This window comes from Ovis aries, chromosome 3 (assembly GCF_016772045.2).
Source record: "Ovis aries strain OAR_USU_Benz2616 breed Rambouillet chromosome 3, ARS-UI_Ramb_v3.0, whole genome shotgun sequence".
NCBI lineage: Eukaryota > Metazoa > Chordata > Mammalia > Artiodactyla > Bovidae > Ovis > Ovis aries.
This window is the reverse complement of record NC_056056.1, coordinates 28,302,691-28,374,484: the sequence shown is the minus strand read 5'-3', so window position 1 is coordinate 28,374,484 and position 71,794 is coordinate 28,302,691. Positions and strand designations below refer to the sequence as shown.

The 71,794-nt window shown below is 47.4% G+C and overlaps 1 protein-coding gene and 1 long non-coding RNA gene across 2 annotated transcripts; one reads left to right on the top strand and one right to left on the bottom strand.

The window, feature by feature from the left end:
- Positions 1-45,136: 45,136 nt before the first annotated feature.
- Positions 45,137-47,265, bottom strand: RHOB (ras homolog family member B). The gene is given in 1 exon segment (NM_001127673.3): positions 45,137-47,265. A coding segment is annotated over 1 exon segment (591 nt). The 5' UTR covers positions 47,223-47,265; the 3' UTR covers positions 45,137-46,631.
- Positions 47,266-47,793: 528 nt separating this feature from the next.
- Positions 47,794-69,232, top strand: LOC114114138 (uncharacterized). Its single transcript, XR_003588978.3, has 3 exons — positions 47,794-47,849; positions 49,658-49,720; positions 66,656-69,232. It is a non-coding gene; the product is annotated as an uncharacterized LOC114114138 (long non-coding RNA).
- Positions 69,233-71,794: the final 2,562 nt, after the last annotated feature.

The following is a 71,794-nucleotide window of genomic DNA, read 5'->3' as shown; positions in this document are numbered from 1 at the left end:
AACAGAAAGTGAAAGTGAAAGAAAGTAAAGTTCCTCAGTCGTGTCCAACTCTTTGTGACCCCATGGACTGAAGCCTACCAGGCTCCTCCATCCACGGAATTTTCCAGGCAAGAGTACTGGAGTAGGTTGCCATTTCCTTCTCCAGGCGATCTTCCCAACCCAGGGATCGAACCCATGTCTCCCACATTGTAGGTAGACGCTTTACTGTCTGAGCCATCAGGGAAGTCAACTAACAAAATAACAACAACAAAAAACTACCTCATAAGCCACTGCCAACACTGTCTGCTAATCCATCAGCATTTGGACCCACCCCCATTTCATCTTTTCAGGGTGCAGGAGTCCATTCTGGAATCCACTGGTCCTGGGTGCTCCAGGAAGGTGGGTGACCTCCAGAGTCTCTGTTTGATGTTTGGCCTTATTGGGTGGGGTAAGGGCCTAGAAACTGGAGGGACAGGCATGACTGATGACAGAGGGGCCTCCTAAGGAAAGCAGAAGGACCCTCCTCTTCATTTCCTTTAAAGAGCCCCCGCCTGCTCTGCCCTGTGTCCTCACCAGGGCCACGAGGGGAGTTGCTGGTTAGTTTCCTTCTCTGGTTCTGCCCGAGCTGAGAAGAATGGATTGGGGCTGCAGCAAAAGGGGAGAGAAAGACTGTTTTCATGAAAGATGGCATTGATTCTGTTTTTGAAAAGGACTAAACCCCACTTCTGAAATGAGTCACTGTGGGAATGATTTGAAATGTGACATTTGTCTTTTCATCTCGTCTTTGCCTCCTGAAATTTCAAAGTTGAGTCTGGCAAGGGAAGTGGGGAAAGATTTAACAAAGTAAGTTTGCATAATGTTTCTTCTTACTTTTCCCTCTCATTCATTTACTCATTCCCAAGAATCATGTATGGACATAACAGACGCAGAAGATATTAAGAAGAGATGGCAAAAACACACAGAAGAACTACACAAAAAAGATCTTCATGACCCAGATAACCATGATGGTGTGATCACTCACCTAGAACCAGACATCCTAGAGTGCGAAGTCAAGTGGGCCTTAGGAAGCATCACTATGAACAAAACTGGTGGAGGTGATGGAATTCCAGCTGAGCTACTTCAAATCCTAAAAGATGATGCTGTGAAAGTGCTCCACACAATATGCCAGCAAATTTGGAAAACTCAGCAGTGGCCACAGGACTGGAAAAGGTCAGTTTTCTTTCCAGTCCCAAAGAAAGGCAATGCCAAAGAAAGTTCAAACTAACGCACAATTGCTTTCATCTCACATGCTAGCAAAGTAATGCTCAAAATTCTCCAAGCCAGGCTTCAATAGGACAAGAGCCATGAAATTCCAGATGTTCGAGTTAGATTTAGAAAACGCAGAGGAACCAGAGATCAACATCCACTGGATCACTGAAAAAGCAAGAGAGTTCCAGAAAAAATATACTTCTCCTTTATTGACTACACCAAAGCCTTTGACTGGGTGGATCATAATAAACTGTGGAGAATTCTTAAAGAGATGGGAAAACCAGACCACCTTACCTGCCTCCAGAGAAATCTGTATGCAGTTCAAGAAGCAACACTTAGAAACGGACATGGAAAAACGGACTGGTTCCAAGTCAGAAAAAAAGCACGTCAGGGCTGTATATTGTCACCCTGTTTATTTAACTTATATGAGTGGCCGCAGGACTGGAAAAGGTCAGTTTTCATTCCAATCCCAAAGAAAGGCAATGCCAAAGAATGTTCAAACTACCGCACAATTGCACTCATCTCACATGCTAGTAAAGTAATGCTCAAAATTCTCCAAGCCAGACTTCAGCAATATGTGAACCGTGAACTCCCTGACGTTCAAGCTGGTTTTAGAAAAGGCAGAGGAACCAGAGATCGAATTGCCAACATCCGCTGGATCATGGAAAAAGCAAGAGAGTTCCAGAAAAACATCTATTTCTGCTTTATTGACTATGCCAAAGCCTTTGACTGTGTGGATCACAATAAACTGTGGACAATTCTGAAAGAGATGGGAATACAGACCACCTGACCTGCCTCTTGAGAAATCTGTATGCAGGTCAGGAAGCGACAGTTAGAACTGGACATGGAACAACAGAATGGTTCCAAATAGGAAAAGGAGTACGTCAAGGCTGTATATTGTCACCCTGCTTATTTAACTTATATGCAGAGTACATCACGAGAAATGCTGGACTGGAAGAAACACAAGCTGGAATCAAGATTGCAGGGAGAAATATCAATCACCTCAGATATGCAGATGACACCACCCTTATGGCAGAAAGTGAAGAGGAGCTAAAAGCCTCTTGATGAAAGTGAAAGAGGAGAGCAAAAATGTTGGCCTAAAGCTCAACATTCAGAAAACAAAGATCATGGCATCTGGTCCCATCACTTCATGGGAAATAGATGGGGAAACAGTGGAAACAGTGTCAGACTTTATTTTTGGGGGCTCCAGAATCACTGCAGATGGTGACTGCAGCCATGCAATTAAAAGACACTTACTCCTTGGAAGAAAAGTTATGACCAACCTAGATAGCATATTCAAAAGCAGAAACATTACTTTGCTGACTAAGGTCCGTCTAGTCAAGGCTATGGTTTTTCCTGTGGTCGTGTATGGATGTGAGAGTTGGACTGTGAAGAAGGCTGAGTGCTAAAGAATTGATGCTTTTGAACTGCGGTGTTGGAAAAGACTCTTGAGAGTCCCTTGGACTGCAAGGAGATCCAACCAGTCCATTCTAAAGGAGATCAGCCCTGGGATTTCTTTGGAAGGAATGATGCTAAAGCTGAAACTCCAGTACTTTGGCCATCTCATGCGAAGAGTTGACTCATTGGAAAAAACTCTGATGCTGGGAGGGATTGGGGGCAGGAGTAGAAGAGGACGACCCAGGATGAGATGGCTGGATGGCATCACGGACTCGATGGACGTGAGTCTGAGTGAACTCCGGGAGATGGTGATGAACAGGGAGGCCTGGCGTGCTGCGATTTATGGAGTTGCAAAGAGTCAGACACGACTGAACGACTGAACTGAACTGAGTACATCATGCGAAATGCTGGGCTGAATGAAGCACAAGCTGGAATCAAGATTGCTGGGAGAAATATCAATAACCTCAGATATGCAGATGACAGCACCCTTATGGAAGAAAGCGAAGAGGAACTAAAGAGCTTCTTGATGAAAGTGAAAGAGGAGAGTGGGAAAGTGGCTTAAAACTCAAATTCAAAAAATGAAGATCATGGCATCTGGTTCCATCACTTCATGGCAAACAGATGTGGAAAACAATGAAAACAGTGACAAACTTTATTTTCCTGGGCTCCAAAATCACTGCAGATGGTGACTGCAACCATGAAATTAAAAGACTCTTGCTCTTTGGAAGAGAAGCTATGACCAACCTAGACGGCATATTAGAAAGCAGAGACATTACTTTGCAGACAAAGGTCTGTCTAGTCAAGGCTATGGTTTTTCCAGTAGTCATGTATGGATGTGAGAGTTGGACCATAAAGAAATATGAGCACTGAAGAATTGATGCTTTTGAACTATGGTGTTGGAAAAGACCCTTGAGAGTCCCTTGGACTGCAAGGAGATCCAACCAGTCCATTCTACAGGAAATCAGTCCTGAATATTCATTGGAAGGACTGATGCTGAAGCTGAAGCTCCAATACTTTGGCCATCTGATGCAAAGAACTGACTCATTGAGAAAGACCCTGATGCTGGGAAAGATTGAAGGCAGGAGGAGACGGGGATGACAGAGGTTTTGATGATATCACCAACTCGATGGACATGAATCTGAGCAAGCTCCAGGAGTTGGTGATGGACAGGAAGTCTGGTGTGCTGCAGTCTGTGGGGTTGCAAAGAGTAGGACATGACTTAGTGACTGAACTAAAGAAGAATGTGGTACAAAAACAGGTTAGTGGGATATGAAGCCAGAAGACCTGGATCAGGGTTCCAGGTCAACACAGCCCAGAGGCTGTCATCCTCCTGCCAACCCCTGCAGATGTGCCCAATCCTTCCTGCTGCTTCTGACCCAGACTGAGCACAGGCTGTGAACAGCAGGGTAGGATGGCACGGTGAGGATGTCAGCCTGGGCATTAGATCCCACCAGAATGTTCCTCTGAGAAGCCGGTACAGCTGCACAGAACATTCCAACCAGCTGGGGTGGGGGTGGAGGGGGTGGAGAGTGGCCTCTGGCTCCAAGCTGTGTTTGTGGGGGCTGTTTGATCCTTAAATAGGCATCAAATTGAACTTTTTGAAAGATCCCTTATGAAAGTGTTTCCATCTAAAATAGAAACTGCTTGATATTATTTTCAGCTTTCTAAGAATGAGCCCCAGATCCTTGTATGAGCCCCTTAGTTGAGGAAGATAGGGGGAGGTTTGAGAAAGTAGAGACCCAGAAAGCTTGAGGTTATTTGTCTCCTCTTAGAATCACAAACTCCCAGGTTAGAAGGACCCCCAGAGTCATTTCTGACAGTCTTCTGCCTCCAGGCAAGATCATCCTTAGCAATGGAGCAGCAGGGCCCATTCCGTATCCAGTATGTCTGTTTCCAGTACGTCAGTTAGGTGCCCATGATCTGGGGGCTGCAGCGGCAGGTTATGGATTGAGAACGGATGTACTCGTGCTGTCTGAGACCATGCCTCAGGTTTGGGTCCTCCCACTTCACCATCCACGCCTCCTCATTCCTCTGCAGGGACACACTGCCTCTTCTCTGTCCCGCCCTCACCAACCTGCAAACCCACAGTGCCAGGCAGACAGCAGGCACTTGATCACCATGTGCTGACCTCAGTCACCCTTTGCACTGACCAGCCTGCAGGGTTGCAAAGAAGGGGTCCTCCACCTGGGGACCTGGCTGGAGGGCATGTTTTCAGCTCCCTTGTCAGATCTTCAGGCAGAGGAAACCTGCGTATACCTTCCTACACTACCTCTCCCACCCAACCCAGATCCCAGTCCATTCTTGCATATCTAGAACACCTGCCCAGCCTTTGCCTTTCTTTCAGACAGAGCTGTGCAGGGGAGTCCAGCCCAGTGAGATTCCAGCTCCCACACTCCCAGTGCTAGGACCATGGGAGTCACATGTCCTGGAGGTGGATGGGAGGCAGAGAGTATTACAGCCTCTAGAACCATCAGCAGTGAAGAAGAGTCAGGGCTGAGGTCTCCCAGCTACCTTCCCAGCCTAACAGTGTCACTGTGGGCAGCAGTCCCAAGGAGCAACCTGGTCCCCAGGCAAGTGAAGAATGAAGGGACTTGGGAGTAGGGTGATTGAGTCACTCTAGTGAGAAGTGGCCAGGTCCAGAACACATTTAGGAGCTAAGGTGAAGAGAACTTGCTGATGGATTCGATTTGGGAAATGAGGGATTGTAGTGGGTTAAATAGCATCCTCCCAAAACTCATGTCTACTAGGAACCTCAGAATGGGACCTTGTTTAGAACAGCATCTTTGCAGGTGTAATTAAAGTGGGGTTATACTTAGTTAGGATAGGCTCTAAGCCCCTTCATGGGCTCCTGGCACCTCTTCATGGTCTCCTGGCATCTCAAGGCAGAAAGAAGTAGGAAGGAAGGAGAGTTAGGTTAGCCCCATCTGTTGGATGTTTGTTTGTTTGTTTGTGTTTAACCAGGAGAGCTGAAATCATCCCAGGAGGCTCTAACACACTCCCCTTATGTTCACTGGCCAGAACCGCCCGACGTGGCACTCTTAGGTGCTCCAACCAGAGGCTAAGAAAATAAGGAGCTCCCTTGTTAGCTGTGACAGCTGAATACGGCAAAGGAACAAGGATGAGGACAGTTGGGTCATCCACTCAACAGTCTGCCACGAGGACAATCACGACCTCAAGCCTTCTATCTGTCTACGCTGGGCTGCCTTTTAGAATCACCCTCCCACCACCATCCCGTCCCCTCCCCGCCACAGACCCCACCTTGCAAGGTAAGAAGACCAGATATTACTTATTCCTGCTTTACAGGTGAGGAAACAGGCCCAGCACTCACAAGGGATTTGTCCAGAGTCACGAAAAAATCCATGACCGGAGACAGCCCTCAAGCTCGGTTTCCTGGCTTCCAGCTCAGCCCATAGCACACCCAATACAATATATGAACCAGATGGTCTTCAGACAGGTCATTGTTTCTGGTGTGCAACCTTGCAGAGAGACTGGCATGACTGCGAGTGAGCTCCTAACTGCGTTTTAGCAGACACTCTGCCACAATCCTCCTTTCAACAGAGGGTATATAGTCAAGGCATCTCCTTTCGCTTGATGGGCTAATTGCTCAATTGAATTAGTGCAAATTCCTGCTGTCTCTGAGAGTTGAGTTGTCTATAAAATAGGCTCTCTTGGCAGGTCCAAAAGGCCAAGACAGGAGAGGCAGAAGCAAAGAACACGTGTACCCTCTGCCTTGGCTGCTGAAGTCTGGTGCTCAGGTCACGTCAACACTTGTATGTGTTCCTGGATGGCAGGATGGGCCCAAAGTGCGGTTGGTGCCAATACCCAACTGGTCCAAGCTACCCACACATGTTGCTGGGCCAAGACGAGCAAGGAGTTCAGAGGCAGATAGGGTGGGGAGAAGGGTGAAGCTTCTGTTCAGCCTGCCAGAACACAGATGGCATCTGGGCCTCATTCTCCCCATCCAGCCCTCCATCCCAGCCTGACCAGCAAAGCTTCTCTGCCTTAGGTCAAGAAAGGATGCAAGACAAAGAGGACTAGAAATATATTCTCTAAATGTCTGCAGGGAACATGGTGCCTCATGCTGGCTCTAGCAGGAACAAGAAGTGGCTTATTTGTTTGTGGCATTGTGCAAAGACTGGCTGATTTGCGCCCTAAAAGACCATCCTGAAACTGACTGGGCTTGAGTTCAAGTGAAAAGAAAAATATCCCAGGGGGTGAATTGGACTGCACTGTTAAGTGTTAAGCAGTTCCTATGTCCTGGGCACACAGTAGGACTATATTATCTACCCTCCTTTGCAGTTAGGTGCAGTCCATGTAACTAAGTTCTGATCAATGGAATAGCGTGTTTACCACTGATGTGCGGGGTTGCTTGTTCCAGCAATAAGCTAACAGCTGTGACCCTGGCATTTACCCTGCTCTGTGGGAGGCAGCATGTAGTGGAGGCTTTGGAATGAGGTATAGCTGGATTCATTCCTTGATTCTGCCGCTTACTAGCTGCTATTCTGCTGCTTGCTTACCTCAGGCAAGTTACTTAACCTCTCTGAACCTGTTTTGTTGTGGTTTACTCATTCAGTCGTGTCTGACTCTTGTGATCCCATGGACTGTAGTCCGCCAGGCTCCTCTGTCCGTGGGATTTTCCAGGCAAGAATACTGGGGTGGGTTGCTATTTCCTTCTTCACTGAACCTGTCCACCCATTTGAAAAGAGAAAATAATCCACCTACTTCCAAAGTGGTTGAAAGAACTTAGGTAATAAATATAAAGTTTTTAGCATAGGACCTGGCCCACAAACAAGCATATGAATGGTAACTGCTATCATTTTATTGAATTGAAAGCAGTTTAAAAGATTATTTTAAAACTTCTGACAGTTTAAAATTATATGATTTCTTTCATAAATACAATAGCTCCTGTCCCCCTTATTCACAGTTTCACTTTCCACAATCTCAGTTACCTGCAGTCAACCATGGTCCACAAATATTAAATGGAAAATTCCAAAAATAAACAATTCATAAGTTGTAAATTGTGCGCCATTCTGAGTAAAGAATCTGCCTGCAATGCAGAAGATGCCCAAGAGAAGCAGGTTCGATCCCTGGTTTGGAAAGATCCCCTGGAGAAGGAAATGGCAACCCACTCCAGTATTCTTGCCTGGAGAATCCCATGGACAGAGAAGCCTGGTGACCTACAGTCCATGGGGTTGCAACTGAGCACACACAAATCCAGTCGAGTGATGAAATCTCTTCAGTCCCAAGGCTGTCTGGCCCAGGAGGTGAATCATCCCTTTGTCTAGCTTATCCTGCCTCTTAATCACTAGCGGCACTGTGGGGTTATCAGATCAGCTGTCAGGGTATCTCAGTGCTGCTGTTTTGGTAACTCTTACTTTACTTAACAACGGCCCCAAAGCACGAGAGTAGTGATGCTGGCAATTCAGATATGCCAAATGGAAGTCATAAGTACTTCCTTTAAGAGAAAAGGGGACGTTCTCAACAAAAAAAGAAAACCATCGTATGCTGAGGTTGCTAAGATCTATGGGAAGAACGAATCTTCTGTTTGTGAAATTGTGAAGGAAGAAAGAGAAATTCGTGCCAGTTTTGCTGTCACACCTCAAACTGCAAAAGTTACAGCCACAGTGTGTGATAAGTGCTTAGTAAGGATGGAAAAGGCATTAAATTTGTACAATAAGACATTTTGAGAGAGAGACCACATTCACGTCACTCTTACTATTATTGTTGTAAGTATTCTATTTCATTGCTATTGCTGTTAACCTCTTACTGTGTATAATTTATAAATTAAACTTTATTATCAGTATGAGTGTATAGGAAATATGCAGGTGTGGGTGCTCACTGTCGTATCCAACTGTGTGATCCCATGGTCTATAGCCCATCAGGCTCCCCCGTCCATGGGATTCTCCAGGCAAGAATCCTGGAGTGGGTTGCCATTGCCTTCTCCAGGGTATCTTTCCAAACCAGGGATTGAACCCACATCTCTTGTGCATCTCCTGCATTGCAGGCAGCTTATTCACTCAGAATGGCACACAATTTACAACTTATGAATTGTTTATTTTTGGAATTTTTCTCCTCCAGGGGATCTTCCAACCCAGGGATTGAACCTGTGGCTCCTGCATTGACAGGAGGGTTCTTTACCACTGAGCCACCTGGGTAGGAAATATACCCTATAGTACACATAGGGTATACATATAGTATATATAGAGTTTGAGAAAAGCAGAGACTACTGTAGCATGAAAGGAAATTGGGAAACTGAGAGGGAAAAAAGAAAATGGTCACTCCCTTGAAATCCTGGACTAAGTGACCAGTCTGAGAATTAAAAAATAAATTGATTTTAGAAACAGCTTGTCCTGAGCTGTCCAGAGAAGCAGAGCAGGGAGCCTGGGTTCTAGCTGGACTGAGAGCAGCCTGACCCCAGCCAGCCCCATGTTGTGGGTGGTGGGGCTGCCAGACACTGCAGTGAGCAGCCAAGGCTGCAGGGACTGGCTCTTCCGGACAGGGGGACGTCAACTCTCTGGACCGAATCCTCCCAATCTTGACTTCAGAACAGCTCTGGTTGGACACCAGGAGATGCCTGGCCACTTGGAGAAATGGCTGACTCCAGGTCCAAGGAGAAAAATGTATGAAAGCCTAAAGCTTCTTGCCATACCAAAACCCAAAACTCCTGAGATCATGTCAGAAGGATCTTGAATCAGCTCCCACCAGGTAAGAAGGGGACAATTTGAACATAGTTGGGAAAATAACCACAGCAGATCAAAGTGCACCCGACAGGCTTAACTCCCCGAGCTGCCATGGCTGGTGGCCTGATCAAGGACTGCTGTGGGTCTTGAGACACCAGGAGCCATGGTTGAGTGCAGGGACCTTCATCATGACTCAGGAATAGAGTCACTCAGATAGCTGCTCCATGATGTCTAATCTTCATGATACCAGCAGGAAGATTCCTCACTGTTCCCGGAAGACGTTTCCACTAGACTTGTCAGATAACCCTTGTCAGGTTCTTCAGGACTTTGGGGAGTCCAGTGAGCTCCTAGAAGGGGAAGGGGTAGTCTTAAACAAATTGTGGGTCCAGGACAGAGGACAGAGGAGAACAGCACCATCCTCCCCCTCAAATCCTACATCCTCTGCCCAAGCCCTGAGTCTTCCATCTTCCAGTGCTCCCCTCTCTCCACAGTCACCACCCACTCCTTTGTCCAGTCCCTGATGGCCGCCACCTGGACCATTGGACAGCCTCCAGTGTGTGCATTCCATCCCCCATCCCTCCATCCGGAGGCAGACATGCTTCCCGATCTTGTTCTTACCCTGCTCAAAACCTTGCAGCGTTTGCTCAGCGCTCACCCTATTACAGCAGCACCTTCTTGAAGAAAGATTTATGCTTTAAATGACAAATCCATCCAAACAAGGAACGTGTCCTCCTTTCAGTCCCGTGAACACCAGCCACAATGCCACCTCTGCCCTTCTGCTCCTATTGTCCTTCACCTCCTGAGACACCCTCCCCCACTGCACCTGCTCACACCTCGGGCAGGGGGAAGGCTGAGTACCCTGTGTCTCCAGCCAGAGACAGCAGACTGGCCAGGGAGCAGGAGTAGGAGGTGGTCTGCCAGGCTGAAGGAGGGAGAGGCCACAATCAGACCCATTCTGGGCTCTGCAGCTGCTGTCATCCGCAACTGCGCTGGTTGTCTGGCCAAGGAATGTCCCCAGAAGCCTCCTTCCTCCTGCCACCCAGCAAATGGCACACAGAGAGGCAGCGGCTCCTTTGAGCTCTCAGCCACCTCTCCCCACCACCTCGAGCTGCCCTCCTGAACCATCTCTACCACCCAAAACCTGCTCCAGCAAGTGGGGGATCTAGAAGCCCATACAGTTCCAGAAGGCCAAGACAAATAGTCCTGCTGTAGAAAACAGCATTCCGAGTGCAGAAATTGACAGACGCCGTGATCACATTTCAGAGCAGTTCAATACTTCCTGAAGCATAAGCTCCTGTCACCAGAGAAGGGAAGTGTCTGTGCCAGGCATTTGACGAGTTCCCAAGGAAGCCATCAAGGGCACAAAGCTGCCTGGCAGCAACCTGTTTCTGAGCCAGGCACCGCCTGAGACATCCTTGAGCTTCCAGGTGACCCCAGAGCAGTGCTCGAGGCCCTGGCCCGCCCTGTCTCCCAGGGGGAGCACAGAAAGGCAGCAGGCTTGGTCTGCTCTTTTGGTTACAACCTGAGTGCAGCTAGGCAGCCACTTCATCCTCAAGAAGCTGAACGAGGCTAGGAAGTGAGGGAGAGAGAAGGCTCAGTACAATCTGTCTCCCTGAACACCCCCCTCCCCCAACCCCGCTCCATTCTAGAAGGGACTCACTCACCCCGGAGCCTCGCCTCGCACTGTGCCTGCAGCGCGGGTCACCAGGAGTTATCAGCCGGACAGTAAAGGGATTAGCGTGTCCATCCCAGGGCAGTGAGTTACCAGGCAACAAACAACTAGCTCCTCAACCACAGAACACTAGAGATCAGGAATTACCAGTTGTTGCTCCAGTGAATACCAAAATGCCCCTAGGGGGCTCTCAGAGCGCCTCTCTAGAAATAGAAAGTGTATACTGAGGGCATTCAAGTCTCAGGGCCTGTCTCTTAATACAGTACAAAGTTAAAGAGCACAAACTCTGGAGTCAGAAGGTGTGGGCTCAGATTCCACTTTTTACATGCTGTGTGACATTGGATGAGTCACTTGACTTCTCTGTGCTTAGTTTTCCTCATCTGTAAAATGAAGCTATTAATAGTATCTACCTCTTACAACTGCTTCAGAACAATTCACATGGTAATATACTTCAAGTACCTACAACAATACTCAGCACACTGTAAGGACTGCACATGTTGACTAGCTTTGAGGAAGTCAGCATAACAAAAGTCAAGAGTGGGGGTTCTGAAGATTATGGGAATTTGGACCCTGGTTGTCTGTCCTTTTCTAGCTGTGTGGCTTTGGGCCAGTTATTAAATGCTTTGCACTTCAGGTTTCTCATCTGTTAAAGGGGGGTGATACTAGATAAAAGATTACTAGTAAAAGATACTAGTAAAAGATTAGATGAATCAATGTCTGCAAAATGCTTAGAACAATGCCTGCCCAGCACTGTCGTCACTACTATTATTGTTCTATGTTGACTATTATGATCACTATCATTATCATTTCTCTACTCGGGTTATGGTCATTGTTGCAGATTGAAGGACAGATTTCCCAGGACTTTAGGGCCCAGAAGGTGGTGTCTCCTCTGGTCCTGGGCTTAGGGACGGGCCAACACCCAGCTTGGCGGAAGGGTCCTCATTTGCCTTCGGAGCAGAAGAGGGGCCTGCCCACTGCCAGGACCTCCCCTCTCCTCCCTCCCCCTGCCTCTGGCCAGATTCAAACAGTATAATAGTATTTTGAGTAAAAAGTGAAAGTTTTGTTTTACAATGACTCCCTCCCCCTTCCTTATACCAGAAACTACTGTTAATTATTCCTGGTCCCTTTTCTCTGCATTTGCAGATGTATCTAAGTATCATTTTACTAATGTAGGTCCTACTATACATATTATTATAAGACATTCAACTTTTGCTTAATAATATGTCCTCATCCATGAGGCTGCAGATTATCTATTTGTGTGGATGGACAATTCATCCACCATCCCCTCTGTTTTTAAGCATCTACGTTTTTTGCTCTTATGAACATTTGTGTGTGTCTTCGTGCACATGTAAGTATTTCTGAGCATGCCATAGAAGAGGAATTCCTATGCCAAAGTGTTGAAAGAGCCACAACTTACCCTCTACCGATCTCTTTGCTGCTAAGTCACTTCAGTAGTGTCTGACTCTGTGCAACCCCATAGACGGCAGCCCACCAGGCTCCCCCGTCCCTGGGATTCTCCAGGCAAGAACACTGGAGTGGGTTGCCATTTCCTTCTCCAATGCATGAAAGTGAAAAGTGAAAGGGAAGTCTCTCAGTCGTGTCCGACCCTTAGCATGGACTGCAGCCTACCAGGCTCCTCCATCCATGGGATTTTCCAGGCAAGAGTACTGGAGTGGGGTGCCACTGCCTTCTCCGACCGATCTCTTTACCTGACTCTATTTGTACTGATAAAATTTACCATAAATTACAATGTAGACTTGTTTATTGTCTGTTTTCCCATTAAAACATAAGCTTCATGGAAACGGGTTTCTGAGCTGTCTGATTCACTGCTGTGCCCCCAACTCTCAACTACATTAGTATCTGGCACACTGTGGGACTCAGCAAATATTGTTGAATGAAAGAATGGCTCAAAAGACTTTTACGTTTTCAATGTTGATTGTTGTTGTTTTCATTGCTAAGTAGTGTCTGACTCTTTGTGCCCCTATGGACTGTCACAAAGCAGCCTCCAGGCTCCTCTGTCCATTGGATTTCCCAGGCAAGAATACTGGAGTGGGCTGCAATTTCCTCTTCCAAGGGGATCTCCCCAATCCAGGGATTGAACCCGGGTCTCTTGAGTCTCTTGCATTGGCAGGCGGATTCTTTACTACTGAGCCACCTGGGAAGCCCATTTAATGTTGATAAGTATTGCCAATTTATTTTCCAAAGGCTGGCCAGTTTACACTCCACCAAGCGATAGGGAGACTGCTTCCCCATCCCTCGACAACACTGGAGATGATCAACCTTTAAACTGATTTTTCTCATCGAGCAGGGGAAAAGCGTTGCCTCCCCCTTTATATTGTTGCTATACAAGTTCTTCCCGGGCCCTGCCCAGCCTCTCACCACTAGAAGGTGGCAGCTGCTAGACTGCTTTGAGTTCTGTTTGTTGGCAGTGAGCATGCGCAGAGCTACAGGCCTGGCAGCCGCCAGGGAGAGCCGGGTGGAGGCGGGCCTGTGGCCCAAAGCGCCGGCAGGAAGGGGTCTGGACACTGTCACAGCTGCTACAGGGGCAGCTGTGGGTGGATAGCGACAGCTGCTATACAACTGGAGGCAGAAGAGAAGCTGTCTGAGGGGGAGGCCTTTGGGAGCCAAAAGGCGGGGCCGAGCATCCATCAAAGGGGACTGTGTGTGCTCTGGAGGGGAGGCTACCAGGCCTCGGGGATGGGAGGTCCCCGAGTGGCCGGTCCTGCCAAACTCTGAGTCATTGACCTTCATCTTCAAAGGTCTTTCCCAGAGACTCAAAGTGATTCTTCCCTCCCAGAGGGATCTGGTGTGACCACGAGTGTCTAAAAGCTTCATTATTGGTCTGGACCATCTTCTCTGGTCCCTTCGGCAGGTCACAGTGGTTACCCAGCTTCTCTGGAGTTCTGTACCTCCGAGCAGAAACAGCTCAGGGACCACAAGGGACCCTGCGCCTCTTCAGTGTGCTGCCCTCAGGGGACTCCCCAGGCCCAGGAAGGAAGGAGCAGTGCCTCCACCTCGGAACCCACAGGCCAGGAGGCTGAGTGTCACCTGCACAACTGACCTGGTTTCTTCAACCTGCCTATGCCCTGGGAAGGGTGGTATAGACTTAGGTTGAAAGAGACTTAAGAGATTTAATGACCTAATGCAAGGCATGGATCTGGCCTGAATTCTGATTTGAGTAAACAACTCACAAAAGATAGTTCTATGACCAATGCAGAAATTTTGAATAGGACAGGGTGTTAGACAGTAGCAAGGAATTATTGTTAATTTTGATGGATGTGACAAGGATATTATTAAGTAATAATTCTCATTTTTTCTGGAGATGCAGACTAAAATATTTAGGGGTAAAATGTATGTCAGTAGTTTGCTTTAAAATACTTAAGCAAAAGTGTATGTAAAGCAACTACAGCAAAATGTTAATTATTATTATAGGTAGGTGATGGGTATAACCCATCCTCTCGATTTTTCTGTGTGGTTAACCATTTTCATAATAAAACTTTTAAATAGAAAAAGAAGGGGGAAACGAGGAGGACGGGTAGGGGAAGGCAAAGGGGGAAAGTGTGTGGAGCTTAGCACATAGAGCCTGGGTCAACACTGGTCACTGACCACACAGAAGACCCAGCCAGAGAGCCTTAGACAGTGGTTCTGACACAAGAAAAGCCTTGGGATGAGCCTGCCTGTTTCTCTATGTGTCATGAGTAAGCACTTGAAATTTTTTTAATATAATTTTATTTTTTAAATAATTTTATTTATTTATGTATTCACTTTTGGCTGTGCTGGGTCTTCACTGTTGTTTGGGCCTTTCTCTAGTTGCGCAAGTGGGGCCTACTCTGTAGCTGAGGTGCTCGGTCTTCTCTTTGCAGTGGCATCTCTCGTGGCAGAGCACAAGCTCTAGGGCACATGGGCTTCAGAAGCTGAAGTTCCCAGTCTCTAAAGCACACGCTTAATTGTGGCGCATGGGCTTAGTTGCTCCAAGTCACGTGAGATCTTCTCAGATCAAGGATGGAACCCGAATCTCCTGCTTTGGCAAGAGGATTGTTTACTGCTGAGCCACCAGGGAAGCCCCAGCACTTTGAATTTGGAAGAGGGTGGGGGGGCGCCCTCCACAAGAGGCCTGGTTTCCAGAGCTACAGAGCTGGGTTAAGGCCTCATGTATTTCCAGTAGGGTTAGCCTTCTGGGAACAGGGAGGGACTCCCCAAAGTTTCAAAGCCTTGAGGCTTCCCACCCTAAGGATCAGAGGTCCTCATGTTGACAGGCTGTTCCCCGTGCAGCCCTGCCTGGTGATGGCCCGCCTGGGCTCTCAGAGCTGGTGCCCAGCGGGAATGGAATCAGTCTGTGCCTTTGTGGGCTTCATTTTCCAGGAGCCCCAGCCAGGCACCTGATCTGAGACTGTGCTTTAAGAAGTAAGTGCCTTGATTCTGGGCAGAAAAGCTGGAGGCCTGGCTCAGCAGGCCCCACAGGAAGCTGGAGCCCACACAGCAGTGCAGCCAAGCAGGAGCTAGCCCGTCTGTGTTTGCAAATATCAAGACAACATGGTCCTTCCCAGAAGTCAGAACTGACCCGTATGAGTGCAGGGAAGTCATCTGCAGATCCGACAGCAGGTGTGGGCTTACCAAGCTGGGTCTTCACAGGAATAGGGCATCCTTTATCAGGCCACCAGCTTCCAGCCCTCTTGGAGGCAGGATGAGGCGCAGTTATGTTTGGGGGGCCTTGGCAGGGGATTTCTGATAGACTTTTTTAGAGAAGCTTTAGATTCACAGGAAAATTGAGAGGAAGGTACAGAGTTCTCCTGTACTCTTGCTTCATACAGGCTTAGCCTCCCTGACCATCACCATCCCCCACTGGAGGGGAACGTTTCTTACAGTCGCTGATGCGTCATTAGAGCCCATGGTCCACAGTTGACATCAGAGTTCACTCTTATATATTCTTCAGGTTTTGACAGATGTAAAATGACATCCACCTTATAGTATCAAACACAGAACTTCACAGCCCTGAACATCCTCTGTGCTCCACTTTTTATCACCCCCCAAATCCTAAGATCCTTTTGCTATCTCTACAGCTTTGCCTTTTCCAAAATGTCATAGAATTGGAGTCATACAGTATGTCGCCTTTTCAGGTTGTCTTCTTTCGCTTGGTAATATGCTTTAATTTTTCTCCAGGTCCGTTCATGGTTTGATAGTTTACTTCTTTCTAAGCGTTGAATAACAGTCCTTTGTCTGGATGTATCCATTCACCTTGATTAAATCATTGGCCAGATGGATTATTGAACTCAATCTCAAGCCTCTTACCCTTCCTCCAAGGTTGGGGGATGGGACAGAAAGTTCCAAACTTCTAATCACCTGATTGGTACTCCAGGCAACCAGCCCCCATCCTTAGATGGAGATCCAAAACGTGCCTCATTAACATAACAAAAGATACCTTTTTCAGCTTTCTGCACTGCTGAAATTCCAAGGGACTTAGGTGCCAGGCATGGTGAGGAAAACTAAATTCGTATCTATTTCTTATTATATTAATAAATCACAGTATCACAGTCAAGACAGGCTACCAATGGCTCCTAAGTCTCAACAAGTGTATCTCTCCCTCACACAAAAAGCTGTTGGAGCTCTGGCCTATTCCCCTCCATGCAGTGTCTTGCTGACTCAGGTAAACTTTGGCCCTGCCATATCAACACACACTTGGCTGCACCAATGCTTGAGAGGGCAGAGGAGCTCGAGAGAAGATGACTTTTCGGGGCCTCAGAAGTGGGACACACGTTCCTTGTGCTCGTAGTAATATTTCACAGGCAGAAATGCCACTTGGCCCTTCCTAACTGCGAGGGTGATGCAGAGTGATCCCAGAGGAAAGAAGAAGCTCTGGAATGTGTACATTGAGGAGAAGTGTCCTTCCAGGGAGACAGTAGATGTGGAAGAAAGGAAGAAGGCAGAGGAGGCTGCTGTGCTGGAAGAAGATAGATCACTTGAAAAATCTTTTCCAAATGTGAAGTTCTATTTTTCTATGATGCTTTCAGTGTTCTGAGAATGCTTTCAATGGCTAAGTGCTTCTGTTTCCATGAGGTTCCATAGCTCCTGGCAGGTATACTCATAATTAAGGCTATAAGGCCACCATGGCAGCCCCCCAGAGGTCTCTGGATGCTGGACTTCCAGATAAAGCAGGGTGCCTTGGGTGATGCTGGCAGGAAGAGCCTGAGCTCAAACCAGGGGAGGGACTGGGGCTGCAAGCATTTAGATGAGTCCAGGGCAAGAAACAGCCTTCTTCTTAGGTCAGAGTGAGGCAGAGCAAGGACAGTTACTGCCTCCAGACAGAAAAAGAAGAACGGATTCAATTCCATATCCTGGACCCGTAACAGCCCATGATTCAGTGATTGTAGAGCAGGGTAGCAGCTGCTACGGCACCAAGTGTCTAGATGCCAATCTGATGCTAATCAAGGCATATTCCCCCCCAACCCCCACCGGGTCTCCCTACTCCTTCAGGGCACCCTCATAACTGCAACGAGGGTTCAGGACACCAGAGGAGTGAACGCCCCATGCCAGGGGGCACCCTCCTCCTTGCAGCAGCAACGTAGAAGGAGACTCCAGGGAGCAAGAAAGATAGAGGTTGAGCCAATCAGCACAGGCTCCTGAGGTGGGCAGCCCCCGCCGCCCTCTCCTTGTGAAAAGGAGGGTCACCCTCTGCCCAGCTCTCAACCCTGGAGGCTCCCAGGTGTGCCTCCTTCCCTGGCCTGCAGCTCTCTGCTCTCCGAGCCCATTTTAGCTGAGATATCACCATTAGGGGAGCACCCCGGAGAAGTCCCTAATGGGGTCAGAGTGCTGGCATGGAATGCTGCTTCTTTCTTGTGGGGACAGATGGGATTGATGGCCATTGTTCTGAGGTTAAGTCATTGGGCACTTTGCTGAAAGATAAATTGCATATCTGCCCCGAGGGAGAGTGAATCACGTCAATAATTCCCTTGCTTAAAGCTCATTGATTTAGGATCTTCCTCGAGGTTGTTTTTTAATAGATAGATTAAAGAATAATTTTTTTAAAAAAGACAAAAGGACATAGATATTGAGTTTCCCATTGAATGGCAACCCACTCTAGTATTCTTGCCTGAAGAATTCCATGGACAGAGGAGCCTGGTGGGCTGTAGTCTGTGGGGTAGCAAAGAGTCAGACATGACTGAGCAGCTTTCACTTGGCTTAGAAGTTTCATCCTCAATTGAACTTAGTCATGTTCAACTCTTTGTGACCCCATGGACAGCAGTACACCAGGCTTCCCTGTCCTTCACTGTCTCCTGGAGTTTGCTCAAATTCTTGTCCATTGAGTTGGTGGTGCCATCCAACCATCTCATTCTCTGTCACCACCTTCTCCTCCTGCCCTCAGTTTTCCCCAACATCAGGGGCTAGGGCCCTCCTTGGTTTGTTCAGGCTGCGGCTTAGGGGCATCCCTAGGGAGCAGGGTGGAGAGAGAAGATAGAAGGGGTGGGGGAGAGAGAGGGAAAGAGAAGGAGAGAAAGTGATATAGTGAGCCGTAGCCTGCAGCCCTGCACCAGGTCTTCAGGCATCCACTCAAGCCCTTCACCCAGCAAATGGGTACAGTGGCGGGGAAGATGCCCCTTCGAGTGCAAGACGGTTGTCTGTGACAGAGCAGGGGATGAGCCCATTTTCTAACGTTGCCCAGGGCTCCATCCCCCAATCCTGCTGCCCCTTTCACGTTTCAGTGTTTTGCAGGCTGCCTGAGCCTCCACATTATAGGAGAGCCACAACCCACACTCGAGAGGAGGGACATGGGGACCAGCATCTGCATCCTTGGACCCAGGCATCAGGCTGAGGCCCTGAGAGGCTGCTGTGAATGCTGAGCCAGCAGTCCCCAGGTCCCCATCCTGCAGTTCTGGAGCCGGGACCAGGCAGACACTCAGGAGGCCCCATGGGTGTGGAGGAGGGCCCATCAGGGCACAACAACCTGGCCTCAGCAACAACAAGCCCTGCCTCCCACACAGGAAGTTCAGGACCCAGGCAGAAGCCCTGGCCTCCCCTGGCCTCAGTCCCGCTAAGCTGCACAAAAGACAGGGTGATGGTTAGTGGCTAGACCTACTGGGACTCCTCATCTGGCTGGTAAAAAGCTGCATCAAGCATTTTACAACGCAGCCAAATCTGTCATCGCTTCCTGGGCATCTCAGAGGAACAGGCCCTCAGATCTGATTAAGCTCATCCTCCCTTACCAGAGGTGGACACCTCCCTCTGGCTATGCTCCGGCAGGAGCCAAGCAGAGGAAAGGAAGTGTGTGTTTGTAGGGAAGGCTGGCCAGCTGCAGGGTGGAGCAGAGGGACAGAGCGAGACTGCCTTCTGTGGCTGCAGCCCCAGGCCCTATGCCTAAATTCTTAAGTGTCTTTCATTTCCCAAAATGTCCAAGGAAATGGGCCATCCAAACCACCACCTCCAAAGCACAGAACTGAGGGTTCCCAGGTGTCCTCAGCTCCAGGCTTGGGCAGCGCCTTCTCAAATGTCTCAAATAGTCTCCCCTTTACTCACCTCCTCTCCTCCCTCCCTGTCCTTCTCAACCCCCACCCCCAGCTGCTCTCCCACACCTGGTCAGCTGTCCAAGGCAGCTTTTAAGAGACTGCTCAGATCTCTAGGGCCCCAGGAACTGCCTTCAGTGTGCAGATATAAGAGGAGTTGGAAATCAGTTTTACTGAGTTCTATTTAAAAGTGGACGCTTACAGGACACAGAGTTTTCCAGCTGGAAGAAATCTGCTTGCTGACTTAGGTCAGACATATGGTGGGGTGGTCTCCTGACCACTGCGAGACACCCCCAGGCCCACCACCCACCAGGCTCCTTACGGATGGCCCTGTCCGGAAGAGCTTCCTTCCATGACCCCACACTGGGCACCAAGTCAGTACTCTGTCCAATATTGTATGAAGCCAAAATCCACAGGAGGCCCTGGCCCCAGGACCTTCACTTAGAAGGTCTCATCAGCCAGAAATTCAGCTGTGTAAGAAATGCAGGCTGGGCTGATCAGGAGACTGTCAGAGGAAGGCCCTGCGGGCAGGTCTGAAGGCTCTATCCACCCAGGAGACTCCATTATTCCTCCCCAACAACTCAGCCCTCCTAAGGAGTAAAGCTCTGAGAGGGAGAATTCCCTCAGGAGGGGAGGGGAGGAACCCGAGGTCAGCTGAGACGCTACGTGGCCCAGCGTGGCCAGGCCTTTCCACAGACAGCTGCGTGCCAGGGCGAGCGGCCCATTGCCGTTCCTCCTCTAATTATACAGTGAGAGCTAAAGTGCACGTCTGGCCCAGGAATCACAGCTTCATCCAAAGCAGGTTGTCTGAGGAAGTTACCTGTCTCAGGCAGCCCGGGGCAGAATGAGGGCGGCAAGCTGACACGGCCAGACAAGAGTCTGGGTGCGTTCCCAGTCCCACCACCAGTCCATCTGCTCACAGCACCCCTCACCCACATGCCCCAGTCTCCCCACTGCAGGGAGCTCATGCCCACAGCAGTCTCAGTTTCCCCCCAAACTCAGATTGTAAGTCCAGGCCTTCACTCTGCCAGAACAAAATAACCATAGACTGGATGGCTAAGACAACAGACATTTTATTCCTCCCAGTTTCAGAGGCTGGGTGTCAGCACGGTCAGATTCTGGTAAGAAGCGTCTTCCTCGATGGCAGATGACCTTCTCACTGTGTCCTCACACGGTAGAGAGAGAGGCAGCTCCAGTCTCTACCTTGCCTTGTTGTTGTTTTTCAGTATCTCAGTCATATCCAACTCTTTGCGACCCCACGGACTGCAGCACCCCAGGCTTCCCTGTCCTTCACTGTCTCCTGGAGTTTGCTCAAACTCATGTCCGTTGAGTCGGTGATGCCATCCAACCATCTCATTCTTTGCCACTACCTTCTCTTCCTGCCCTCAATCTTTCCCAACATCAGGGACTTTTCTGGTGAGTCAGCTCTTCGCATCAGGTAGCCAAACTATTGGAGCTTTAGCTACAGCATCATTTCTTCCAATATTCAGGGTTGATTTCCTTTCCGATTGACTGGTTTGATCTCCTTGCTGTCCAAGGGACTCTCAAGAGTCTTCTCTAGCACCACAATTCAAAAGTATCAATCCTTCGGCACTCAGCTGTGGAATTGTTGGACCCCGTGGTCCAACTCTCACATCCATACATGACTACTGGAAAACCATAGCTTTGACTATACGGATGTTTGTCAGCAAAGTGATGTCTCTGCTTTTTAATACACTGTCTAGGTTTGTCATAGCTTTACTTCCAAGCAGCAAGCATCTTTTAATTTTGTGGATGCAGTCATGGTCTGCAGTGATTTTGGAGCTCAAGAAAATAAAATCTGCCAACACTGATCCTATCATGGGGGTTCTGACTTCATGACCTTCTCAAAACCTAATGATCTCCCAAAGGCCCCACTTCCAAATACCATCACCCCAGGGGGGTAGAGCTTCAGCATATAACTTTGGGGGACACCTGCGGTCAGTCTACATCAGCCTGTGGCTCTTTCTTCCCAAACATACATCTTTCTTCTGGACCTTTCTTCTAAGTGCCAGGCCCTCTGCTTGTTCTGCCTGATGGAAGCAGGGAATCCAAAGTAACACCAGGGGTGCAGAGAAGGGCAGGGACAAAGCAAGCCCAGACACAGGGCCTGCCTCAGAGCGACACCTCTCCTAGCACTGGCCAAGTTGATGATCCCCCGCTGTACTTCCTGCCAGTCCCACCCTCTAACCATGTCTGGACAGCCTGTCCTTGTATGTTGCACGTATAGCTTCATTTTTTGCTCTCATGGTGGGTAGCATGGTCCTCATAGATGGCACTCGGACCTGGTCACGAGGGAGGAGGCGCATCCCTGGCCTCCCTCGGGAATAGATCTCACAGAGTTTGACTCCTTCTGCTTCTTGCTTGGCTATCAAAGCGATTGGCCAAGATCGTGTGTGTGTGTGTGTGTGTGTGTGTGTGTGTGTGTACCACACACTGGGCTTGGCCCCTGGAGGGTTTCTCAGAATGACCGTTCATGTCCTCTCTGACTGCTGCTGCCACATGCCCATCTTCCCGGTTCCTGGGAGAGGCAGGGACAGAAGCAGAACTAGTGGGTTCCTCGGCCTGATCCCTTGGGAACCCCATCTAGTTTCTCTTCTGCATGAAGGCCAAGTTTCCACGGTCGGCTGGGGCTGGGGTGCTTGGAGCCTCTGACCCCTCATGAGTGAAATATTCTTCCCACCCCTGGGCTTGGGATTCTCAAGACAAAGTCCCAACAGACATGCCTCAAACTGATGCGCACTTTGGTTTCTCCCTGGCTGTCTTGGGAAGGTGAGGGACCTAACAGAGAGGCCACAACAGCCCCAGAGAAGAATGAATGAGGTTGGGGTCTGGGCTTGGTACCCAGGAAGGCAGGAGGTCTTTCAGGAGGGTCAGGAGTCCAGTCCCTGGGCCCTGCTGGGAGTTGGGGGGAGGGATGGTGGGGAGGGTTGTGGTTTCTGCTTTTGCCGAGGCAGCAAGGGCCAAGAAGAAGTTTAGTTCAGGGCCCTTCCCGTGGTGAGCCTGGCAGAGTGTCAGGGCCTCCTGTTTACCAGGACACACCCATGACCTTGGGAGCCAGAAAGAGCAGGGTGTAGTCCTGTGGGCTTCTGTGTCTGCCTTTTAAAAATAACAACTGTGGCCGCTTCTGACCCGTGTCCCTTAGAAGTCCCGCCCTGTCCCGTGAAGGGCAGGCCTCATATCCCTCGGGGTTGTAGGGGCACCATTCCAGATCTGTTCTCAACTGAAGAAAAGCTCAAGGGCAGTGTGACAAGACAGCTGGACATACACCAGGACACAAATCACACAGAGGCAGGCACCCTTTACACACACACACACGGGTCACAATTCATTTTTCTTAAAAAAGAACTGAACTAAACAGTTCTCAAATGCGAACAGCCACTAGCAATTTGAAAAACATTTTCTTTCACCTTTTTGGGATCGAGGCCAGGTTACGCCATTCCTGAAGAACCAAGTTAGGGTCACATAAGGCTCTTTCTTCCCTTTTGATGTATTACTTTCCTTAAAAATAAAGGAAATTAGATTCATATACTCTCAACAGTGAAGAATGCTCTCTCTTTCCTCCAAAGTGGCTGGCTCCATTCTATTTAATATTTGGGGAAGCCAAATGGGCCAAATCTTCATGAAGACAGGAAAGGAGACACTTCTCATTTCTAGCCTGGCCCAATAAATTACAGTGTGGAAGATAAGCAGTGCTGCTGCCCGAAGGGATATTTCTGGGAATATCCAAGACTGACCTTTCCAGGTTAGTTCTGGAGAGACGTGAAAACTCCTGATGGAGCACATCACAATGAAAGGCCAAGGGCAGAATGAAGGGTCATCACAGGACAATGGGGTTTCATTGTCCCATAAAAGGATAATGCAAGACCTCTCAGAGGTGAGAGGTCATTTCAGGTTGGGATGTCTGGGTAAGACTTTATACAGGAGATAAAATTCTGGCTGGCCTGAAAGATGTGCACTGTTTGGACAGATCAAAAGAAGTGAAGAAAGCATTCCAGGAGAGGGGGCTGCCATGAGCAAAGGCAAGGAGACCAGCACTTTTTGAAGGGTTCCCTGAGTCTGAAGTTCAATGAATGGACCAGTTGGACCAAAGAGAAACATTTGGGAGGAAATGACGGGAAGATCCCCTGGAAAAAGGAATGGCAACCCACTCTAGTATTCTTGCTTGGAGAATTCCAAGGACTGAGAAGCCTGGTGGGCTACAGTCCATGGGGTTGCAAAGAGTCAGACACAACTGAGACACTAACCCTTTCACTTTCACTTTCAATGCAAGAAGAGGTGTTGAGCTTTATATCCACTAGGCAATGGGGGTGGAAAGGGACAAAAGAGATACATCTGACTAAGATGCTAGGACAATAGACATCAGCAGGTGATCCAAAGGGGACAAACTCATAAAGCACTTTCACATACAAATCAAGCTGAAGATTTTCCATTAAGGTTCTGAGCAGCTCCAACATCAGCTTACAGTTGAGGCCTGCCTAGCTAGGGAGAAAGATGAGCATATTCCTAAATCATGCTCCTCTTTGTAATAGTGCTAGGTGACAATTTCGTATCTGTCTGTTCAAAATTTTTATTGACTTAGTATGGAAATACATATCCACTTTTTTTTCATTTAACATTTTAAATGAGACTCCAGATCCTCAAAACTATCATCACTGTATTTTTTAGTATGACAAGTTCAATGTCAACCCTCCTACTAGATGGTGAGCTCCTCCAAACCCAGAAACTCTCACCTGTGCCTCCCAGACCATCCCCTAGACAGAGGCTGGCAGAGAGAACTAAATAGCTACCCAATTTGTGGAATCAGATAATATTATCTTCATTAACACACAGTTGGCTCTAGTCAAGGCATCATAAATGACTGAGTGTGCTTTGGGCGTTAAACTCTGAAAAACGATAGCCTTCATTTACCTTAAAAATAAACTTGAATATGTGAGATCTAAAAAGAAATGATACAAATGAACTTATTTACAAAACAGATTCACAGACTTAGAGAACGAACTTACAGTTACCAAAGGGGAAGGGTGGTTGGAGGGAAGGGATGGTTAGGAGTTTGGGATGGACACTGCTGTATTTAAAATGGATAACCAACAAGGACCTATTATATAGCACAGGGAACTCTGCTCAATGCTATGTGGCAGCCTGGATGGGAGGGGAGTTTGAAGGAGCCATACATATACAGCCATACACGTGTGGCTGAGTCTCTTCGCCGTATCACCTGTACGCCGATATAAAACTTAAAAGTCTAAAAATAAATTAATAAACTTCATTGTCAGTCCCTCTAATCTGCAAACTACTTTTTTTAAAGAGAAGGCTAACTCCAGACTTTCATACTAAAAATACGTTTAGCAAATCTTTGTGGCCGAGAACGTCTTTGAAACAGGTAAATGCCTAGAGTCCGTCAAATGGACTGCCTTCAGGTCATGTGACTGACGCCAAGGACACAAGAATGCCCGTCATTCCTTCTGGGAACACCACCCTCCTGCAGACATTGAAAGTGCTTATAGAAACCAGTGGATAAACCTGCAAACCCCCAGCTAATGTTATAAAACATCCTTGTCACGGGAGTGGAGAGGGGTTGGGGGTTGGGGGGGGGTGTTCCCTGGAGAGTATACCCTGGGATGGAGACAGCATGTGGGAAGTTTCTTAGGGAGCACCTTCAAGATGCCCACCTATGGAGAAGGAAAGAAACAGGATTGGATGGCAGGAGAAGCTGGGCTGACAGTAATCCCAGTAAGACATCAGCTGACCCCATGGGGAACACTGAAGTTGAGGTGGCCTCAGAGTTGTCCCCAGCTGAGGCAAGGGCCTGGCCTGTCTACCTTCCCCCACGGATCAGGCGCTGGATATGGGCTGCACCCTAGAAGGGGCACGACCATGAGCAAGGCAGCTTCCTCCAGCAGAGGGCGATTCCCAGAGAGGCTGTCCACCAGCTGCACTCAGGGAAAGTGGGGGTTAAGTCCCCCTGTCCTGGGGTGGGAGGTTTGGTGGAGTACATTATCTTCTTGAATAGTCTGTGCAGGTACCCAGGTGCACCTAGGACAACCAGATGCTCAGAGACCAGAGAGGGAAGCGGCAGAGTTCCTGAGGGATCTGACCACATCTTGACTCTGCCATTTACAATCTATCAGCTTACATTACTATTGAACTTGCCGAGTCTCAGTTTCTTCATCCATAAAATGGGAGTAATAATACCTACCTACTAGGGTTTTCTTATGAGGATCACAGAAGTATAAGAAATATTCTGGCACAGTACGACAAATGGTGCTGGTAACCGGTGACCACAGTAACTATTGTTATTTTAGCAGCTGTGGCAGCAAGGAGGATTCCCTGGTATTGGTATCAGATGCCCTCAGGTGGGAGTGCTGCCAAGTCTGGGTCTGTGGACCAGACCCACTGGGACCACTGGGTCCCATATGGACCACTGGGCTCTGCGAGGTCTGTGAGGGTGACTAGTCATCTCCTTACGTCTCAGGCCAGTGTCCTGCTGGGATCAGAGACACTGCAGCAGAGACATCAGCAGGAACAAAGGACCATACTGGGGAAGGGGTTTTGACTCTCTTTGCCAGCAAAGCACATGGCAGCCTCCATGTGCCAGTTACCAAGACATGCGTGGGCCATGGGGGCGGGTGGGGTAGTCTCCCTGCAGCCTGCGGGCAGCCCCTGTGCTACTGGCCGGTCCAAGGTGGGGTGACCGCATGACAGATCAGGAGTGTTCGCATTCACCGTTTCCTCTTTCAAACAGTCAGCAAGCAGAAAACCACCAAGCTGGGATGATTTCTGAGCACACGGGAAGATCAGAGTGTAAGACCACAGCCGTGGCCACCAGGAACAGATTCTGGAGCTCTGATTCCCAGTCCTGATTGTGAGCTTCCCTTGGGCTATGACATGGATCTAACTGCAGCCGGTGAAGAAGTCACTCATTTGTGGGGGAGGGGGGAGCAGGAAGGCAGTGATATTTTGTGGGTGGCCCAGTGGTGTTTTTGTGCATGCTTAGCCAAAACTGCAAAGTGGTCTTGCTGGGTCTATCTTAGCCTGGCCTCAGGGTGCCCTGTGAGGGGCTGGTATCCTGTAAGCTTGGAACACCGCAGACTGTGAATGGGAGGCCAGCTTCCAAATATCAGGGGCTGCTCTGGTTTTGTTTCTCTCCAGGTTACTAAATCTCTCTATGTCAGAATTTCTCCATCTGCAATATGGGAATAAGAATACCTTCCCAGAGGATGATTTTGAAGAACAAATAAGATAATATGGAGCTCAGAGCAGGAGCCCACTGTGTGGGTCTCTGTGCTACCCCACTAGAATCGCATGTGGCAGCTGCTCAAACACCCATTTTATATAGATTAAGAAACTGAAATGGTGAAAATCAGAGGTGAAACAGCCATCCACCAAGGCTGCAACTGAGACTCCCGTTTGGAGTCACGGCCCAGGCCAGCAGGGCTGGCACCTGAGATGAGTATCCTCCAGCGGCAGGTAACTAACTGTGGGGTGATCTATGGATGCAGAGGGTCAGGTTCAGTCCACAATGGGGCCAGAGCTCTGCCCAGGGGAGCAGGGGCGTGGTCACCATGGGACCTAGGAGGCTGTGGTCACCATGGGGACTTGATGCCTGGGTTTTTCTTGGTGGCTTTCACACTGAGTTTAGGGAGAGTGAGCAGCCTCAGACCTGGAATCCAGGGAGTAGCCCAAGGAGATGAGGACAGCCTGACTCTGAGCCAGGGATAGAATCAGAACCAACTGCTTCTGGTTCCCACACATAATCTTGTCTGATAATAGTAGAGTTAATCATAAGTGAGATTTCCAGAATAAAGCCCACCCAGACGGAGTTCCCCAAATTATACCCTCTCCGTGGTAATTGCAGAGCTGTTCAGGACCTACATCTGGCTTATAGCGGCAATTCTATGAGGACCAGATAAACTGCCACCTCTCATCTGATGGAACAAAAGGAAAATTATACACTCTGATGGCCTGGCTTCCCCAGCTTGAGGCAATGGAAAGGAATCAAGCAGAGAGTCACAGGTCAGTGCCATCTCAGCTGTGTGGATCTGAGAAGGCATTCAGCCTTCATGTGCTCAGCTGCAAAATGGGAATAACAAAGTTACCTATTGCCCCAGACTGCTGCCAAGATCAAATGCCATATTCACAAGTGAGCAGATAAAGATCTCTAAAAAGAATTATAAAATTTTGAAAATTAAAATGTTTTCTACATAATGATTTTGTTGTTATTGAGCAAATAAAACAGATTTGAAGCAAAAATGAAAAGGTCATGTTTTAACAAGAGTGTTCTATGGCGTTATCCTTAATGCTCTTCCACAGAAAGTGAAGTCACTCAGTCGTGTCCAGCTCTTTGCGACCCCATGAACTGTAGCCTATCAAGCTTCTCCGTCCATGGGATTTTCCAGGCAAGAGTGCTGGAGTGGATTGCCATTTCCTTCTCCAGGGGATCTTCCCGACCCAGGAATCGAACCCGGCTCTCCCACATTGCAGGCAGATGCTTTACCATCTAAGCCACCAGGTTTGCTAATGATGGTTATCTCAGGACCCTGCAGTTTTACAAGTCACCAAAGAAAGTCTTTGATGTCAGAGTAAGTGAGCTCTGCTTCCTGAGGTAGAGAAGTTGGTGGTGGTGGTGGTTTAGTTGCTAAGTTGTGTCTGATTCTTTGTGACCCTGTGGACTGTAGCCTGCCAGACTCCTCTGTCCATGGGATTTCCTAGACAAGAATGCTGGAATGGGTTGCCATTTCCTTATCCAGGGTATCTTCCCGACCCAGGGACTGAACCTGTGTCTTCTGCATTGCAGTCAGATTCTTTACCAACTGAGCCCCAGAGAAGTTGACTCATTGTGTATTATTTGACAGATCCATTCATCAAAGATGTACAGAGGGTCTGCTTTGTTGTTGTAGCCTCAGTTGTAGGAGCTATAGATGAAACTTGGGTAAGAAAGCCACCAAGGGGTCCTTGAAACCAACTCCCCAGGCTGCACTGTGACCAAATTTGCTCTGCTCTGGTCCTGACCACCCACAGGCTGGCAGCTGCCCCAGATCTCCAGCAGGGCCCATCCTCACAGTGGCCAATATCTCTGCCCCTCAAGAAAGAGGCCCGGTGACTACAGCCTAGGGCCAAGAGTGGCTGGAATCAAGACAAGGCAGTTGCTACTAAAAGGGTCCCCTGATCATGGGAGGGTCTTCATCCTGAATGAGGCAGAGTCCAAGTTCAGTGAGCTTTCCTCTTCACACAGACCTGGGGCTGAAGAGAGCTCATGCTTAGATCTATGATTCTTTCCAAGAGCAATTCCATATAGCCCCACCTCTACAGAGTGAATCTCCTCCCCTACTTGAGGGAAGCCCCAGCCATTTCCCTGAGCGGACATAAAGTATTCTGACGCCAGGCTGATCTGCCCTTCCATTTTCTTTCCATCTGCCCAGTTAAGTAGTCTGGGAGTCACCAAAATCCTTGGCAGTCTACTTCTCAGGCTGAATTATTTAGTGTAACTCTAGCCCAATGCCTTTGTTGGCCTGGCAGGATAATTCAAGTCTAGTTGCTGATCAACAGAATAATTCATGTTGGTCTTTGGGCTTGTGAAAGTGTGAAAGTGTTAGTTAGTCACTCAGTCGTGTCTGACTCTTTGTGATCTCAGGGACTGTGTGGCCCACCAGATTCTTCTGTCCCAGGGATTCTCCAGGCAAGAATACCGGAGTAGTTTCCCATTTCCTTCTCCAGGGGATCTTCCCAACCCAAGGATCAAACCCAGGTCTCCTGCATTGCAGGCAGGTTCTTTACCATCTGAGCCACCCGGGAAACCCCTTTGGGCTTTAGGATCCTATATATGGCTTCCCAGGTGGCGCTAGTGGTAAAGAACCCGCCTGCCAAAGCAGAAGACAACGGAGACACGGGTTGGATCCCTGGGTCAGGAAGATCCTCTGGAGGAGCAAACGGCAACCCACTCCAGTATTCTTGCCTGGAGAACCCATGGACAGAGGAGCCTGGTGGGCTACAGTCCATGGGGTCTCAAAGAATCGGACACAACTGAATGACCAAACAACCAGTGTGTGCATAAGAAATAGGACCCAAGACAGAGTCATCCACCTGCCCCTCAAACTGACCACTTAATCCCTCAAGACCTTGAAGAAGCTTTCCTGATTTCCCCCTGTACTTGCGAGGTCAGGTCACATTCTTGAGATCGTTTATACTCTTGTCCAAATAACCCCTAGAGGGGTTGCTCATCCTGCTAGGCAGGCAATCAAAGAATTGCTTTCGCCAGAACTACTCTGCTGAATATAAATGTTGCTGAGTGGATGAAAGGGAAGGGCCATGTGCCTGGGTGAGTTCACTAAGGAACAGTCCAGGAAACACTGCCTAGTCTTCTAGGGTCGCCTCTGGGGCGTCAAGTCACACTCTGTTCTGAGAACTCCCCCAATGGCACTGCAGCCTGGCCCAGTGTCGGCCTCCACCTCTTTTCCAACACCAGCCAAATGGCTGGAGGTCAAGTCTTACATGACAGTGAAGCTGGGGTCCCTGTCCCAGCACCCAGCACTCACTCCCATGGCTCACCTGACCATATGCTCTTGTGACCAGCGGCCCAGAACACAATGCCTAGTGAGCCCGGCCCCGGGGCCCTGACTCCCCAAGCCGGAGCCCATAAAACCAAGAGCATCAGGCAGCGTGGTGGTCTTTCCTCTGGCTATTTCAAAAACACCTAGAAAACTCTCTACCTCCAGCTAGAAATTATGTTGCGATGGGAGGTTGGAGAGGAACAGAAGAGAGGTCAGCCCTGGGGTAAGAAGATGCACTTCTGGCAGAGTCTGTAGGGCAAGAGGTAGAAAACCCCAGTGGCTCTATGGCTTCCATGTTCCATGTCACAGAGAAGCCTGAGGCCAAGAAGACCACAGCCCTATTTGTCTCTGCTTTGGTCAGTCTGCAACTGGACTGTTTGGCTTTTGATTTTCCAGGAGATCTGGAGCTCACGCTTTCAGGATCCCCCTGTTAAGAGGAGGGCTAGGGACGACTTTCCCTCCCAACCACATCTGAGAGGGAGAGTCAAGCACTGACCTGCGGATGACTGGCCCAGAGCATCTTACACACTGAACTCAAACCTTCCCAGGGCAGCAGACAGCAGAGAACAGGGTGAGCCCCAGGCTGCAGGGCTGAGACCCCTAGGTCAACATTCTAGGAAAGTGGCCTTTCCCTAGGAAAGCTGGAAACGGTGCTTTTATAAATGAGCAACGCCCTGTCTTTGGAGGAGTCTAGGCAAGAGCAGAATTCTCTGGAAGGAACTCATCAGTGGGAACTTGGACTCAGTTGACTTGAACATCTCTCCCACTCAAGGAGCCCTGGGTTCTGAGTCTGTGGATGGGCTGAGTTGATTACTGAGGGAGGGTCTGGCAGCAAACCTCCTGCCCCTGCAGGGCATTCCTGAATGGCTTTCATCGCTGGGCTGTGATGGGAGAACAATAATCCCATGCTCAGACCAAAACATCTTGTGGTGGGGCCTGTGCTGCGAATACATCCTTCATCCCTCCTGCCACCCTTCCGGCTCCCCATAAGGACTCACTGGGCTGGTGGCAGGGGGCGGGAGGGGGAGTGGAGGCTTGCCCAGCACCAGCCCCAGCCCCAGCTGGGGTGTCTCAGGCCTCTGTTAGAGGGGGCAGCTGGCATCTGGGACTGTCTAATGTGACTTCCAGTTGCTTGGAATCCTCCCTAATAGCCATGATTTCCGGGGGTTCTATGAAGGAACCACGAGAGACCATGGCCGTCTTGATGCCTCTCCAAGATGTTAATCTTAGGAGCGATGACGTTTCAGATGAAGTCACTTCTAAGAGAAACCATTTCCCATTTTTTTAGTTCCTGAATAAACTAAAAGTTTAAATAGTTTAAGGAATTCACTAGCTATCTGGATTAACTAATTAACAACTAAGCAAGCGGTTGGGGTCTCAATTTTCTCATCTGATAAAGATCATATAATCCAGAACTGACAGTCTGTGATCCTAGAGCTGGTTCTACATAATGTGTGTGTGTGTGTGTGTGTGTGTGTGTGTGTGTGTGTGTCTGTGTGTGTCTGTGATTTCACGTATGCTCATGTTTAATCATTGGCATGGGCTTCCCAGGTGGCTCAATGGCAAAGAATCTGCCTGCCAATTCAGGAGACTTAAGAGACGTGGTTTGATCCCTGGGTCAGGGATCCCCTAGAGGAGGAAATGGCAACCTGATCCAGTATTCCTACTGGAAAATTCCATGCACAGAGCTGAGCCTGGTGAGCTACAGTCCATGGGGTCGCAAAGAGTCTGCTACAACTGAGCGGCTGAGCACAGGCACAGAGAGTCATTGGCACAGGTGCCTCCATTAGCCAATGAAACAGCACACGCAGGGCCAGTGACTCCACCTTTGGTTCTGGGCTGGAAATAAAACAAAGAAAGGCACCTCTACCTGTTGGGACACTGAGAATGTTAACTCCTCCAACTTCCAATTCACTGGACTAAAGCTATCAAGCCTAGTTTCCTAACTGGTTGTGTGGAAGGCAAAGTGATCTCTTATAAAAGATACTGTGGAGGGGGCTTCTAGCTTTGGGTACATGTACCTAAGTTCATGAACATGCACACATAGAGATACTTCTAGTTACAAGTTGTTTTTGAGGGCACAAACCATATCTGATTCTACTTGATATTTTTATTAATGCTGCTGCTGCTGCTAAGTCGCTTCAGTCGTGTCCGACTCTGTGCGACCCCATAGACGGCAGCCCACCAGACTCCCCCGTCCCTGGGATTCTCCAGGAAAGAACACTGGAGTGGGTTGCCGTTTCCTTCTCCAATGCATGCAAGTGAAAAGTGAAAGTGAAGTCATTCAGTCGAACTGACTATAAGACCTGGCACAAAGCATTTGATCAATAAACAGTTGGTGATGAATGATGAAATAAAAGAATAATACTGATCCTCCTCTACTTACCATGGGTTTACGTCCCAATAAACCCGTAAGTTGAAAATACTGTAAGAAGAAAATGTATTTAATAAACTAACCTACCAAATCTCATAGCTTAGCCTCGCCTAACTTAAACACCCTCATACCATTTACATTAGCCTATCGTTGGGCAAGATCATCTAAAGCAAAACCTGTATTATAACAGTGTTGTCCATCTCATGTGATTGAATACTGAATTGAAAAATAGAACAGGTCTGGGTACAGAGTGGTTGTAACTGTGTTGGTCGTTTACCCTCGTGATTGTATGGTTGACTAGGAGCTGCGGCGGCCACTCCATGGTAACATAAGAGTGTGTCACTGCATATCACTAGCCCTGAAAAAGATCAAAATTCAAAGCATGGTTTCTACTGAGTGTGTATCACTTTTATACCATTGTAGAAGTTGAAAAAGCAAAAGTTGAAACGTGTTAAGTCTGGGACCATCTGTACTCATAAAACCCACTGGGGTTTTATTGCCAGTGTACTGAAAACATAGCAGACCCTGATCCAGCTACTGCTCAGCTCTTCAACTGTGAATGTTTAGTTAATAACTAAAATATCTTAAGAACTTTATATTGGAGAGAGAGAAGGGGCCTGAGGCTTGGAGGGGAGCTGAGTTCTTATTTTGCTACTAGTGATCTGAGTGACCTTGGGAAGCACCCCCAGACTCCAGGGACCTCAGTTTTCCATCTTTATCCATTTGTTAAAGTTTTAGCTTTCCATCTTTAAAACAAGGAGCTTGGATTGAATGACATGTGGTCTCCATCCCACTTCTGGCAGTAATAGAAATGTAAAACAACAGTGAGTGTGTGCATGCTCAGTCGCTCAGTTGTCTGACTCTCTGCGATCCCATGGACCATAGCCCACCAGGCTCTTCTGTCCATGGGATTTTCCAGGCAAGAATACTGGAGTGGGTTGCCATTTCCCTCTCCAGAGGGTCTTCCCAACCCAGGGATCGAACCGAGAACTCCAGAGTCTCTGTGGTCTCCTGCGTTGGCAGGCAGATTCTCTACCACCGAGCCACCTGGGAAGAAGAATAGTATTTTACAGAAAAAAAAAAATCTTAATTATAATAATGGCATTGACTTTTAAACTGTAAAAATCTGCCTGCATGATCTTTGTTTTCTATTTATGAACCTGAATTCCCTTTTTTTTTTTTTTTTTTTTTGTTATTGTCCAAGAAGCAGTAGGGAATATTCAGACTTACTCAGGGCCAACTTAAAAAGTCTGGCATGCACTTGTCCTGCTAGTGAGCCCTGACTTCAGCCAGAAGAGCTCTTGATAGAGCAATGCCAGGGACACACACCCGTGACTGCTCACAGGACACCCAGAATATATCTGGAAACTACAGATATATTGAAAGCAGCCTTTCAAGGGGATATTGAGCCCGCTGGTTCCATCCCAGCTCTGCTCCAGAGCAGCAGGAAATAGTGGGAGACAGGAGCTGGGCAACATGGGTATGGCTTTCAGAGTCCCCTTTCCAAAGCCTGGCCACCCCACCTATCTTGTGTTCCAGAAGTAGAGGGAGGAGGCGTTTCTCAGGATGACTATGACTCTACCAGTGGCCAGCCCACCCCACCAGACCAGCAAGCATGGATCCCCAGAATAAGGTATTTTCTGTAGGTACCTCTGCTACCACATGCCCTACAAGCATGACATTCTGCTAGTCTCCCTTAGAGGAACGAGCAGGGTACTGGGCATTGCAGGAGGGCTCCAGCCCACCAAGATCAAAGACCTTGAACCAGAGGGAGAGAAAAATCGCCCCCATCCTGAGATGGTGCACCAGTTGTCTGTAAACTCATCCTTAGCTGGAGGATTCCTTGGATTCGTCTCTAAAGAACAGGAAAATGGTTGACATCAGCAAAAGGCACTCTGAGGGTACCCTCAGCATCCTTCAACCCAGGAGGAAAGATGTCCCAAATTCCTTGAAGAGAGAGGGTGGGGAGATCCTATTAGAACCATACTGGTGAGGCCACTGTTTATGAAGTGTGCCATAAAGTGTCAGACGGGTAGGGAAAAAGTCCTCCCCATGGCAGTGACAACATACTGCAGTGACAGGCGGTGTGGGGTCACTGGCTGTGGTGGCTTTGCCACTCCCTGAGGTCACTTCAGGGCAGATGGAACCAAGCAAAGAAGCAGCTACAGACATGTACCAGATGAGAAAGAGGAGACAGCACCTGGATGGCTGCCCCCACAAGCTGCCCAAGAGTCCACAGGGCAAGTAGGTTTGCCAGGTAGGTGCCCAGAACCAGAGATTCTTCCCTGCTTCTGCTGGCCCACACAATGGATTGACAGTGTCTCCTTCTGTGGGCAGAATCAACTACATAGCTTGTGAATCCAGTACAGAATGAAAAGGTGGCTCCCCATTCAAAAACTGAGAACTCCAGAATGGCAAGTACATTATATTAAACTTAGGTCAGAGCTCTTCTGAGCACCAGGTTCTGTGTGACTGCACAGGTCACCTGCCCTGAAGCCCGCCACATCAATAGGGATTTTCCAATTCTGTGTATTTCCTTTTGGAGTTCGCCTTCATAGTTTGAGGACAAGTTAATCAACAACAGTGTTTCTATCTGCTTTAAGGAAACAAACTAAAACAACTAAGGTGCCTCCATTCCGGGAGTATTTATTGAGCACCTGCCTCATGCCAGGCATGCAGTGATGAACAAGGGCCGTGCTCTCATGGTCCTCACGTTCTAACAGAAGCATCCCTCCTCCCCCAGACTTCTCAGACAAGGCTGGTAGGCCAGCGGACCCCAAGCTAGCTTCTCGGTGAAAAGCCAGATAGTTCAACACTAACTGTGCCTTGTATTCTCTGCACATGTGTTATTTTTGCCTCCCCAGCAGGGCCACAAGCTCTTTGTCTCATGAAAAGTCCTCATTTAGTCCATCATTCAACAAATGTTTACTCAACACCTGGACCAGGCCCAGGTCTAGATGCCAGGGATACAAGTCATTATAAGACCTGGTCCCTATGCTCCAGTAGACTTCATTCTAGATGGAGTCAGATAACAGATGAATGACTACATTGAGGAGAGTTGAGAGTGATAAGGAAGGAACAATGTGGGATTTTTTTTCATTAATTTTTTTCCCTTTTAAAATTAAAACTACTCTTTGTTTTCTTTAATTTTTCTTTTTAATTGAGACTACTTTTTCATTGTAATTTTTTCCTTTTTTAATTAAAACTACTCTTTTTCTTTCATTAGTTTTTTTTAATGAAAACTACTCTTTTTTCCATTCAATTATTTTTCTTTTCTTTTCTTTTTTTTTTAAAAAAAAGAATGTGTCTTCAATACAAGAGGAAGATAGAGGAAGTCAGGAAAGGCAGATGAAGTCTGAGCCCTGCTTTGAAGATTTAGTGGGAACAAAACTCAGGCTTGTGTCTTCAGGGGGACCTCTCCAAGGAGCACCCCTAGCTAGCTCCTCCCCTGTCTTCCCCTCATCCTGTTCTTCTCCAGCACCTGGGAGCACCATCAGCAGTTCTCGCCTTCTGAGAGCTCCACCACCTGATGCTTGAATTCCTTCCACTACATTTTGAATGGGGGTCAACCAGCGGCAGCACAGACATGTTCATGGACGCAGGGCTCATGACCCTTGACTCATGTTCTGACCACTACAGTACCCTGTGTGATGCGGGACCATTAATTAGCAAGATCAGGAGTCCAGACATGAGCTGCATCAAATCCCACATAGAGATTTTTAGCCTGTCTGCCCTTAAGATGGAGCCCCCAAATATTTTCATCAGGGCCTAAACTCATACCTGGTAGCCCTAACCCATTGAGTTTCTCTCTCTCTGGTTCCTGAACTACCAGGATCTGATGGGCTAATCCCGTCCGATGGCCTATTCTACTGCCCTCCAGAAAGCAAATTCAGGTCCAATGCAAGTCCTAACTCCTTGAGCTCAGATGGCATGTTAGCCCTTGGCCTGTTGACCAAGGCGGAGAAGCGGGGCTCAGAAATCTTAGTGTGGTTTGAAGAGGATGCACCAAAAGTCAGCTCATCCCAGTGTCAGTTTCCAGCCCAATCTCTGAAACTAGCCCTTGCTTCCAAAAATGATAAGGCAAGTGACCATCCCTGACCTCGCCTTCCACCACTGACTGCCAGAGTAGAATGTCCCCAGGCCTGGAGGTCACCAGGCCACCAACCCCCAGATTTGGCCCAGAGTCCTCAGATCTTGGAACTTGGCGCAGTTGACTTAAATATCTGTTTCCCAGTCCCTTGGAGAAAACCTGCCAAAGTGAGATGGGAACAGCCAAGTCTCTGATCGGTTGCTGGCCCTCCCTAGGACACTGACCCAGATCCAGTCAAGGTCAGGCATTACCAGGAACTTAAGTTCAAGGTCAGCTATCTGAAAAAGCCAAAATATGGAGAGGGTGCCGAGGGAGAGACTCACCTTTGATTGGGAACTTCTATACCACACCCCTGTTCCTATGCTCTGTCCCTGATGATTCGATTTTTTTGCTCTTATTCAATGAGAATGTAAAAAATGACAAACAAAAGTGGAGCCAACTCTGAACAAAGACCTCTGCTCCAGTCTAATCCTGTAGTTTAATTAAGCTCAGCTCCTACCTCTGTGCCAGGAGAACCAGTTGGCCCAGCTCACGTGCAGGAAGTTTGGTAAACTCCTGCAGAAATAAAGCTCTGGGCTCTTGCTCTCAGAGGTGCTGCGGTCAGGTGATCAAGTCTCCTCATTTCTTTGTTTTCCCTTTCATGGTGGGGTGTGGAGTCTGCTGGTTTTGCTAAGCAGCATAATAGGCAGGGACTTAACTTTCTCAGGTTACAAACGTAGCAGCTGAACCCTGGGTCTTGCACACACAGGACTAATGGCTAGATCTTTCTAGCATACGTTCCCTATCACTTACGAGTTGTCAGCATTTTTCCTGGTATTCTTGTCATCTGGAGAAGTTACCGATTCTTCTTCACTCTGTGGCCATGTCAGAGAGGAGGGTGGGAAAGGTCTCCCTGGCCCCATGTGCTGCCCACCTGCTCCTCGTTATGTGTTATTGGGTCAACAGACAGATATGTGGTCCGCCCAGACTCTGCTGAGGACTCATGAGCACCATACTCCTAGGAAGAAAGCCTGCTGGTCCCCCATAGTTTCCTCTTGGCATTCAGATGGCTCAGCTTCTGCCACCACATCCTGTGGGACCCAAGCAGTGGGTACTTCTTCCCCGAGTGCCAAATTCATCCTGTGTAACCAAATCACTGCCGATGGTGACTAAAGCCATGAAATTAAAAGACACTTACTCCTTAGAAGGAAAGTTATGAGCAACCTAGACAGCATATTAAAAAGTAGAGACATTACTTTGCCAATAAAGGTCGGTCTAGTCAAGGTTATGGTTTTTCTGGTAGTCATGTATGGATGTGAGAGCTGGACTATAAAGAAAGCTGAGCGCTGAAGAATTGATCCTTTTGAACTGTGGTGTTGGAGAAGACTCTTGAGAGTCCCTTGGACTGCAAGGAGATCCAACCAGTCCATCCTAAAGGAGATCAGTCCTGAGTGTTCATTGGAAGGACTGATGTTGAAGCTGAAACTCCAATACTTTGGTCACCTGATGCGAAGAAGTGACTCATTTGAAAAGACCCTGGTGCTGGGAAAGATTGAAGGCGGGAGGAGAAGGGGACGACAGAGGATGAAATGGTTGGATGGCATCACCGACTCAATGGACATGAGTTTGAGTAAACTCCGGGAGTTGGATGATGGACAGAGAGGCCTGGTGTGCTGCTGTCCATGGGATCGCAAAGAGTTGGACACAACCGAGCAACTGAACTGAACTGAACCCTGAGAAATCTCCAGATTATCAAGGACCCTCTGAACTGAGATATTATTCAGTAATTTAGCAGTTACCAAGCAACTACTACATGCCCAACCTCTAGCTGGATGCTGAGGTTGCAAAAATGAGGATGATGTGATATCCTGAGGAGCTTACCGTTGAAAAAGTCCTTGACAAACAAATGAGTGGTTATTATTACACACTCATTTATCCAGCAAGATTTATCCCACTCCTACTTGTGCTTAAGGTGCTAAGATGAATCCACGAGAGGGAGGGTTAATCAAGATTTACTGGGACTTAGAATGCGCTGGGCTCTGTGCCGAGTACTTGGTTTGATCTTGTTTAATCTCCAAAATTATTTCCATTCTACAAAGAAAGAACCTGAGGCAGACGAAGGTAAAAGTAATTGGTCCAATAATGCTCAGATCGTGAAGGACAGAGCGGGGGCCTATAAGCCTCAACTTTCCCACCAAGCAGCCTGACTTCCCTGAAGGTGAAACAGATGGGCAATACAGGAGAAGTGATGTGACAGAGCAGGGGCCCACACCTGCACTGCGCCACTCCTGCCCCTCTTCCTTGAGGTTCCTGGCAAACTCCCTGAGCTACCATCTCTTCTCACATCCAGCTGAGGATAAGAGGGTTACAGGTGCCCAGAATTGGTCCATGATCCCTGCTGTTTCTGGGCCCTGCTCTGCACCCCACCCTACCCCATCCCACGGCCCATATCACACCCTATGATGATGCTGGGCCTTCTGAATTCCCTTGGCTAACTGGTGAGCCTTCTTATAATTGGTCACTAGGTCGTGGATGGAGGTTGGATCATATCAGTCTACTGCAGAACTCATGGCATTTTGTGCCTGATTAGTAGTCTTTTTCCTTTTTGAATTGTTTTTGCCTTCACGGCATTTCATCTTCGTGCGTTCAGATTTGGCAGGCAACCAATGATACAGTCTGTAATTTCTGCCATTACCCATGAAGTAAAAACTTTGAACAATTCTCTGTTGGCACAGCTACACACACCTTCAGAGATCCCAGACTGGCTCGTTTATTCTGGTGTTATCTTGTACATGTAGCTTGGATCTCCATTTGGTCTACAATTCTAGACTTTCTGGGAGGAAATTTGTAGCCACAGAATTGCTCAACTGAGAGGAAGGGAGTGGATGGACTGATCTCCCTATTTACAGAGTCAGCCTGGTTATGCGACCAGATATCATGCTTTGCCATATTTGGCTGTTAAGGACGAGTGTGTATTTTACAAGTGACTGTTTTTAGCACTCATATAAATAATACTTTTTATTCTGTCCGAGTCCCATTTATAATCTCTCTACCATTAAATAGCACACACATTCCTGCATTCCTTCTAGGTGCCTCCAGAAGGTTTCAATTGCTTACCCAAAGGTTAAACAAGTCCTGGAAGCAAATGAAATCAATCATTAACAAAGGGATGAGAAACTTGCTTCTGGGAAGATTTGTTTCTTCCCTTTTCAAGATTGAAGGGAGAAGAAAAACAGCTCCAAATGACAGCCAGAGGACAGAGGTCACACAGAGTCATTAGAGCACAAGGCCCCTTAGAATTGTGCTTTCAGATCATGGTTTCTAAAATGAAAATCATGGCCAGTTATGCCAAGCTCCCAACCCGGAAACCAAAACTGCCCAGCTCCCTCTGATGCTTGAAGCTCAGCCCACAGCAGAGACCAACCACTGAGGACTCCCAGACCCCCAGGTGGTCCTGTGCTTCCACTGCCTGATCATCTTGGAGTCTCTAGGAGGACCTCCCCAGAAACCTCACCAGGCCAAGAGCACGTCGTGATTCCTGTGAGGTGGGGTACAGAGAAGGCCTTCCCTAGTTGCTGTTGGCACCCAAGGCCTGGCCTCACAGAAGCACTTTCTTAACTTCCCTAGACTCAGCCTCTGCAGCAAAAGCAGTTGGTTGCTTGTCACTGCTGTGTCATACATAACTCCTGTCAGAACAGAGTGATTTATCTGCTTGATTCTGAGTATCCAGTATCTGTGGATTGTGCGACCCTTCGTGCAGTCCTGTCATTTTTTTAACCGACCTTTCTCTCATGCCCCAGAGCAGGTGTTCTCAGCCTTTGTCACTTCCTTGGGTCTCTTAGAAGTGGGTGCTCCCTAAACTTCTGTCTCTTGCTTAATCAATGCATTGACTCTCTTGCTACTTACTGAGGTGCTCGTATGGGTCAACACCTACTGGGCAGTAGACACACAGCAGTGATGGAGCAGACATGGCCTTTGTGCTCACTGTGGGGGTTCAGTTCAGTTCAGTTCAGTCGCTCAGTCATGTCCAACACTTTGTGACCCCATGGACTGCAGCACGCCAGTCCTCCCTGTCCATCACCAGCTTCCGGAGTTTACTCAAACTTATGTCCATTGAGTCAGTGATGCCATCCAACCATCTCTGTCATCCCCTTCTCCTCCCGCCTTCAGTCTTGCCCAACATCAGGGTCTTTACAATCAGTCAGTTCTCCACATCAGGTGGCCAAAGTATTGGAGTTTCAGCTTCAGCATTAGTCCTTCTAATGAATATTCAGGACTGATTTTCTTTAGGATGGACTGGTTGGATCTCCTTGCAGTCCAAGGGTCTCTCAAGAGTCTTCTCCAACACCACAGTTCAAAAGGATCAATTCTTCGGTGCTCAGCTTTCTTTATAGTCCAATTCTCACATCCATACATGACTACTGGAAAAAACAGCTTTGAATAGACAGATCTTTGTTGGCAAACTTATGTCTCTGCTTTTTAATATGCTGTCTAGGTTGGTCATAACTTTTCTTCCAAGGAGCAAGCGTCTTTTAATTTCATGGTTGTACTCACCATCTGCAGTGATTTTGGAGCCAAAAAAAAAAAAAAAAAGTCTGTCACTCTTTCCACTGTTTCCCCGTCTATTTGCCATGAAGTGATGGGACCAGATGCCATGATCTTAGTTTTCTGAATGTTGAGTTTTAAGTCAGCTTTTTCACTATGAAGGTTAGGACCTGACCTGCAATCCCCTCTCACTCCACAAACTCTTCCTGGATCATCTCATTTCTTCTCCAAGGATTTCCATTGCCACTTGTGCCCTAATGACTCCCTCTTGGTTCAGCTGACCCATAAACTCACCCAATTCTGTGCCAGACAGTGCCTGTAGGCATCCTGACTTGTGGTTGGCAATGAGGAAACCAATCTCCATGTAAAGTGGGATGGCTGAGCATCACAACCACGACTCTTATCCCACAATGCCTTTACTTGGTGATACTTTCTCTGATCCCAGCTCAAAGCACCATGGCGGAAAACCTCAGAAGTGCTACTTCTCTTTCCCACCTGCCCAGACATGGATAATATTCTTCCCAGTTGGAGCAGAAATTTCCCTCCCTCCCCACACCCCATTACCACCCAGCAATACCTTCAATTCACCTAGAGTACGGCCTCAGAAAGACAAAGGAATTCCCTTTCCTTGTCGCCTAAGGTCTAATTTCTAAGACCACAGTTCTTATCCCTTCCTGCAAGGGATCTTCCCAACCCAGGGATCAAATCTGCATCTCTTATGTCTCCTGCATTGGCAGACGGGTTCTCTATCATTAGTACCACCTGGGAAGCCCAATACAGACATAAAATAGAACAAATAAAGAGCCTAGAATGGGGCCTGATGCCTAGTCAATAAATAGTAGCTATTGTCATTATCATTGTTATTATTACTTGTACAGATTGAAATCTCTATGTGGGGAGGGACCATGCCTGCCTAATTGTCTACTGAGTTCCAAGCTCCTAGCACAGTACCAGGCACAGTGTCCTTTAGTCAACAATAAATATTCAGAAGGAATGAACCAGGGTCCTCCAGACTCTTACACCTCTCAGGCCAGGAAAGGGGCTGCAAGAATTGATTGAAAGAGCAGCCTGAGTACCCACTTTCTCTCTCCAGCCAGAAGATGTACCAAGTAAAGTGGTTAAGAGTCTGTCCCACAACAGGCTGGAGTACCAGGTCCCTTTGGGGTGTTGCCATGTCCCTGAGCCCAGGCTACGTGTTTCCAGGAGTCCAGTTCTCACAAAGCTAGCCCTTGTGTTTGCCCCGCATCCCTGGGAGGCACAGAGAAAACAATGAAGCCATCATCACCAACTTCCATTCCTAGTCTGTGTGTGGACAGGGAGGGCCGGGGAGAGGCTGTGTTTGACTTGGCTGGGGAACATCATTTTTCTTCACTGAAGAAATGCATGCCAGAGGGGCTAAAAGTAGAAGGTAGTTCTCACCCAAGAGAGCTGTATTCATCAGAGGCCAGTAATATAAAGTAATTACAGTAATATAAAGTATATACAGTAATATAAATATAAATATTTATCACAGTAATATAAAGAAGCTGTATCTTCCAACTACACATCACCCACTCCTGCTTTAAGATTCGGTTCAAATGTCTCCTTCTCCATGAAGCCCTTCCACCTTCCCCTTGGCTCCTAGTGTGCCCTGGGCCTGCTATCTCCATCTGAGCATGCTCAGTGAACACCTTCCTGGAACTTGCCCTCGCCAGGGCAAGGACTGTGTCTTATTTGCTTTTGCAACCCTTGTCTTAGCAGAGCAGTGTGCTGCTGCATTCTGAACTCGGGAATGGCAGAAAGATATCTTTTGAAGGGCATTAAACCCCCTGTTGTACCAGAGTGTGAAGAGAAGACTGGGGTTATGTGCGGGTCTTCATAGGAGGGAAGTTCTCTGAAAACTTCCCTGAACTTCTCTGGGAACTTCTCTGAAAGCTAGTGCTGTGCTCGCTAAGGTAGGGCAGTCAGGGCTACAGGCCACTGCACCATCAGCCTCAGGAATGTGACTCCCTTTATTGCTGAAACGACCTCCCTGCACGGTATAATGACCAGAACTCTCCCTTATTCCAAGCCAGGGATTCTCAAAGTGTGGTCCCTGGACCAGCATCACTTGTTCTCTGCCCCAGATGTGCTGATCAGAGACTCTGGAAGCTAGGCCCAGCCATCTGTGTTTTAACCAGCCCTCCACATGATTCTAACTCAGGCTTGAGTTTGAAAACCCCTGTTCTAAGTACACGGAAACACATGTGAAAAAAGACCGTAGAAACACAAGCCAGACTGACTTCAAATTAAGATTAAACAAGAACCCAAGCCAATGCCCTTTGCTATGAAATGCCCAGGATCAATGAAACACCCCACTATTATCCATGAAACCATTCAACAGGCAATTAAATGAACTCAGCACATTTATTTCAAATGTGCAAAATGAATGTTCATATCCTAGGAGTAACACCAGATGTTTTGCCTCTTTTTTTCCTAATTGATTTTCCAGCCTACAGCAATTCATCTTTATATTTTCCAGTTGGATCTAATGCAAGAAGAGTGTGTTCCGGCAGCATTATTAAATGCCATGCATTTAAAAACAAGCATAACCCAGGCTGCCATGCGTCATCTGGGTGGCTGTCTTCCTAAAATTAAAAAACAACAACAACAAAAACCAGACAGCAATAGGTACCAGGCAGATTAGAGCAGGCAGGAAACCCAGAAAAGGCCCTTTCAAAAGGTCTCCAGGCTCTTGGCCAGTTGCAAAGCTGAATCCTGGGCGCTAAGCCCAAGCTTGAGCTCTTCTCCAGAGTCCTGCACTCCCTGGTACCAAAGGATCTGCAAGCTGTAAAACTTGCAAGTCAACATTTTGTTTTTCAGTGGAAATTTCTGTCTTGAAAATGAAGACAAAAATGGCTGAGGGATGGAGGTGTGTGTGGTCAGGACCTGGGGAAAGGATGAGGCTGCGGATCCTTCCCTCAGCTTGAGTGGACCCTCTCTTTGCTCTGTGCCTCCAGCAGCCCAGACAATTATCCTCTGTTAACCAATGAGCCTGGCTGTGCAGGAGGCCCTGTTATTGATGTGTTTCGTTTGTTTTTAAGTGGGTGAAAAGTCATCAGTAACCAGGCTTGCTTTACTCAGCAAAAGCTCTTGGGAGTCTGGGGAAAGACTGGGAGACAGAAGCCTCAAGTTTTAAAGCAAAGGGCTTTAAAAGGGGCCTTCTCTGCTCTGCCTGGGGGGAAGGGAGGCAGAGGGATGGAGTGGGTGGCAGTGGATGGCAACTAAGGCCTAGAAACCCATAAAGTGTTGATTCCAAAAACAAAAACCACATGTCTTAGGTAGTCAGGGGAGGTTGGCAGTATCTGCTACCTTTCCTAGAAGCTGCTGAGGCTGGCAGTTTTGAGCCATCATACCTGTAGAGGGATTTTGATGTGGTCTCTGAAGGTTAATCTGCCTGTCTGGTTCTGAGATCCACTGCAGCAGGCTGAGTGTCTGAAATTAGAGCTCATCATATTTCCACCTCAGAACCTGGTTGCTCCAACTTTAAATAGCAGCCACCCAAGACCTCCAGTGTTCTGTTGGTAAGGCGGCTACTCTTGGTACTTAGAACAAAGCATTCTGGGCTCCATACAGACACTCAAATGAAAGTTCCACAGCAGAAGGATTGGCTTCTGATTTGGGCTCTCCCCGACTTCTACCCAGGAGCTCAGGTCAGAGATAACATCCTACAATCTCAGGGGGGACACTGTGTAACCCCTGAAGATCTGAAGGGAACCCAGGAACCAGTCTTTGAGACAGTGATTAACAAAAAGTTATCTGAATGCACAAATGACAACTTTCCAAGTTTCAAAGAATAGGATGCACAGGCTACAAAATAGACTTAGACACAGTGTATAAGCCATTCAGACAGTTCACATTAGGTCAAAGGTTGTGGCACTGGGAGCCTGGGTAACCTCTGGCCCTGGGGCAGGAGCAACCTGGTCATCCTTGGCCACCCAATCCCCTCACATCCTCAGAGATTTCATCCCCATTTCCTACAAACACTTGGAGGGAAATAGAGTTAGTGGAGCCTCACCTAGCCGAGTTCTCCCCTTGCCCTCAAATTCACAAGATTTTTACACATCATTAAACCACAGGAGCCATTTTATAAATGTCATCATCATAGTTTTTTTAATATTTTACATAAAAAACTGTATACACAGCTTATAGAACTTTTATGTAAACATCATAAGCTCACCACTTTGTCATTTGTCAGTTTATTTAAAAAATAAAAAAACAAGACAATTTAGTAGAAGTACCACTGGATGGGGGAAGGGAGGGGGAGAAAAGAGACACAAGAGGGAGGTTTATTCTCTGTACAGAGATGCAGAGAAAATTTCACACAGCTTTAGAGACTGCCTTGAGGGAAAAAAAAACCAACAACAAAAGGTTTTAGATAGGCCCTAATACTGGTTACTGCCCTTTATCAAAAGAGTGCGCATACGTGCACAAATAAAATCGCAAAATAGAACAGTGTTGCCACTTTTTTCAAAAGAAAAAAATTAGTGGTTTCTTTTTCTTCTCCTTGTTTTTTAAAAGTCATCATTTTTTAAAAAAACATCAGAAGTAGATGAGGTTACAGCGTACAAGTGTGGTCAGAATGCTACTGTCTTATGCAAATGACAAGTGCATTAAATGTCAAACAATGAAACAATTGTGCAAAGAATTCGTTCCAAAAAGAAGAAAAAAAACAAGTTTAAGCCTTTAAATAAATCAAATAACATCAGTTTCTTGGACTGAACAATTTTCACTTGCAGGACAGGCACAAAGTTCGCTTATGGCAAAAACAACCTGCAGCACACTTCACCCCTCCTTCTCAATGGCTAGTGAGGGGTTCGCCGGGGGGTGGGGGGTGGGGGGGCTGGCTGGCAGGAGACAGGAGTCTGGAAGCTGTGTCCTCTCAGGCCCCAAGTCAGCTGCAAATGTCTTCCCCAGGGGTAGGAAACATGGCCAAGTCTTGTTCGTGCTGGGATGACGCCTCACTCAGACCCGGCTGGAGCTGTTCTAGCGCCCTGTCACTCCACCCACCACCACCATTAAATAACACCATCCTACCTCCGAAAATAAAATTATATCTATATTTATATAACACCCCATCCTCCCCAGCCCTCCCCTCCCGCAGGTCCCGAGGTCTATGTTACAGACAGGGCATAGCAGGCGCTCACTGGTTACAGACGCACATCCGATGGGGCGCGGCCGCATCCCGGCGCCAAGCTCATGTCCGGGGAGCAGGGGCTGGCGTGGGGTGAAAACTCGGCAGCGGGGAGTCGAACATACACACAGCCACACACCCTGAAGAGGCTTCGCTCTTCAGAAAATGGTGTTCAGGGGACCCTTGGCACTCAGTGGGGTGGCCAAGCCTGTGCCACACAGCCGGACGCACAGACACTTGGAAAGGGGGCGCCGGGTGCCTACCACGCGGCCGATTCTCGGGTGCCAGAGCCTGAGTCTCCAGGCCACGGCTGCCGGGGCTGAAAGCAGACGCCAGGCAGTCCGGTGGGGGTCTTTGGGGGGGGCAAGGTTCTCCCCTTCTCCGGGCTCGTGGGGGACGGGCCCGGGATGGGGAGCCGCGCTGGCAGGGGCAGGCGGGTCGGGCGCGGCCCTCATAGCACCTTGCAGCAGTTGATGCAGCCGTTCTGGGAGCCGTAGCGCTTCTGCAGCGCGGCGCGCGTGGCCGTCTCGAAGACCTCTCGGACGCCCTCCTTGGTCTTGGCCGAGCACTCGAGGTAGTCGTAGGCTTGGATGCGCACGGCCATAGCGCGGCCGTCATCCGTGCGCACCGGTTCCTGCTTCATGCGGGCCAGCTCTGTGCGGACGTGCTCATCGCTGCGCAGGTCTTTCTTGTTGGCCACGAGGATGATGGGCACGTTGGGGCAGAAGTGCTTCACCTCGGGCACCCACTTCTCGGGGATGTTCTCCAGCGAATCCGGGCTGTCCACCGAAAAGCACATGAGGATCACGTCGGTGTCCGGGTAGGAGAGCGGCCGCAGGCGGTCGTAGTCCTCCTGCCCCGCCGTGTCCCACAGCGCCAGCTCCACCTGCTTGCCGTCCACCTCGATGTCGGCCACATAGTTCTCGAAGACTGTGGGCACGTACACCTCGGGGAACTCGTCCTTACTGAACACAATCAGCAGGCACGTCTTGCCGCACGCGCCGTCGCCCACCACCACCAGCTTCTTGCGGATGGCCGCCATAAGCGGGCCGGGCCCGGGCAGCAGGAGGGGCCCCGCGAACGCCTCGCTGCCGTCCCGCTCGCCGCTCACTGCTCACCTCGGGCTGCGCGCTGGGGACAAGGGTCGCTAGCTGCACCCAGGTCCCGGGATGGCGCGCGTTCCCTCGTAGTGCTCGGACTGCCGCGGCGGGGGCGGTGGGGGACTCGGGGGCATAGGGCGCACGGTGCGTCTCCGCGCTGCTCCCGAGCGGCGGCCGCTCTCCTCGCCCCTGGTCTCGGGTCGGCGCCTTTGTGAGCAAACGGTGGCCAGAGCAAGCGGATGCGGCCTAGCTCCCTCCTGGATCTCCCTAGGCCTAGGCGAAAACACAAGAGAGAACACGAACTCAGCCCGACTGCGGCGGCAGATGCAGGCTGCGGCCCTAGCGCCCGCTATTTAAAGAGTTCGGCGACTTTCTTAATATAGCCGTCCAATGGGAAGCAAGCCGACTGAGCTCATCGCTGCGGAGCTTGGCTTTGATTGGCCGTCCCCTGCAGCCCACGGGAGGGGCCGGGCGGGCTTGATTGACTGCCCAGGCCGCGGGGCTGGGAGAGGCGGCGACTGGGGAGTTTGCCGCCGCGGCGGGAGCTGCGGGTCTCTGGCTGCGTCAAGGTTCGCTCTTTCTGCGCGCGGGACCGAAGGGCTGAAGACGGCTGCCCGGAGCAGCCCGCGGGGCCTGGGCGAGCGGTTCCGAGACAGGAGGCACTTTGTGGGCGCGTGAATGAGTCTCTCCCACTCGTATTGCCCTGCTTGCTTCGCAAACTCCCAGCGGGTGGTCGGACCTGTAGGGTAGGGAGCGGCTCCTTTAACGTGGTTTTGTTTTTAAATGCACAGACACGCAGACACACACGCACACAGGCTTATTTCCAATCAAGGTTGTGGTTTGTTGTTGTTGTTTTTTCTTTTTCTTTTTTCTTTTAGAAGCAGCCCCTCCCCTTGTCGAGCCTGCCACCATGCTTCCACGAGGGTTCTTTCCCTGGGCCGTGTTTGGATCTGCTAGAGGGTGCCTTATGGGTGGGCCTGGTTCCGGTTTCCGGCTTTAACAAGCCAGTCTCTTTACCGCTTTCTCGGGCACCCAGCCTAAGGTCTCCAGGTGAAGGTTCAGGGAAAGAGGGTCAGTGAAAAGGGAAGGTCGAGGCTGATTGCAGAACTTCAGGTACACTCAGGAAGTAACCAGACAGAAAAGGGCAGCCTCAGTCCTGGCTTGCAGGATTAATTTGGATCCTGGTTTATCTGAAGTAAGTAGTGCAATAAAATCCAACCACCCCACACCCCATTAGGCAAGAATAGGCTGAAGCCCGGATGGGTGGGCTGAGAAACTTGCAGGCTAGAACAGGACAAATTAGTGTGTGTGTTTGAGGGTGGGGAGTGTGCTAGAAACCTAGTCTCTGGCAACCCACCAGGACTTGTTTCATCTACTCCTTGTATTCTGCAGGAGATGACACTTATGTCTGATCTAGAGGGGCCTAAGTCAAAGCATCTTAATGGATAGAAGAGGTGGGGAGGCGGATGGAAGGAGGAAGGGAGGGAGGACCTCCCAGGAAGGAGGAACAGCTTGAGCAAAAACAGAGATGTGGGGAAAGAGTAGGACAAATTCTAACAAAAGAGAATAGCTTAGTGTGGCTTCCCTTGGTTGGGAGAGAAAGAGTTGAAACTCAGGATGGAGACCAGTTGTGGAGGAACCAACTACACAGGTTGGGCCATTTCCATTCTGGGGGGAGTGGGATGCTTCTTGGCGTTTCAGAAAGGAGAGACTCACTACATCACGATGAGGTTCAGTTCAATTCAGTCGCTCAGTCGTGTCTGACTCTTTACGACCCCATGGGCTGCAGCTTGCCAGGCTTCCCTGTGCATCACCAACTCCTACAGCCTGCTCAGATTCATGTCCATCTAATTGGTGAGGCCATCCAACCATCTCATCTTCTGTCATCCCCTTCTCCTCCTGCCTTCAGTGTTTGATCACGATGAGGTTATTGCCTCCTACTTCTGACTCCCCCTCTGACTGGAAGCCGTTGGAAGGCCCGAATTCTTCCTTATCTTAGCATCTTGAAGCGCTGGCACAATGCCGGAGTCTGCATCTACGTAAAAATCAGTAAATGACTGTGGAGAATTCACTTAAATGCTCAGGAACTTAGTTGGAACTTTCTGGAAGTCTCTTATCTCAAACTCCAGTCTGTGCTAACCATCCAGTCAAACCTGGGCACCAGCTGTAACTGAGCCATTTACTCATATATGCGAAAAATGTGATCCATGTGTCAAAACGTAGGTCTCAGATGGACACAGATATCATCAGGTCAAATAAGACATTAGTTCTAGTGTCATTTAAAAGCTAACCTCGTTCAAATGACCAAATCTGCTTCCCTCACGTTGGATTACCTCCACTACAATGCCTAGTGTTTTTTTGTTTGTTTGTTTTTCAGATCTAAGAAACTGAACTGTCAATAAGTAAACAATTTTTCCACAGTGGAATCTCACAAGAGAAAGTAAGGTTTTGTTTGTTTTTTTCTTTTGGATCATTTGTTTAAGGCTCCATTCTTGAAACTTTTTCCTTTCTTTTAAATTTTAGTTAGCCTATTAGAAAAATCTTACCCAAGTTTTTCCTCCTATAGTCAAAACCTTTTATAGCTGTATTGTTAATACTACTTTCCTTCATCTTAATATAACTTGGGAATCTTGGCTGTGTCATTAAGCTTCAAATATTAAGAAAACATCAAACAATTAAAGCTTTGTACCATGTATTTAAAAGAAAACAACAGGAAAACAAAGAATCAGGAAGAAGGATTCAATTCACTCATTTCCTGATTCTCAGACATATTATATGAGGTGTTCCAAGCTTGACTCTCAATATCAAAATAATATCTAGAAATATTCAGTTGGTAAATTATGCCAAAATAAACAAGTAGAAAAAAATCTATGTTCTGTAGCAACTTCTTTCCATGGTATTCATTTGTATATCCAGGGTACTTTGACAAGCTTTGTGGACAGTGGCTACTTCAAAGATCGTACCAGTCACAGGATAAACTTTCCGAAACTAGATGATGTCCCAAAGGGTCTCCTCCTTGCCTCTCCCCTCCCTTCACAATACGCTGGCAAAAGGCAAGGATAAAACTGAATCATCAAGAACAAATCATTTTAATAGTTAACTTTATTAACATATACATTCATTGTATGACAGATATCCACACTAGTGAGAGAGGGAAATTATCCTTCAGACAAAAGGGAGATGTTAATCTACCTCCTGTCTTCAGCTTAATTTATTTCGTCTTTTTTTGTCCACTGTCTCCTACACATTGCCTGTAAATCAGCCCCCCTCTCCCGCCCCCCTCACTCCATACAGACAAGAACAGACTAAGAGACTGGAATGTTCATTGGATTTTAGTGCCACCTTGTGGTAATTTTTACAGGGCTTTTTTTCCCCCCAACTCAAAAAATATATATATAATTGTGGTGGTTCAGTCACTAAGTCATGTCTGAGTTTTTGCCACCCCCACTGAGGACTTCAGCTCCTCAGTTCTCCACTACCTCCTAGAATTTGCTCAAATTCATGTACACTGAGTCAGTGACACTATCTAACCATCTCATCCTCTGCTGCCCCCTTCTCCTGCCTGCAATCTTTCCCAGGGAATGGGCTCTTCGAATCAAGTAGCCAAAGTATTGGAGCTTCAGCTTAAGCAACATTCCTTTCAGTGAATATTCAGGACTGATTTTTCCTTAGGATTGACTGGTTTGATCTCCTTGGTGTCCAAGGAACTCTCGAGAGTCTTCTCCAGCACAATTGGAAAGCATCAATTATTTGAAGTTGAGCCTTCATTATGGTCCAACTCTCACAACAGTACATGACTACTGGAAAAACCAAAGTTTTGACTATAGGGACCTTTTTTGGCAAAGTGATGTCTCTGATTTTTAATACCTTGTCTAGGTTTGTCATAGCTTTCCTTCCAAGGAGCAAGTGTCTTTTAATTTCATGGCTGCAGTCACCATTCACGGTGATTTTGGAGCCCCCCAAAATAAAATCTGTCACTGCTTCCACATTTTCCCCTTCTATTTGCCATGAAATGAAGGGACCAGATGCCATGATCTTAGTTTTTTGAGTGTAGAATTTCAAACCGGCTTTTCCACTCTCCTCTCCTCATCAAGAGGCTTTTTAGTTCCTCTTCACTTTCTGCCATTAGAGTGGTATCATGTGTATATCTGAGGTTGTTGATATTTCTCCTGGCAATCTTAATTCCAGCTTGGTGATTCATCCAGCCAGACATTTCTCATGATATACTCTGCATGTAAAAACAGGGTGACAATATCCAGCCTTGTACTCCTTTCCCAGTTTGGGACCAGTATGTTTGTCCATGTCCATTTCTAACTTTTGCTTCTTTACCTGCATATAACTTTTTCAGGAGACGGATAAGGTGGTCAGGTACTCCTGTTTCCAAGAATTTTTCAGAGTTTGCTGTGATCCACACAGTTAAGGCTTTAGTCTAGTTAATGAAGCAGAAGTAGATGTTTTTCTGGAATTCCCTTCCTTTCTCCATGATCCAACGAATTTTGGCAATTTATATACGTATATAAGCTGTATACAAATATCTTACAAATATTTTCTATATATATTATATATGTGATTATATAAAACTTTAGCCAGAAGGGAGGTATTTTATGACTATTTTTAAGATATTTCATGGGATGTAAAACCTCTACTTGTTTCACAAGCAGCTTCTTTAAAAATTCTTCACATATATTTATATACACACAGAACTTTTTTCACATACACTTAAAAAAATTAATTCCTTCCTAGTTAAATAGTAATGACTAAAAGAGATTAGAGGAGATAACAGCTGTGGAAACTTACTAATTTATATACCAATGGAATTTCTTTTAACCTAATCACGATGCATAGAAAGTTATAAAGTAATTTGAACTGCAAAAATCATCTGCTTTCTCCTCCAGCTAAAAAAGCATCATTGGATAATCTGATATAATTAGAACTAATAATAATTCATTTATGGATAAGCATTTACTGGAAGCCAGCAATACCATAGACATTCCTGGCATTCTTTTGATTTTTAAACTATTTCTAATTCAAGTAGTAGCTTAGAGTGTCTAGGAAAATTGTCAACTTTTCTTCTCAATGCAGTGAGTTTCTAAAAGGGAAAGGCTATTGTAGACCTAACTGTGCTTTTTCATATGGAAAAATCGAAGTGATCCCATATGGTCTGTTTGGGACCCATTTAGCCATGCATTACATAGCTGAGGCATCAAACTGCTTTCTGGGTTCTCCAGCTATCAGTTCAGCTCACTTCAGTTGTTCAGTCGTGTCTGACTCTTTGCGACATTATGAACTACAGCACGCCAGGCTTCCCTGTCCATCACCAACTCCCAGAGTCCACCCAAACCCATGTCCATTGTGTCAGTGATGCCATCAGCCATCTCATCCTCTGTTGACCCCTTCTCCTCCTGCCCTCAATCTTTCCCAGCATCAGGGTGTTTTCAAATGAGTCAGCTTTCCTCATCAGGTGGCCAAAGTATTGGAGTTTCCGCTTCAACATCATTCCCTCCAATGAACACCCAGGACTGATCTTTAAGATGGACTGGTTGGATCTCCTTGCAGTCCAAGGGACTCTCAAGAGTCTTCTCCAACACCACAGTTCAAAAGCATCAATTCTTCAGCACTCAGCTTTCTTTATAGTCCAACTCTCACATCCATATGTGACTACTGGAAAAACCATAGCCTTGACTAGACCGACCTTTGTTGGCAAAGTAATGTCTCTGCTTTTTAATATGCTGTCTAGGTTGGTCATAACTTTCCTTCCAAGGAGCAAGCATCTTTTAATTTCATGGCTGCAATCACCATCCACAGTGATTTTGGAGCCCCCCAAAATAAAGTCAGCCACTGTTTCCACTGTTTCCCCATCTATTTGCCATGAAGTGATGGGACCGGATGCCATGATCTTCGTTTTCTGAATGTTGAGCTTTAAGCCAACTTTTTCACTCTCTTCTTTCACTTTCATCAAGAGGCTCCTTAGTTCTTCATCTCTTTCTGCCATAAAGTGGTGTCATCTGCATATCTGAGGTTATTGATATTTCTCCTGGCAATCTTGATTCCAGCTTGTGCTTCCTCCAGCCCAGCGTTTCTCATGATGTACTCTGCATATAAGTTAAATAATAAGCAACAGCAGTTCAGACAACCCTCTCCCATCCCGAGATTGTGACCCGGTTAGACCCAGGCCTAAGACAGAGAGAGTGCACTCACAGGAGAACAACCATAGCTAGAAGGTTAAACTTCAAAATGTGGACATTGACCTCTGATCAGACTCCCTGTGTCACGCCAAGGGGAGTAGGCAGTGCGCAATGGGGCAGCTCCTGATCAGTCTAAAAGTGCATTGTCCAACCTAATAGCTGATAGCCTCATGTAAAATGCTGCTGGTACCACTGAAGTACTGTTTTTAATACTATCTGATTTTAATAAATTTAAATTTACAAGCTGATATTCAAGGTAGGGGAAAAGGGGAAATGTTACTCGAAGAGTATAAAATTCCAGTTTGAAGATAAATCCCTGGAGGATTCCCTGGAGGTGGGAATGGCAATCCACTCCAATATTCTTGCCTAGAGAATCCCATGGACAGAGGAGCCTGGTAGGCTATAGTCCATAGGGTCACAAAGAGTCAGACACGACTGAAGTGACTTAGCATGCACGCAGAAGATGAATAAGTTCCAGTAATCTAATATATAGCATGATGATTTTAGTTATAAATACTGTATTATATGCTTGACAATTGCCAAGAGAGTAGTTCCTAAATGTTTTCACCACTAAAAGAAATGGTTAAAACAAATGGTAATGATGTGATGTGATGGAGGTGTTAGTTATTGCTATGGTGGTAATCATTTTGCAATATGTAAATATATCAAATCAACACCACTGGGACTTCCCTGGTGGCCCAGTGGCTAAAACTCCATGTTACCAATGCAGGGGGCCTGAGTTCAATCCCTAATCAGGGAACTAGATCCTGCACACTGCAGCTAAGATCCAGTGAAGATTAAATTAAAAAAAAAAATCAACACTGTTATTGTATACCTTAAAGTTACATAGTTTTAGATGTCAATTATATCTCAATAAAGCTGAATAATCAAATTAACACTGATGTGAGTGTGTGTGTGACTTGCTCAGCTGTGTCTGACTCTGTGATCTCCATGGAATGTAGCCTGCCAGTCTCCTCTGTCCATGGAATTCTCCAGCAAGAGTACTGGAGTGAGTTGCCATTCCCTTCTCCAGGGATTTTCTCAGCCCAGGGATTGAACCCATTTTTCCTGCACTGCAGGCTGATTCTTTACATCTGGGCCACTGGGGAAGCCCAACACTGATATGGACCACCCCCAAAATTTTTTAATAAAAAACTAGTAAAAACTGATATTCAATTCAGTTAGTTGTTGGGAAATGTTTATGTATGTTTGAAACAAATTGAGTATGTGAAACTACTTTTTGTTACTAGAAATTTTTTGAAATCTACATACAGATTGAAAATTTTTGATGAAAATTTAGCACCCAAATTGAGATGTGCTGCAATTATACAATAAATGCTAGAACTTAAAGACTTAGATTGAAAAACATGTAAAATAGTTCATGAGTAATTTTATATTAATTGTATGTTGATATGATATATTTTGGATATAGTGCATTTTTCAAGTATGAGATTTAATGTTAGGTATATTTGGATATGTGATTCAAATAAATTTTACCTTTGTATTTTTTTTTCTTTTACTGTGACAACTAGAATATTTTAAATTATACCTGCAGTTTATATTATATTTCTCTTGGACAGTACTGCTCTAAATGATCTACAAATTCATGTGACTCTCATTCACCACCCACCCTTTCAGGGAGTCACCTTGATATGAGGCCCCTGGAGCTCCTTAATCTTCCCTTGGGGGTTAGAGGTAGGATTTCCTTTTATTTCCTAAACTCTACTGCCGGATTTCAGACAGGCTCAGACCCTCAGATAAACACTGTGCTTAGGGGGCAATCTAGGGTCTCCCTGTCCCATTTCATCACCACTTTCCAAGCCAGGCCCCTCTAGGACTTTTCAATGCAGCAGCCCCCTCCCTTGCCTGTCTGACTCTTTTCCCAGCACTAGGCAATGTTTTCTTGAAGAGTAGAGGCTATTTGGGCATTTTTGCACAATGACAGGCTTTTCTGGTGGCTCAGATGGTGAAGAATTTGCTTGCAATGCAGGGGACTCTGGGTTCAGTCCTTGGGTCAGGAAGATCCCGTGGAGAAGGGAATGGCTACCCACGCTAGTATTCTTGCCTGGAGAATTCCATAGAGAGAGGAGCCTAGAGGGTTATAGTCCATGGGGTCACAAAGAGTCTGAAACGACTGAGTAACTAACACTTACTTTCCAGAGAAGAGAATCAAAATCTAGTCCTTGTCCAATTTGGGTAGAAAATTGAGAGATATAGTTTGTTTTCTGGAACTCTCATATCAGCCTCAGTTATCTCGATTCAATTCAGAAAATATGGACTGAGAGGAGAGAGTGGAGATGGGGAAGTGAAGACCCAAAAGGTTAAGTAAGTAAGTAAGCCTTAGGACTACCAGCTAGGGACACACTCAGCCCCTGCTGTGGGATAAGTCCTCACTTATATGTAATTGAAGGGTGGAGCCAGCTTCACACAGGAGTTCAAGGTTGAGCAGGGCTTTGAGTAACCAGTAGGATTTTTCCAGAAGACGTGCCCATCTGCACCATCTGAATCATTTCCAGTATGGATATCACGTGGAGAAAGATTCCCATCAGAGCCATTTGCTGAGAAGGGAGAAGTAGGAAAACGCTCCTCTTTTTACGCCTGAGGGTTGCCCAATGACACTGTGGGGTGAAGTTTGTCTTGCCCTGTGGAGTGAATGGGCAAAACAGAAAGAGGAAGGTCACAGAACTCACCCTTAGATGTGTTATTATTACAAAATCCACCTGAGGAAAGCTTGCTGTTTCTATGACAGTTATTGAAATTTCACATAGATTTGTTCATTTCGCCAAAGCTGCGGGAAGTGATGTGGAGGTAACAGTAAGCAGAAGAGAGACAGTCTTGTGTACCTGGAGCCTGGAAACCACTTTTCATGTCTTCTAGTTCTTAGCTGTACAGTCTTGGGAAAATCAACCTCTCTGAGTCTGTTTCCCCATTTGTAAAATAAGTGCCAGCACTCAGAGACTGGAAACTTAATTGCCTACAGGGTTCTGCAGTGAACTGTGTGTGGGACGTAACGGCAGCAGTGGAAACTGTGGGGAACTGGAGAACATGCCCCATCTGAGCGAGAAGAAGCTCAGAACTTAAACACCAACTTCTGGGACTTCCCTCATGGTCCAGTGGTTAAGATTTTGCAATCCCGATGCAGAGGGCCTGGGTTCAATCCTGGTTAGAGAACTAGAGTTCACATGGTGCAGCCAAATTTTTAAAAAACAACCAACTACTGTGCTGGTCAAGAAAGGTACAGACAGAGCAGGCTGGATTTGGCCAGGTAGAACCAGTGTGTGGCCCCTGACTAGATGAATTTCATTTTTTACAGATCAAAGGGGATCACCTGTAGAAAAAGTCAAAGTGTTAGTTACTCAGTCACGTCCAACTCTTTTTGACCCACTGGGCTCCTCTGTCCTTGGGATTTCCCAGGCAAGAATACTGGAGTGGGTTGCCATTCCCTTCTCCAGGGGATCTTCCTGACTCAGGAACTGAACCTGGGCCTCCCATATTGCAAGCAGATTCTTTACTTGCTTGGGAAGAAAATAATACTGTTAATTATTTCAAAAACTGAAAAAGTAATTTCATAAAACAAAAAAATATTTTTTCTTGAATTTCGTTATTCAAGACCTTCTTCTATTTGAGTTATTTAGACAGGTTCAAAAGATGACATATTCCAAAGGATGGAAAGTAGAGAAACATAGTCTTAAGTAAGAAAAAGTCATCCCCACAGCTCCATCGGGGTTAACATTCAGCTGGGTGGGAGACGTTACACCCTTATGTCAGTCCAGAAGGCAATGACACCAAACTTTTTCTCTTCCCCTCCCCCTCTTTTTTCAGTCTTGAAAGCAAGTGATCTAATCAAAGTATTTATACAGGGTTGATTCACTTCTTGTGTTCTCTGATGATATCAGAATTTTGCAATAGGGAGGAGTTGCATACACAATGAGTTTCCACACTCCAGTGTGCTGTCACTGAAGATGTGGCTATGCCTATTTATAGCATGAGACAGAGCCTATATGAGGAGCCGCTGCTCAGAACCAACCAGTCTGGGGATCCGATGTCATAGTCGTGGGGAGACTATGAAAGACAGTTCACTCCACCATTCCAGGACCTCGGCTTCTGCTTCAGGCGCACAGGCTAGTGGAACATGGCTCAGTGAAAGAGACTGTTCTTCATGAGGGTCCTCAGTCAAAAAAGGAGAGCGCTGAAGAAGCTCTCTTTTCCACAATTCTCTGATGAAACTGTTTCATCTGTGAGAGGTGGAGTTGTGTGATTTCTGCTCAGCTTGGTTACGATGTATGTTTAAGGAAAAAAACTGATGCATTTGTAGCTTGGAAATCACAGTGATATGCCTAGGAAGTCCACCTGCTCATGCATTCACCCATTCATTCCACACTCATGTACTAGGGGCCTCCTGTACATCAGGACTTTGCTATAGGGCTAGCTGCCATGCTTTAAGGCACGCAAGGACCTGATGTAGTTGGCATCAACATCACAGCTGTTGAACTTCCTCTGTCTAAACAACGTAGGGGCCGAGCTTGAGCCTGGCAGACATGAAGAAGGTAATGACAGCTGCTGCTCTCATTCAATCACTTTGCAGACACACTGTTTTCAGGGAGGAACCAGAGTCCCAGCCCTCAGAAGAGCTCCAGTCCATAAACATAAGTGACAATATAGTACAGTAGTCATAACAATTAAACTATTTCAATCCAGTGAGGCAAGCACTATAAATAGGCATAGGGAGGGGCCAGAATAGACTTGAACTAAAGGTGTGTTGTTCTACAGTGGCCCTCAATGAACTACACCCCCAGTATTCATCTCCTTGTGTGGTTCCCTCCCATGGTGAGTCTGACCTTGGCCATGTGACTAGCTTAAGCCAGTGGAACATCAGCAAGAATGATGCAAGCCACAGCTTGATAAATATTTGCATATTGAGGCTTGCCTTTTGGGAACGCTTCTTCCTGGAATTGGGCTGCCAGGCTTTTTGGACACTCACGGAAAAGCCCAAATGAAAATAGCTGGGTCCCTGGCCAGTGGCCACTGCTAAATTACCAGGCAGTGGCCAGCATCAACTACCAGCTATGTGGGTGGGATCAACTGAACTTCACTTCCTAACCTTCTAGCCAACACCATGAGAAAGAGAAGAACTACCTGAGGCAACCTGCACAATCATAAGAAATAATGCAGTGTTGCTGTCTTAAGCCATTATGTTTTGGGATGGTTTGTTCCACGGGAATGGATAACCAAATAGGCTGTCTATTTCTTTTTTGATTTTTGCTGGAGTATAGTTGTTTTACAATGTTGTTTTATTTTCTGTTGTACAGCAATGTGAATCCGCTACAGTATACATATATATACATATACATATCCCCTCTTTGGGGATTTCCTTCCCATTTAGATCACCATAGAGCATTAAATAAAGTTCCCTGTGCTATACAGGTTCTCATTAGCTATCTATTTTATACTTAGTAATGTATATATGTCAATTCCAATCTCCCAATCCATCTCATTCCCCGTTTCCACCTAGTGTCCATACATTTGTTCTCTATGTCTGTGTCTCTATTTCTGCTTTGCGAATAGGTTCATCTGTACCATTTTTCTAACATACACCCCAGTGCTTATTACAGTACTATTTACATTAGCCAGGACATGGAAGCAACCTAAATATCTGTTGACAGAAGAATGGATAAAGAAGATATGAAACATACATACCATGGAATATTGCTTGCTTGTTTGCTTGCTAAGTCACTTCAGTCATGTCCAACTCTGTGCAACCCCAGAGATGGCAGCCCACCAGGCTTCCCCGTCCCTGGGATTCACCAGGCAAGAACACTGGAGTGGGTTGCCATTTTCTTCTCCAAAGTGAAAGTGAAAAGTGAAAGTTAAGTCGCTCAGTCGTGTCCGACTCCTAGCGACCCCATGGACTGTAGCCTACTAGGCTCCTCCGTCCATGGGATTTTCCAGGCAAGAGTACTGGAGTGGGTTGCCATTGCCTTCTCCGACAATGGAATATTACTCAGCTACAAAAAGGAACAAAATTGTGTCATTTGCAAAGATGTGGATGAACCTAGAGACTGTCATACAAACAAGATGTCTTGGTGGTTGCATAGAAGTCAGCCAGGTAGTGGGAATTCCCTGGTGGTTCAGTGGTTAGGACTCTGTGCTTCCTCTCTTCAAGTCCCAGGTTCAATCCCTGGTTGAGAAACTAGGATTCCGCAAGCTCTGTGGTGTATCCTTCCCCCAAAAAATGTTAGCCAGGCCAAGAGAGGAAAAGAAGGGCATTCTAGACTATGGAGGCATGAGATAGCATAGCATATTCAGACACTAAGTATATCAGTATGGTGGGAATGTGGGGTATATGGTGGAGAGAAACAGGAGCTGGAACTGAGGAGGCTGGCCAGGCTCAGATCAGAGCATCTGAGGATGGGTTGGAAATCCCCAGGATGACGACTCATTAAGAGGACTCACAGGACTCAGTGGACAGTTGTACTCACAGCTGTGATTTATTAGAACAGGATGCAGAGCATGTTCAGCAAAGGAAGAGGAACACGAGATGAAGTCTAAGGGACACCAGGTGCAAGGGAAATTGTTCTTGAGAGTACGTGATCAGAGTCCTCTTCCAGGGAGCCACAGGGCACACACCTACTCCCTCTAGCAGTGAGTTGCCATAACATATGTGAAACACTGCCAACCAAGAAGCTTGTTAGAGACTCAGTGCCCAGGATTTTATTGGAAGTTGTTATGTTTAACTGTTTACATCAATTTGGCCAGGCGATAGTGCCTCGTTTGATCAAACACAAGTCTATACGTTGTCAGTGAAGGTATTTTTTTAGAGAAGATTTACCTATAAATCAGGGGACTTTGAGTGAGGTGATCACTCTCCATCATATAAGTGGGCTTCACCTAATGAGTTGAAGACCTTAAGAGCAAAGACCGAGGTTTGCCTAAGAAGGGAGAATCCTCCAAAGAAGGGAGAACACCTGCCTGTTGCCCTGAGAATCTGTGCTCAAGGTCACAATATCAACTCTGATTTTCCATCCTGCCAGTCTGCCCTACAGATTTCAAGTTTGCCAACTCCCACACTTGCCTGAGCCAATTCCTTAAAATGAGTCACTGGCTCCGTCTCCATATATGTCTCCTACTCTGTTTCTCTGGAGAACCCTGACTAACACAGGGGCTGACCCCAGAGGCAGCCTCTGCCTGGCACATACCCAAATTCCAGGATCCTAGAAGGAAAGCAGGGCTTCAGCATGAACCTCACCGACTGTTTGTACAGACGGTTTAGGCAGAGACAGACACTCTTCCTGGTTAATGGTGGGAACCAGCGCCCCCAGCTCAAAATCTCCATTCCCAGATGCCAGACAGGGGCCAGCCTGGTGAGCAGGCCTTTCTAAGAACAAGCAGTCAGATTTGCTCCGTTAATCCTTTTCTGTGCGGAAAGTAAGTAGTTTATGCTGTGGGCAGTAGAAAGTCTTTGAATTTTTTTTTAATATATATGTGATCCCATCAGAGTTTTTAAACTCTAGGGTGACGTGTTAGGTGTGTGTCATGAGGCCATGCTACCTGCATGTGGGGGCCAGCCCAAGTGGGGGAAGTAGAGAGCCTGGCTTAAGGACAGAGAGGAGAGAGGAGGTTTGAGAAAACAGCTGGACCTGTGGGAGGTGCGTTTCCACTTCCCAGGTCCTCACCTCCTCTCCTGGTCAGTGGGAGCCTTGGAGAAAGGCCTTCTACAGGTGAGGTTGCTATTTGCACTCTGTCTAGTCCCTGAAGAGATCTGCCCTGTCAGGCCCAGCAGGGCTTGGGTGTGTGTCTGTGTCTATGTGTGTGTCTATCTATGTCTGTATCTGTGTGCACCTATGTGTATATCTGTGTACGTGTCTGTGGTCTGTATCTGTGTGTGTGTCTGTCTGTATACGTGTCTGTGTCCTTCTGTACCTGTGTATCGTGTCTGTGTGTCCATGTATCAGTGTCTGTGTTGGGGCCACCTCACCTCCCACGCCCACCCTCCTGGGAGAGCTGTGTCCTGAGCAAGGTGCCTACTATGGCTCCCAGAGGAGGGGAAGGGAGGGAAGAGGTAGAGGGGAGGGGAAGGGAGGGCTGGCCCTATGTCTGTCTAGAAGGGAGAGTCTACTCTCTGGAGATCCAGTGCCCTCAGTGCCCTGCTCTGTTCCCTCAAACCACCATGCGGACAGGGCTCCAGGTCCCCTGGGGCCTGCGGGGCCCACAGGCACACGTGAATCTTACAGCCTTGAGAGATTCCATGGGCTTCAAGGCTTTTGCTACTCAAAGTGTGGCCGGAGGGTTTCATTAGTATTTCTTGGAAACAGAATCTCAGGCCCCAGCCCAGCCCAGGCCCCTACAGATTCAGAATCCAGAATTGTGATTCATTTGAACACAAAGTGTCAGAAGCACTGCCCGGGCTTGCCCTTGCCTTGCGCTGGAGGAAGGATGGTGTGGGGGTTGATCTAGCATGTGCCGCAGCCAGGCTACCGCTTCCCCGGCCTCTGCTGGCCAGCCGTGCGGTCCTGGACGATGCCTCCCTCTGTCTCAGTTTCTCCTCCGTGCATCAGGGCGTTAGCACTGCCTCCCTCACTGGGCGAGCGCGAGTTAAATGAGATGTCTCCTGTAAAGTGCTTACAGCCGGGCCTGGCCCACAGTAAGCATCTGGAACCTCTCAGCTGTCATTCCTAAGAGAGGGGTCCTCCGCCCTCTGCTTGTCCCACCCCCACCCCACCCCCACGAGCCCCCCCCTCCCGCCCCGCCCACGACACTGTGCACCAAAGATGGGTACAATATCCCCCATTTAGACTGCCCTGAGGGAGAGCGCCCTCCTGTGGCTCCTGTGGGTCTGACGTGACTCGGGAGTCTCTTCTTTGTCACAGAACAGCCCTTCAGTTCTTGGAAAGTACTCTCTGTCCAAATTTTCCTGTATTTAGGCTATTTTGGTTCCCAGACCCCCGTAACCTCTGTAGGCCCTGGCTGCCTTCCCAGAAGCCAGCTTCTCAGCACTATGTGCTTAGCCTGAGCCTTGCATAAGGGACCCACCCAAAGCCAGAAGGCTGCCTCAGGAGTGGTCTTCAGACCTGTTGGTTCTGTGGATGGGCCAGGCAGATGGCTGCAGGGTAAGGCCCCTCTACAGAGCTGCCGCCACCAAGATATCCCAGGTCCAGTGGATGCTAAACTGCATAAGGTGCTCCATACCGCACAGAGAGTGTGAAGCACCTGGCACCCTGGCCAGCCAGCAAGGGGAGCCTGGGGTAGGAAAGGCCCTTTAGAGGGCTCCCCAGAGCCTCGAGGAGGTGGCCCAACAGGCTTTTCACAGCTTCTCAAACCAACTGCAGTCAGTGTCGCTGGTCACAGGTAGGGGAGGGCAGACAGTTGGTCTTTGTTGTCCAGTCGCTCAGTCGTGTCAGACTCTTTGATTCCCCATGGACTGCAGCACACCAGGCTCCCTTGTCCTTCACTATCTCCTGGAGCTTGCTCAAACTCATGTCCACTGAGTCGGTGATGCCATCCAACCATCTCATTTTCTGTCACTCACTTCTCCTGCCCTCAGTCTTTCCCAGCATCAGGGTCTTTTCCAATGAGTTGGCTCTTTGCATCAGGTAGCCAAAGTTTTGGAGCTTCAGCTTCAGCATCAGTCCTTGTGGTAAATAATCAGGACTGATTTCGTTTAGGATTGACTAGTTTGATCTCCTTGCAGTTCAAGGGACTCTCAAGAGTCTTCCTCTAACACCACAGTTCAAAAGCATCAATTCTTTGGTGCTCAGCCTTCTTATGATCCAGCTCTCACAACCGTACATGACTATTGGAAAAACCATATTTTTGACTATACAGAACTTTTCAGCAAAGTGATATCTCTGCTTTTTAATACACTGTCTAGGTTTGTCATAGTTTTTCTTCCAAGGTGCAAGCAGCTTTTAATTTTGTGGCTGCAGTCACTGTCCACAGTGGTTTGGAGCCCAAGGAAATGAAATCTGCCACTGTTTCCACTTTTCCCCCATCTATTAGCTATGAAGTGATGGGACTGGATGTCATGATCTTAGTTTTTTGAATGTTGAGTTTTAAGACAACTTTTTCACTCTCTCCTCTTTCACCTTCATCAAGAAGCCTTTAGTTCTTTGCTTTCTGCTGTAATGGTGGTGTCATCTGCATATCTGAGGTTATTGATATTTCTCCCCACAAACTTGATTCCAGCTTGTGCTTTGTTCAGCCTGGCATTTCACATGATGTACTCTGTTTATAGCTTCCCTGGTAGCTTGGATGGTAAAGCATCTGCTTACAATGCGGGAGACCCAGGTTCAATCCCTGCGTCGGGAAGATCCCCTGGAGAAGGAAATGGCAACCCACTCCAGTATTCATGCCTGGAAAATCCCATGGACCGAGGAGCCTGGTGGGCTACAGTCCATGGGGTCGCAAAGAGTCAGACATGACTGAGCGACTTCTCTTCACTTCTTTACTCTGTTTATAAGTTAAATAAGCAGGGTGACAAAATATAGTGGGCAGATGGTGGCTCAGCCCAAATAGAGAATGCTCTACAACCTGTGGACCACAATTGGAGTTTTTAAACTTTTGGCTGAAGTTCTTGGAATTCAAACAAAATAAATAAGTTCTTAGAAATAATACAATGCATTTATATTTTTAAAAAAAAAGAAAGAAAATAAATAATAAGACCAAGGATGGTAATTATAGTAATAGGAATAATAAGTAATCATTTGGGGACTTAGCAATTAGTTACTATTAAGTTGTTGACATACATTATCTCATCTAATTCTCACAATGAGCTTGAGTAAGGTGCGATTGTGACAATGACAAAAAGGGTCTGATACTGAGAGTCTTCTCCCACCACCACTTCCCCCTCACCCCTTTCCAGAGCTATTCTGGGTTTGCCCGCTGGACTGTAGACTCTTCTCTATGATCATGAGTAGGGAGCAGAATGGAAAGGAGCTGAAAGACCACATTGATTTACAATTTAAAAGGTTCTGGAGCTTCTCCCAGAAGAAAACAGCTTGTCCAGAAGGACACAGGAGAGATCCAGGGAGAAGTGGGGGTGCGAGGAGATTGAGAGAAGAGACATTTGGGGGAGGGGCTGCCTCGAGGACAGAGCTCTGGGGAATTTGCTGGGTTAAGAGGATGTTCAAGAAATGTTTGCTGTGCATCTTGCACTGTGGCTCCCCTTGACCACCTCTGTGGAAGCTGTATGTACATATTTGCATTCTTTTCAAGATTTTTTTGAGCTGAAGTTATATGTCTTCCGAAAGCAACCCCAGAACAGCTAGAACTGAGTCAACCCAGTTATATTTGCCTTTCACTATTATTAGCTCCACCACTCAGTGATAAGGACACAGAGATTAGATAGTTTAAATAACTGGCCTACAGTCACACTGCAAGTAAATGTTGAAACCAAGGTTTGATGAGCACGCTGGGCTGGGGGCAGCAGCCACCTCCCAGGGGTTCAGAGGAGCAGGTAAACACAATGCTATTTCCAGGCTTCTCCGGGTAGACAGTCTCCTAACTGCCCAGCTCACACAGAGAAGTGACTCTAGGACTCTTGGGCTACGAATACCATTTTCTTCACTTGAAGTGAAGTGTGCTTCCCACATGGTCCCTTCATCCACTTGTCCTTCTTCAGTGAATCACCCGCTCCCTTCCAGAAGCAGGCCTCCACGGGAGCTTCTCTACCCAGGCAGTGTCTGTCTTTAAAGTCGATAGCTGCCATGGTTAATGAGGGGCCAGCAGGCCTGGCAGAGCACAATCCACGCAGAAAGTCCTGCCAGCCATTCAGTCCCTCCGCAGTCATTTCTTGAGCTCACACTCCCTGGAGGCGACTCTCTAGACTCTCAGAGTTTTCCTCTGAAACTCCATGACTTAAAGGTCTATTGTCGTAAAATAAAACTAAGCAGGTCATCGACCTCTTAATGTTTTTCCTTTTTCCCAAGTGGCAGAAGGGTTACCGCAAAGCGATATTGAAAGTCTTAGATTGCAGAAAAGATATACCTGACCAGTAAGAAGAAGGGGGTGGGGTGGGGGCTTTGTATTTTTTTGTCATGTAATGATTTCAATGCTAAAAAACAAAAATAAAGTGAAGTCGCTCAGTCGTGTCCGACTCTTTGTGACCCCGTGGGCTGTAGCCCACCAAGCTCCTCCGTCCATGGGATTCTCCAGGCAAGAATACTGGAGTGGGTTGCCATTTCCTTCTCCAGGGGATCTTCCCAACCAAGAATACTGGAGTGGGTTGCCATTTCCTTCTCCAGGGGATCTTCTCGACCCAGGGATCGAACCCAGGTCTCCCTGGGTTGCAGGCAGGCAGGGTTGCATTGCAGGCAGAAGCTTTAACCTCTGAGCCACCGGGGAAGCCCAAAAAGTAAGGAGAATGATATCTACCACCCGTTTTGACAATCTTTGAATATCCCGTATTTATTTCAAATCATTTTGGTTCAGGTGAAACTCCTGTGTACCCCCGCATCCTGTTCCCCACCGTCCCTCCCTCAGATATACTGTTTAACACCCTATGCATCTACTTATACACTTACTACATACAAATGCATCCTGAAGAAGAGTTGGTGGTGTTCTACATGTTTTAAAATTTTGCACGAATAGTATCGAAATGGAGCAGGACTCTATGATCCTTGCCCCCCATGCCCTTGGTCTGTTTTTTGTCTATGGAAAAGCTTAGACAAAGAATAAGTTTAGGCGGCTTCCCTGGTGGTTCAGGGGTTAAGAACCTGCCTGCCAGTGCAGGTGACATAGGTTCGATCCCTGGTCCAGGAAGATCCCACATGCTGCAGGGCAACTAATGTTGTGTGCCACAGCTACTGAGCCTGTGCTCTGGAGCCTATGAACCACAACTGCTGAGTCCACGTGCAGCAGCCACTGACGCCTGCGTGCCCTGGAGCCCATACTCCACAACCAGAGAAGCCACCGCAGTGAGAAGCCCACCCTACACAACTAGAGAGCAACCCACGCTTGTTGCAACCAGAGAAAGACTGCATGCAGCAACGAAGGCCCAGTGCAGCCAAAGAATAAATAAATTGAATAATTTTTAAAAATTAATCAGAGAAGTTAGAACATGCAGAAACAAAGGAAAACAGTCAAAGGAGATAAAATAGTAACAGTTTAGTCATTAAGCAGTTTCAAGGACCTTTAGTTCCTTCTCAAAGGCTATAGATAATGTTCTGAGCCATATCCTATGAATTGTCTTACAGACACCACAACACTCACCAGGTGGAAAAAGTTTACTACGTGATGACCAGACTGGAGCCATGACATAAGCTGCCACAATTCCGAGAACTGGCCTCAGAGAAATGGGAACAAACAGTCCCTGAAACTGAAGCTTAATTGTACTTAAAACGATCAAGATGATGCAGATAGACTGCTGATGACCAGTTTCAAGAAGACTGTCAGAACTGACTGCTATTTCTGCATGGAACCCCCTCCCTCTCTGTCTGTAAAAGCTCTTAACCTCTGATTGTGCTATTGCTAAGTCGCCTCAGTCATGTCCGACTCTGTGTGACCCCAGAGATGGCAGCCCACCAGGCTCCCCCGTCCCTGGGATTCTCCAGGCAAGAACACTGGAGTGGGTGGCCATTTCCTTCTCCAGTGCATGAAAGTGAAAAGCAAAAGTGAAGTCGCTCAGTCGTGTCGGACTCCCAGTGACCCCATGGACTGCAGCCCACCAGGCTCCTCCGCCCATGGGATTTTCCAGGCAAGAGTACTGGAGTGGGGTGCTGGGGAAAGTAAAGCTGTACTTTGAACAAGCATCCACCACACCACACACACCTCCCAGTCCCTGGGATCCAAAATAAAGCAAACTTTCTTTTCCAACAACCTGGCCTCTTTATTGGCTTTTGAGCAGCAAGCAGCTGGATCCTACTTTCAGTTATAGTATCACACTTTACATAACTTCGGCGACTTGCTGTTTTCTCTCAATGATGTGTCTTGGTGGGCTACAGTTCATGGGGTTGCAAAATGAGTCGGACATGACTTAGCAACTAAACAACAAAAGTGTTAATGCATGGAGCTCTTGTTCATTCATTTTACCTGTATAGTATTCCATGGTGTAAATATCCATTGTTGGGCATTTGGATTATCCTAAGTTTTTTCTGATACAGACAATGCTGTGGTGATCAATGCTGCAAGTGGACAGGCCAGTGGGTACACGTGGAAGTTTCTAGGATCTCCTCCTGTGTCATAGGAAGTTTACTACATGGCAAAAATCTTGGGTTGCATTTTAAGTTTAGAAATTGCAGCCATGGTCAAATGAGGTGTGCCCAGTGACCCTGCCTCTGGCTTCCACCTCAAAAGCCCTGTGTCCTAGGTGAGGGAATGTGGCCCCTTTTCCAAGAATATGCTCCCTAACAACGCCCTACCCACAGACTCAGCTGAAGTCACATATATAGACCCCACTGTGAGTCAGTTATCTTGTCTGTTTTCTTTGCTGGATTTACAGTTGGAAATATCAGCATTCTAGAATGTTCTGATGATTCATACTGAGTGTGACAGTGAGAGTCAGGAGGGAGGGCATGAGTGTTTAGAGAAGGGGAAATGAGATGATCAGGCAGAAATCAGGAGGACTGATGCTCCATTCAGCATTTCTGGGTAATGAAGCACCCAGCAATGATCTGTTATTCTCCCAATTCTGTGGGTTCCTCTGTTGGCTTCTCTGGGCTTGCTCTTGTGGTTAATTCCATCTGGAAGATGAGCTGGGCAGGAAGACCTAAAAGGTTTTTGTTTGCATGTCTAAAAGTTGGTGCTGGCTGTTGGCTGGTTGCCTGGATTCCCCTCTATTTGTTCTCTCACTATCCAGGAGGCTAACCCAGCTCCTTTCTATGGTGGTCCTGCAGTAGCATTCCAAAATGCTCTAAGGACACTAGTGGGCAGGGCCTATACTCAGCATCACTTCTATGAAATTCTATTGGCCACAGCAAGTCACAGAGCCAGGCCAGATTCAAGGGGAAGACTAGCTAACATTCCTCCTTGTTAGAAGGAGCAGCAAAGTCATGGGCTATTGGACAAATTGCTTCAACTATCTTCAAAACAGTCTCCCATGATTGAGCAGTTTGGGCAGAGATGGAAATCTATCATTGAGATTTTAGCTAGAGTCTTCTGTATAAATTCCAAGATAGGTCAAGATGATATAATTCTCAACAACCTTGGCTTTCCTGACTAGAAAGAGGTTCACTGAGGGAGAGAGTTTTTTAATTATTGATGATTTCTGGCATTTCTCTTCACCTGAAAATCCAGTAAAGAATCTACCTTTCATCTTTAAATAATCTGTTTTTAAGGTTTTCGTGTGTACAGTGCCTTGCGCTAAGTGCTGGGGTTACAGCAGTAGATGAAACAGAGATAGTCCTTACTGTTTTGGAACTTTCCTCCTACGGAAGGGAGGGGGCATTAAACAATTAATTACACAGTTAAAGATTTAATTACAATGGTAGTAAGTGTCACAGGAGAAGTAAGGCATGCAAAGAAGAAATATAAGTGAGGGATCCTGGCACGGTGTTAAAGTCATGGGAAACTTCTTTGACGAAGACATGTGACTAATTTTTAAGAGATAAGTAGGCATTCTCTAAACTAAGGGAGTGGGGGAGAGGGTACAAAGGGAATATTTCAAGCAAAAGAAACAGCATGTACTAAGGCCCTAGAAAGGGAAGAAGCCTGCATGCTTGAGGAACTGAGAAATAAACTGAGAAGATGGGGGGAGCTGACCACCTGAGAGAACAGACAAGAGCCAGATTGTGCAGGCCCTTGAAGACCATATAAAGGATTTCGGCTGACTTGGACTGAATTGTGTGCCCCATCAATTCATATGTTGGAGCTCTAAATTCCAATGTGACCATATTTGGAAATAGGGCCTTAAGTAAGTCATTAAGGTTATACGAGTTCCCGGCAATGGGGCCCTTATCCAACAGAACTGATGTTCTTTTTTTAAAGATTTTTCTGATGTGGACCATTTTAAAGTCTTTATTGGATTTGTTACAATATTGCTTCTGTCTTATGTTTTTGTTTTTTGGCCACTAGGCACGTGGGGTCTTGGGCTTCCCTGGTGGCTCAGATGGTAAAGAATCTGCCTGCAATGCAGGAGACCCAGGGTCAACCCCTGGGTTGGGAAGATCCTCCAGAGAAGGGCATAGCAGCCCACTCTAGTATTCATGCCTGGAGAATCCCAAGGAGAGAGGAGCCTGGTGGGTTATAGCCCATGGGGTTGCAAAGAAGTGGACATGACTGAGCAGCTAACACACACACACACACACACACACATGATCGTAGCTCCCAACCAGGGATTGAACCTACACCCGCTGCATTGGAAGATGAAGTCTTAACCACTGGACCACCAGGGAAGTCCCCAGATTGGCTTTCTTATGTAAGAGGAAGAAGAGACGCAGGAGAGAGTGAGGGCCTGTTCAAAAAAAGGTCAAGTGAGGATTCACGGAAAGAAGGCAGCCATCTTCAAGCCCAAGAGAAAATTCCCACCAGAAACCAAGCCTGCCAACACCTTGATTTTGGACTTCCAGCCTCCGGGACTGAGTAAAAATTAATTTACACTATTTAAGTCCCCCAGGTTGTGGCATTTTGCTATGGTAACCCTAGCAGACATAAAAAACCATAGGAAATTCCAAGAATTTTGTTTTTAAAAGATCATCCTGTTGTGTGTGGGATAGATCCAAGGAATAAAAAATGTTACTCAGGGACTTTCCTGGTGGTCCAGTGGTTAAAACTCCACACTTTCAATGCAGAGGACATGGGTCCAATCCCTGGCCAGGAAAGTAAGATCCTGCATGCTGAGAGGACAAAAAATGTTACTTGAAGATAAGTTTGGAGACTATCACAGAGATGTGTGTAGAAGGTGAAACTGGTGGCAGCAGGGATGGAGAGAAGGGAATCCTACCAGAGACAGAGGCCATTTAGAGAGAGAGGCAGAGGTGGAGGCCTGCCTGGAAGAGGTGGTTGAGGAGTGCTAGGGAGGCAAAAACTGAGACAGCAGATATCTGTTCTTTTAAGAAGTTCAGCTTAAAGAGAAGAGAGATGGGCAATAGACCTAGAGGGAAGTGGAGTGAAGTTTTGTTTCTGTTTTCTAAGAACATTTGTTTTGTTTTCTTGTAAGGTAAGAGAGACTTAAGCATTTTTAAATGCCAATGGAAAGGTCCCACATAAAGGTAAGTGCTGGAGATGTACCAGAGAGAAGACTTGAGTAAAAGCATCAGGAGGAGGCTGGAAGGATCAAGGCCAAACCACAGATACTTTATGAAAGACAGAATGAATGGATGAAACTAATATATAAATGAGAAAATGAATTCATGAAAAGCAGCTCCCGAGCGCTCTAACCTATGTGGTTTAGAGTCAATAGTGTGGCTGCCATCCTTTTCCAGCTACACCCACATAACCAAGGGAATCTATCTAGAAGGAGAACTTTTTCCTCTTCCTGCAGCTGGTCATTTAGGGTCCTCCCTACAGCCTTGGTGCAACTGTGGTGGGTGCCAGGGGGTTTCTGGGCTACCCGTTTGCTGTGCCCTCCAGTCCTGCTCGCACTCAGAGATGTCCTCTCCTGTCTCACTGTGGATTGCTGCCGGCCTGCTCAACCTTGTGATCTGGTGGTTTTATGATTTGCAGTGTTAGCCACGTGGTCACTTGATGTCCTTTGCACAGAAGTTCTGTCTGTTCCAGGGCCCAGGACATACCAGAGATTGTTTGTCAAAAGCATTTAGTTCTCTGCCCCAGAGGGCATGGCCTTCTTCTAGAACCACAAGGATCTGCACTGTGATTCTCCCCCTGGGTCTGGCCACAAACTCAATGCAGCATCTTTTCCCACCACCAATACCTCCACCACCACGGGATCTACTGGCCCCATGGCAGGAGGTGCTGGTGGCTGCAGCCAGGGCCTGCTATAGGGGTCCTTCATGCTGTTCAGAGTCCCGGCCCAGCCAGGCTCTCCCACCCCTCTGGTGACACACGATGCCCAGATGTCAATGGCACCAGAAGAGGGTGAACATGAAATCTTAACAACTTCCCCACCCCACGTGCTCAGTCCTCAGAAGCTAGCGGGACTCTTACCACTTCCCTGTGAAGCATGGCTCAGCCTCCCTGTAGTACAGACAAGGAGATGGAGGGAGGCACACGGAGGTGAAGAGGCTCATTCAAAAATACTCCACAGGGGGGAAAAAAAAAAAATACTCCACAGGGTGAGACAGAAGCAACAAGAGCACTGAGCAGGTGACTCACACTCGGCAAAAAAATCTTTTAGAAACAGAGTAAGTGAAGTAGAGAGCAAGGGAGCATGATCGTGGGTGTCTGTGATGGTTAATTTCATGTGTAAATATGCCTGGCCTATGGGACGCCCAATAGCT